At 40.6% G+C, this 72,089-nt stretch overlaps 1 protein-coding gene and 1 pseudogene across 1 annotated transcript; both read left to right on the plus strand.

Moving 5' to 3' along the window:
- The first annotated feature begins 2,926 nt into the window (after positions 1 to 2,926).
- On the plus strand, positions 2,927 to 31,137 carry SERPINB5 (serpin family B member 5). The gene is made up of 7 exons (XM_010388801.2): positions 2,927 to 3,061; positions 11,535 to 11,709; positions 14,358 to 14,495; positions 16,714 to 16,831; positions 20,663 to 20,805; positions 27,203 to 27,370; positions 29,409 to 31,137. Exons 2-7 carry the CDS (start codon positions 11,542 to 11,544, stop codon positions 29,799 to 29,801), a joined length of 1,128 nt encoding a protein of 375 aa, XP_010387103.1. The 5' UTR covers positions 2,927 to 3,061; positions 11,535 to 11,541; the 3' UTR covers positions 29,802 to 31,137.
- LOC104682258 lies at positions 25,095 to 25,528 on the plus strand (annotated as a pseudogene).
- Positions 31,138 to 72,089: the final 40,952 nt, after the last annotated feature.

Here is a 72,089-nt window from a genome sequence, read left to right on the forward strand (position 1 = left end):
CTTCAGGATGTATGTATTTTTTTTTTTTTTTTAACAGTGTAACAATTAGTGTAGGTATCTGACTTACAGAAATGCAAAGCTAAACTGTAGTTGGCTTGAGATCCATAGTTAGGTCTTATTCTGGGTCTTGCCCTGGGTCTGACAAACTCAACAAATGCTTATTCAGTCAATCACAGACTCCAATCAAAATGTCTAGTTAAAACAGGGAAGCAGAGTAGAAACCTGTTGAATGCAGAAGACATTCTTGAGGCCACTCTGTCCTAAAATTAATCAGCAGGCATGTTCTCCAGAAACTAATTTGAAATTGTGTAATTTAAAAAACACGAACTACTTGTATAACTCCATCTTCTCCCACTTTTCTGTTTTCTAGTGTCTTTTTAGATAGAATTCTAAAGAACTTAAAATTATGGCTGCTGTGGAAAAGAATATTACTGGGAAACGGGTCTTCTTAGTCAAATAGAATCACACGTTTAATACTCTTACCACTGAATGGGAACCACTTTTTTTTTTTTTCCTACTGTTCTGCCTAAATCAACAGTGTGTTTTGTCAATGATGTTATACCTGAGACTTGGGAGTCCTTGCCTTACTTGGGTTCAGTGAGAGAGTGAGAACATTTGGGTACAGGGTCTGACCTCTGGAGATATTTCAACAAATGAAAACTTTTGACAGAGAATGTTCTGTTTAATCTTTTGTTAACATACCTGTCCAATATACCTTGTGTCATCCCAGCTCTGGACCTCCATTCTCAGGCTTAAATGGTCTCCCGATGTCCAATGACGTTGCCTCCGTGATCCTTCCCCAGTCATAGCCAGACTGAAAAGGTTACACTCATCTCTGAACTCCTTTTGTCCATTGCACCTCTCTTATGTCCCTCATTACATGCCTCCAGATACTTTCTTTTGTTTCTTATCCTACTGTATGTACCCTTTGGGGAAAGGGAACATGTCTTATAGCCCCAGTCAAATGGTGCCTCTACCTTTCACACAGTTAGAATCACCCAAAGGCATTTCATTTGGACTTCCTTGGGTGCTGTTGAATTCCTGTCATTGGAAATATTTCTGCCCAGGCTGAGCAAGCACTGAACAGGAGTGTTTTAGAGGGAATTAAAACATCAAAAAGGAGAATAGAGAAGCTCTACCATTTAAGTGCAAGTTCCTTGAAATCTGTAGACCACAGTAGCAAGCACGAAGCAGGTGTTCAATAAATGTGGTGAATTCAATGTCAATAACATGCTCCAGCCTTTTGCTCACTATTCCCCAGAACTGCCTAACCAATGGGCAAAGTGGTACTAATTGCCATCATTAGGAAGCACATGCTATGTGCCGGAAACTATGTAAGAATTGTCTCTTCATCCATCTCTGTCTATATCACATTTTATAGATCTTATTGACAAATGACTATATATAGACAAATTTTACAGATGAGGAATCTGAAGCTAAAGAGATTAAGCAATTTGCTCAGGATTTCTCAAGCAATGAGTGGTTAGATTTAGTTTGCAAATTTATGACTCTGCTCCCAAATTCTCATTTTCCCTCCTCCAGCTGGATAATAGAATTTTTAAGAAGCATCTTTCCATACCTCCTCACCCATGACCTTCCCTCCACTTGCTCCACTGATGCCTAAAATTCTGTTTTTGGAGTTCACTTAGTTTATGACTTTGATCCCGGTTAACATTAAAATACCCAGGACATGGGGGAGGGGAAGCTGTTGATCAATCTTAGTTTAGTAAGTTTAGTATAGCGAGTTGCTCTTATTCATTAATCAACAAGCACTTACTGACTGCAGACTGTACATCAAGTCTGTACCCAGCGTTGGTGTTATAAAAATGAACGAAGCTTGGCCCTTACCTTTAAAATTGTTGTAGTCACATATAGGATAATGTAAGAGATTATTATGAAACAATGTAGTAAACGCACAACAGGGAATTCTAGATAAGCACAGCAGAAAAGCAACCACATCAGTTTCAGGTCCTTTCCTGAGACTGATTCGGCTGGAAGGGAGTAGGTCCCACCAAATGAAGGAGCTGTGGGAAGACAGGAGGACAAAAGCAGGCTTCGCAAAGAGATTTCAGAGCAGAGCTGCATACTCCTTTTTCATTTTGTTTCTTTTGCTCTGTCACCCAGGCTGAAGTACAGTGGTTAGCTTATGGCTCACTGCAGCTTTGCCCTCCCAGGCTCAAGCGGTCCTCCCATCTCAGCTTCCCAGGTAACTGGGACCACAGGCATGCGCCGCCACACTAGGCTACTGTTTTGCATTTTTTGTAGAGATGGGATCTCACCATGTTGCCCAGGTTGGTCTCAAACTCCTGGGCTCAAGCGATCTGCTCACCTCAACCTCCCAGAATGCTGGGATTACAGGTGTGAACCACCGCACCAGGCCTGAGTAATCCTAATCACAGGATTTTAAAAAGAAACTTCCTGCGCCACCCATTAACCATATCTCCTATCACTTTGGTGGTAAATATTCTGCTGATAGTACCTAATTTTTAAGTAGGCACTGTGTTTATACATATATCCATTCCTTCTTTTTTAAATTGCCTTTTGGTTTAATGGGCAGCTACCTCTTTTGGCATCTAGCAGAATGAGCTGCTGCAGTTAACACGAAAAGAATGAAGATCAGAGTACTTTTTGTGCCACTAACGTGTTTGAGAAATTTATAGTATTACTGTCATCACATATTCCTTTTATTTCATTTAATATTTCACCTTCCGGTCCTGCATGGGCTGAGAGGATTGCTGTACGCATGTCTGTACGTATGCATATAGCTCACAGCCCCTTCCTGCCCGAACATGTTGGAGGCCTTTGGAAGCAGACAACAGCAACTTCAGCCTGAATCATTTCTTTCAATTGTGGACAAGCTGCCAAAAAGCTTGAGTAAGAGCGGAGTCCTGCTGAGGTGGGGCGGGGCGTGGCGCTGGGCTGGCACAGTGGGCGTGGCGGTGCTGCCCAGGTGAGCCACCACTGCTTCTGCCCAGACACGGTCGCCTCCACATCTAGGTGTTTGTGCTCCTCGCTTGCCTGTTACTTTTCCACGCATTTTCCAGGATAACTGTGACTCCAGGTAAGCAAGGTGGGGTAGCAGGGCTGGTGACTTCCTTTTTCAGGAAAATTCATAAAAATCATTATTTGAACTGATTTGAGACGGTGAACAAAATGGACATAAAGGGGCTGTGTTCAAAGATGGGCTGTCGGATTGAGTACTGTCGCCTCTCATCCCCCATACTGGCAATATTTTCAGCTCCCAATCCTTTGGGCACCATATAGGGAGTAAAATCACTTAACCGTACAAGGTAAGAATATGAAGAAGTCACATGGCTCAGAGGTTTTGGTGGTAGAGGGGTGCAACGATGATTCACGGAGGAGAAAATACTTCTGAGGACATTTTCAGGCCTACCTTGGAACTCAGAATGAATTTTGCAATGCTAGTTTCAGAAAGGGTATGGCACCCACAAACTGGGAAAGTTTAGAAGTATTGGTGTGTCTGGTTGGCTCTTCTCCCTGGCTGACATTGTAAGGCTGAGATTTAGGCACCTGGACTGCCCTTCTTTTTGGCATTTTTAAGCATCAGATCACTGTTTATCTACTTGCAACTATATTCGTCTAAGTGGAAATTATTCTGCCTCCAGTTTTCTGGGTTTCAGCATAGCTTGGACAAATAAATTGGGCTTAAATTGGGCTGCTTGTAGTTTTTTACTTATATGCTGTATGCTTTTATTTATGGCTTCATTTAAGCATATCATACAAAAAACCAACATGCCAGGCTATTCCAGAGACTCATAATCAGATCCTCAGAGCTGGGGCCTCTTAGACATGTTTCAGCCCAGCCCCCTCATTTTGTAGATGAGGAGTGGAGCTCACAGGGGTGACATGGTGCCCAAAGTCACACCGCCTGTAAGTGGCACTGCTGAGACCGAATCAGGCTTTCAGGCTTGCAGCTTGGGATGTTTCCACAACACCATGGGTTCTGTTACCATCTTTTTCACCCACTACATCTCCTGAGAGGTTTTCAATAATGGGTTCCAAACCTCAGTCCCCGCCAGTTAGTGTAAGTGTTTGATGAGTTCCTTCATGGGTGGAGATGAAGCCTGTCTGAGGAAAGGAGTCTCCAAAGGAAATGAGTCAGCAGGTTTATATCTTTGCTTCCTAACACCTTGAATTGTGCCACTTCAATCCCTCTAGGTTGCGGACTGACTTTGGGGCTATGCAGTCTCAGCAATTTGGGGCATTCTGGTGTGGCTGAGTCTGGCTGTAAGTTTACTGCTTGCAACAGTGGGCTGGGTCAGTGGTCAAGGTCAGGTTTCTAAAGAGACAGGAGCAGCTATGATGCTTCAGAGCAAAGCAGACGCCCCCCTGCCATGGGAAATTAAAGCAATTAATCTCATCACTAATAGCTGTATTGTACTTTCTTGCCCACAAAGCACTTTTCATATACATTGATTCACTTAATCACTTCGTTTAGTCCTCATATTCTTTCACATTGCAGAAACTACAAAATATCTTGTTTTCTTAATCCTGTACATCCTTTGCTCCTCAAAGACTTAGAACGTAGACAACGGAGGTTGTGTTTTTTTTGGCATTCCATTACTGATATTATAATAGGCAAGGTTTCTCATGGCATTCTCTAAGGACTAGTTATACTAAATACTTGAGAAATGTTTTTCACCATGTCTCTCCATCTTTAAAATGAGGCAGGCTAGGCTAAGTAATATCTACAATACTCTCATACAGCAAAAAGGTAGTTTTTTTTTCTCTTTTTTTTGAGACGGAGTCTTGCTCTGTCACCCAGGCTGGAGTGCAGTGGCACGATCTTGGCTCACTGCAACCTCAGCCTCCCATGTTCAAGTGATTTTTCTGCCTCAGCCTCCCAAGTAGCTGGGATGACAGGCACGTGCCGCCACGCCACTCCCGGCTAATTTCTGTATTTTTAGTAGACATAGGGTTTCACCATGTTGGCCAGGCTGGTCTTGAACTCCTGACCTCAAGTGATCCGCCCACCTTGGCCTCCCATAGTGCTGGGATTACAGGCGTGAACCACTGTGCCTAGCCAAAAGTTAGTTTTTAAGGGATGAAAAAACTATGTTCATAGCTCTGTTTAAATATGCACACCCATGATGTGTGGTTGAAGAGTGTGGTTGATGGTCTACAAGTAAAATGAACATATATTGTTCAAATCAGGATATGTTTGAGAGTAAATTGGGCACTGTTATTAATGTCAAGATAACAAACATAAACCAGGATTGTCCCAGGCAAAATGGGATACATAGCAAACCTATCCACAGGACATTTTTTTTTCACCCAAATGGTCTAAAGACAAAAAATTTGAGGGCCATTGGCTCAGATGCATAAAAATCTTAGGAAATCTTTATACAAAGACCAGTGACAAGCTATAAGTCTAGAGAAGTGAGCACAGCCCCTACCCCCAGCCCAGTACATGTGTCTCTATTCATTGGGGCCACTTGCAGTCTCTGAATTGGGTCAGTTCTCGCTGTCCTGCATTTTTGCAAGGCTAACTTCTACTTATCCTGTAGGACTCAACTTTAGTGTGACTTACTCCATTGTCACTGTCTCTCAGAAGGTGTCACTGAGGCTTCTAGTATGGGGGAGTCTGTCACTGCTGGGGATCCCATAGTGACTTGTGTACTCATCAAAACACAACATTCATCATGCCACTAACTGACAACTCCTTGGAGGCAGGGGCCATGTCGTGTTCACCTTTGTTTTCTTTTTTTTTTTTTTTTTTTTTTTTTTTTTTTTTTTTTTTTTTTTGAGACGGAGTCTCGCTCTGTCACCCGGGCTGGAGTGCTGTGGCTGGATCTCAGCTCACTGCAAGCTCCGCCTCCCGGGTTTACGCCTTTCTCCTGCCTCAGCCTCCCGAGTAGCTGGGACTACAGGCGCCGCTACCTCGCCCGGCTAGTTTTTTGTATTTTTTAGTAGAGACGGGGTTTCACTGTGTTAGCCAGGATGGTCTCGATCTCCTGACCTCGTGATCCGCCCGCCTCGGCCTCCCAAAGTGCTGGGATTACAGGCTTGAGCCACCGCGCCCGGCCGACCTTTGTTTTCTTAATGCCTACCCTGACACACATTAGGTACTCAGTTAATACTTATTAGGTGAAAGCAACATCATACCAAGGGTTTACAACGTAAGTGCCAGAAAGGGAACAACGGCTTCTTCAAGTAGAAAAATCATAGGGAAGAAGTTTTGTGACGACTAAACAAACCATGCAGGATATGTTGATGTCTTCAAGAGAGACTTCAGGACATGTGAGATTTTTGGAACTCGAGAGACTTCTGAGAGAACAAAGGCCAGCAAAGATGCAATTACCAAGAAAGCAGGTGGTAAGGTGTGGCGGGGAAGTGCCAGGCTGGGAGCTAGAAGCAATGAATTCTAGGTCTGGTTTTGCCACTCTCACTCCCTGCGTGGGTGGCCTGGGAGACTCACTTCATCTTTGTCTGCCTCACTTTTCTCATCTGTAAAACGAAGAGGTGTGGCCAGCCTAGATCCTCTCCAAGATCTTGTCCCACTTTCAAGGTTTATAATTTAGCACAGATTGTGAAAGCAAGCTACTTGGAAATAAGTTCTTAAAACTGCATTTGTATTACTACTTAAACTTCCATCTCACTGTTCTATGGTTAAAATAAAGTTCCTTTTTAAACTTTTAAGTGCCTGAAAATGTAGCGTTTTCTACATTGCAACTATAAATGAAGTTCTCCTTGTTAAAATGGTTACAGGGTTTTCACAGAAATGGAAGAAGACCCTTGTGACAAGGCAGTAAAATGGAACAAAATTTGTAGCAATTTTAGCACTTTCAAAAGAAGTCATTAGGCACATAAATTTACCATACAGGAATTGCTAATCTCTACTCTGGTACTTACAATTTTTATAGCATTCGATCATGCAAAATGGTCTGTGTAGAAGTTTGTATTTTTTCCGGGGCATGTATTGCTAACATTGCTGAGGTTTGTTTAAATGCTTTGATTGTCTTGCAACACAGTCATGTGGCAATTGTGGCCAAAGTCATCTTTTGAGCTACTTCAGACCAGATCAACTTTATAGAGTTTTTAGGTCACTTGGGACTAATCACAGAACCACTGATCAGATTTACCAGGAAATATTTGATTGATTACTGAGTGAGTGATTTTTTGCCACTACAACCATTTCCATGTACAGACCTTTCCTGTTTCCTTTGGCCAGCATCAAACAACGCTGTTGCGGCTGGGACCACAGATACTAAGGGCTGTGTGACCTTCCCAGAAATGAAGGATAATTTTCTAAAAAAGGAACCAGTCAGCATAGGAACAGGAAGGCAGATCTCTTTGTGTTCATGCACTGATGAAAGCAACATCATACCAAGAGTTTACAACATAAGTGGCAGAAAGGGAACAATGGCTTCTTCAAGTAGGAAAATCATAGGGAAGAAGTTTTGTGTCGATTAAACAAACCATGCAGATATGTTGTTATCTTCAATGCACTGAGGATTAGCACGCAAAGGAAGGGACTCACTCAAGGGGAAGGTCTGCTGGTGGTGAGGCAGCCCCGGAGATGTTAGGATGTCAGGTGTGCATCGATTCACATCTCCAACAGGGACCTGGATTGCAACAGAGCATTAATTGTATTGTGTAATTAACCACACTAAAAGCCACAATGATCTTGTATCCACAATCATTTAGACTAAATATATCTCAGAATGTTATGATGAGTGAATAATGCTTTAGTTGAACAAAATGGTAAAATGAACATCTCCTCACCCTTTGATCCACTTCTAAGATCCATTTGTAGGTGTTTGCAGCCAAACTCCCTCAGCAGATTAATTTAAGATCTTAAACACCATTTTTCTATACAAAGGAAATCACTAGAATATAGTTTGTTATTGACTATGCAAAATTATTCTAGCTTCTCTTGGAGGATAATAAATACATGCTGGGAGGAACTACTTGTGTTTGTTAAAGCAGTTTGTGTGTTTTCATATTATTATCAGTGTGATTAGCTCTCAACTTGTGGAAGTGTTAAGAAGCTTGCAGGGATATGGGTTTAGGCTTCTCTATTTGCTGAAGAAATAACTCATTACTTATTGTACATGTTGAGTTTATTAATATTAATTTTGCTGCGGAAGGAAGTCAGGTTTCCTATTCTGAAAGTCTGTCCACCGATTTCCCAAACCTTTTGTGAAGTTTGTTTATATTTTCCCAGTGGTGGGCACACTGGGTGAAACACTCCACAGGCTTTCATTTTTGCCTCAGTATACTCTGCTGACCTCAGTATACACCTCATGCCAGTCACCTTTCCCTGGGGTGTGATGTCATCTGTTGGCCCTCGCCCCTGCCCTGAGGGGAGAAGGAGTAAGGTTGTGGGCTTTAAAGAAAAGTGAGAGGCCCACCTGACTTCAGGGAGCCTCATGGTATATTTGCAATGGGAACACTGGCCTGAGTGCATGACTGTATTTATCAGGGACATATGGAGAAGGAGGAAGCCCGTGGAGATGACCAGTGAGCATGAGCAGAGTCAACCAAACAGATTTTTTTTTTTTTTTATAATGAACTCGCTTTTTCAGACTCCGAGATATAATGATTTTAGCCCATTCTACACACAAGCCATATATCCCATAAAAAGGAGAATTCTGAAGACATGTTTAAAGACCAGGAGTCCTCTCCTCCATCTTATTCTCACGTCTTTGCATTCTGAATTTGTGTCCAGGTATAAGGTGCAAACTGCAATCCTATTCCTCATGCCTTTGACTCTTAACATGTTTGGGAACTGGCCAAAGGGAGTCCTCTATCTTAAGCAGTGGAGCTTCCTTTCTGATGCCAGGGTTCAGGTCCTACCTGAAGACCTTCAATGTCACATTCGGCCCCTGTGTCTGTGTGCATGTGCCTGAGGCTTTGGGGGAACACTTCGAGTTTAATCCCTGTACTGCTCACCCAGGGGTAGTAATATCGATTGATTTCCCTTAGAAACATGCTCAGTGTACTCTATATACTTCACCTCAGTATACTCTGATGACCTCAGTATACACCCAATGCCAGTCACCTTTCCCTGAGGTGTGATGTCAGCTGTCGGCCCTCGCCCCTGCCCTGAGGGGAGAAGGAGTAAGGTTGTGGACTTTAAAGAAAAGTGAGAGGCCCACCTGACTTCAGGGGGTCTCATGGTATATTTTGCAATGGGAACACTGGGCTGAGTGCACAGCTTAGGCAGAGCCTCAGGAGTCCATGTAGTTCAACTCTGCTCCCAGAAAGGGAAGCCCTGACTGCCTGAATTTACCTAACTCTCTTTGGAGTCTATCAGTAACTACTAGACTAAATAGGTAGGTAGATCTTTATTAGAACAGTGAAGCTTTTAAAATCTGAGGACCCCGTTACACTCTTAAAAATTATTGAGGACCCCAAATAACTGTTTCTTTAAAAATATGTAGATTATATCTACTATTATTTACCAAACTAGAAATTAAAACCAGACACATTTTGAAATGTTCATTTACTAATTTATTAAAATAATATAACCATTAAATGCTAATATGAATAATATATATATATTTTAATATATATACTATTTATTTTTATTTAAATTTTTAAAATTTCAATTGCTTTAGGGGTACAAGTGGTTTTTGGTTACACTGACGGATTGTACAGTGGTGAAGTCTAGGATTTTAATGTATCCATCACCCAAGTAGTGTACATTGCACCCAACAATATATTTTTTTAATACTTTAAGTTCTAGGGTACATGTGCACAACATGCAGGTTTGTTACATATGTATACATGTGCCATGTTGGTGTGCTGCACCCATTAAATCGTCATTTACATTAGGTATATCTCCTAATGCTATCCCTCCCCGCCCCCTCCCCACAATAGGACCCGGTGTGTGATGATCCCCTTTCTGTGTCCAGGTGATCTCATTGTTCAATTCCCACCTATGAGTAAGAACATGCGGTATTTGGTTTTCTGTTCTTGCGATAGTTTGCTGAGAATGATGGTTTCCAGCTGCATCCACGTCCAGTGAAAAAATATGAGAAGAGTGATGTATGAGAAGAGTGATATGGTTTTTCATTTTTGCAAATCTCCTTAATATTTGGCTTAATAGAAGGGATGTCATATAGCCTCTGGAAAACTCCACTGTCTATTAGAGATTGAGAATGATAATGTCTTAGTATTATTATGAGAATAGTTTTAATCTCATGGACCTGCTGAAAGGGTGTTAGGGACTGCCAGGAGTCAAGACACAACACTTTGGAAATTGCCGTGTTAGAATTAAAGAGCTCTGAGATGTGACAAGATGCCTAGTTGCTGCTATATCCACTGTACCAGGCTACATATTTTGAAGTTGTTCTCTCTTTTCTTTAACTCCTATATTACTGATTATACCACTCACATGTCTTGGGCAACTCTGTATTCTAGTTATTGGTCTACATATCTGCCCAAAGAGACTGTGAGCTTAGAGGAGGAGGAGGTCCACTGATTCTTGTAACACTCTGGGTAGTGTCTTACACACAGATGCGTATTATGAACACAAACAATAACTGCTGCTGTTTAGTAAGTATTGTTATGTGCTGGGGGTCCTGCAAAGGCATTACTTACTCTAAGGGTTTTCTAGCACTTCTATCACAAAGCACCACAAGCCAAGCAGCTTAAAGCAACATAAGTTTTATTCACCCCCAGGCTAGGAGGCCAGTAGTTTGAAATGACGATGTCGGCAGGGTCATTCTGTCTCTGAAGGCTCCAGGGGAGAATGTTCCATGACTTTCTCTTGGTTTCTGGTGTTGCCAGCAGTTCTTAGCATTCTTTGGCTTGTGGAAGCATCCCTCCAATCTCTGCCTCCTTTGCCGTACGGCATGTCCTTCACACAGGTGAAGACATTTGTGTCTTCACATCTGCCCTCTGTGTATTGTTTCTGTGTCTCTTCTCTTATTCCTTTAAGGACACCAGTCGTATTGGATGAGTGCTCACCTAACTCCAGTGTGACTTCATCTTAACTAACGATGTATTAGATAAGATATAGGAAATACCCTGTTTCCACATAAGGTCACATTCACAGGTAATGGGGATTAGGACTTAACATATCTTTTTTGGGGACACAAGTCAGCCCATAACACTTACTAAATATGAAACTGAACCATGCAAAACTGCTGCAATTCGACTGTTTTTGTTTCATAAAAATTTTAACTTTGTAGTTTAACTGAAATCCTAATGGAAAAAATACGTGATAAATAAAACCAACTGATGTTGATTACTGCTGTCAACTTTTCTGACATATGCTGGAGAAGAGGTGTGACCACTGGGCTCCCGACAACGGTCACAGTGGCTAAGCAGGCCCAAGACTGCAGAGTCGAGGCAGAGCTGCCACAGAGGACCTCATATGCCTTCGGACATTTGCCTGGAAGTTTCTTCACAACTGATCTTACTTTTGAATTTACAGAAAGTTCCTTGTTTCTTCTGAGATCATTACTTTGTTTAAATAGAATTCTTTTAGTGTTGGCAGAATGCAGGTGAGAAGACGTTAAAGATGCTTTAGAAATTAACCTCTCCCTTGTCCTTGCTTCCAGGCCCACAATGGATGCCCTGCAACTAGCAAATTCGGCTTTTGCTGTTGATCTGTTCAAACAACTATGTGAAAAGGAGCCATTAGGCAATGTCCTCTTCTCTCCCATCTGTCTCTCCACCTCTCTGTCACTTGCTCAAGTGGGTGCTAAAGGTGACACTGCAAATGAAATTGGACAGGTAAGCCCCAAACTTTGTTTCTACTTTAAGTGGGAATACAGTTATTAGAACCCACAGGCAGTGCCTATGGAAAAAAGGAATGGAGACTTTGTGTTCAGAATTGGTCAAGATTCAGAGTTGTGCCATTCCAGGACTCCCTTAATCTTTTTTTTTTTTTTTTTTTTGAGACGGAGTCTTGCTCTGTCACCCAGGCTGGAGCGCAGTGGCCAGATCTCAGCTCACTGCAAGCTCTGCCTCCCGGGTTCACGCCATTCTCCTGCCTCAGCCTCCCGAGTAGCTGGGACTACAGGCGCCCGCCACCTCGCCCGGGTAGTTTTTTTTTTTGTATTTTTAGTAGAGACGGGGTTTCACCGTGTTAGCCAGGATGGTCTCGATCTCCTGACCTCGTGATCCGCCCGTCTCGGCCTCCCAAAGTGCTGGGATTACAGGCTTGAGCCACCGCGCCCGGCCCTTTTTTTTTTTTTTTGAGACAGGGTCCCACTACTGTCACCCAGGCTGGAGTGCAGTGGTGCGATCTCGGCTCACTGCAGCTTCCAGGTTCAAGTGATTGTTGTACCTCAGCCTTCCAAGTATGTGGGACAACAGGCACCTGCCACCATGCCCAGCTAATTTTTGTATTTTTAGTAGAGATGGGGCTTCACCATGTGGCCAGGCTGGTCTCGAACTCCTGACCTCAGGTGATCCGCCTGCCTCGGCCTCCCAAAGTGCTGGGATTACAGCCTTCTTAATCTGTTTTTAAATGTGAAAGCTCACTTGTAGGTAATGCAACTCACATTTGGGACAGGCACCAGGCTGTGATGGAGAACCTGGAGATCTGCTGGGTAATCACAGTTTTTTTCACTTTGACTTATGACATTTTGAATTTACAATGGGTTGAGATGTAACCTCATCATAAATCAATGAGCATCTGTATCATTATAGGGTTTCTTTCTGGCTATGGTTGATTATCTAGCTTTGTCAAGTTCTTAGACCTTCAAATGAGATGATTTTCCTGATTGTTCCATTTTAAGTCCTCATGTACTTTTAGATAATAAGTGAATGTTCTCCTAAGTATGTTTCATTATTACTCTTATGTTAATCATTCTAGGTTCAACAGAATTTCTTTCCTATTAGCTCACAAGCATTTAAAAAGGGAACACCTGATTGTATTCATATGTGCCCAGAAAGTATGGCCCATAAGAGTTATTTAGGTCAGGATGAAGAATTTGCACTTGGGACTTGAAGCAGCCTCACTACTGTGAAGAGGAGATGTCTCTTCTTATCGAGCCTCATCTCTGAACTGCACAACTCGACTATCCCTACCCAATCTCCCATTCCTCATTTCTCATCTACCGTTAGAGAAAGGCTAGAGAAAGAGAACTTCCTGGTAGTAGGTCTGTTCCTCAATAATTCCTCAAGATCTTCTCTGTACATGCAACTGGTTCCCCAGCAATAGTTACCTGGGCTCTTTAATTTTCTGGTCTCCTCCATCCGTCTTTGGGCATGAGAGTTACGCACTGTCTGGGACCAGCCCATATGACCCTGCAATGCTGAGGCTATGTAATTCACTGGCGCAATGTGCCGGTTTGGCGGCGTTCGTTATCTGGGTTGTGGAATCAGGCCATGACCATTAAGAGTTATGGAGTGAGGAGGGTATCATCTTATGCTGACATTACATGTTGTGGTGCTGCAAGGCAGAAAAGATGCTGGACTATTGGTTGGAACAAAAAAAAGAGTTAGGAACAAAACACAATGATTTAAGCCCTCCAAATGACAGTATCCTGGTTTTAAATAGCTTACAATATTATTACAAGAATAATAATTAACAGCTTGAATCCATATAATACTTTAGGTGTTTTATATGTAAGTAATCCTCATAAGAACTGAGGAAAGCAGGTATTCTCAGCCCATTTTACAGAGAGGAAAGGAGGCTCTGAAAAGTTGGAGAAGATTCTCTGAAGAGTTGGAGAAGAGTTGGTGAAGGCTTGGATTCACAGGCAGGGCCGTCTGACTCCAGCCCACCCAGGGCAGCCCACCATTTGTTGTAGCTGCCCATCAGAAATGACACACCTTTTACCTGGCATTTGCTAAACCACCCAGAGGCACTAGACAGACTCTGGCTAGAGGCACTTGTCCTGAAATCTGATTCCTGCCTGATGATGGTCTCTCTTGGTATTAATCTCTCTCTTCTGGTCTCTAAATTGGATAGAAATTATAACCCAGCTTCATCTTTCTCCAAGTTTGGAAATCTTTCTGTGTGAGTATTAAGGGCATCACTTTGAAGAAAGAACAAATATTCCTGATAGTTGATTTGGAAGAGTACCTTTATGGTAGTGTTTCTCAGTGGGGACAACTTGTTCTCCCCTTCCCACTCTGGGGACATCTGGCCATGTCTGGAGACATTTTGGGTTGTCACAAATAGGGGAAGGATGCCTCTGGCATCTAGTAGGTCAGAGATGCTGCTAAGCTTCCTGCAGTACCCAGGACAGCCCCACAAAGACTCATCCAGCCTGAATGTCAATAGCACTGAGGTTGAGGAGTCTTGCTTTAGGGGAACTGGGCAGGAGGATTCTGTATGCCCAAGGACATTGGTCATTATCACGTGTCCAATTCAGTGACGCACCATTCAGAGGTAATGCTTTTCGGGTAATGGATTTTTCTCTTAACAGGTTCTTCATTTTGAAAATGTCAAAGATGTGCCCTTTGGATTTCAAACAGTAACATCGGATGTCAACAAACTTAGTTCCTTTTACTCACTGAAACTAATCAAGCGGCTCTACGTAGACAAATCTCTGAATCTTTCTACAGTAAGTTGTTTAAAGCAGGTAGCAAGACTTAACTTTTTACAGAGTGGTATTTTCATGCTGTTAGACCTATAACTTTTTTTCAGTGAAATTCATTTCTAGGAGGTTCACTTGTGATTTGAGGCTTAAAATAAATAAATCCTAGTGGAGAGGTTAGGAGTATAGTGGGAGTCAATTGCAGTCACATCTTCTAACTCAAAATATAGAGAAGCTTATGGGCTTTCCTTTTCCCTCTCAAATAAATCTTACCCTTCCTGTTAGCTTCCTCTGAGAGAATGGAGAACAGAGTAATTAACTCTAATAAATGTAGCTCCATAGACAAGGAGTGTAAGACAGCTCATGATTTAAACTTCTTTCTCCTTAAAGAGCAGGGCATATGGCCTGGAACAATGTTTTAAGCTCTCCACCTCATTTGTTATGCACACAAAGTTCTGATGTTTCTGAAAATCAGTAAGAAAAATAATAACTATGAATTCACAATTTTCATCAGTCACAAATTAGTTTCGTTGTGCTGGGCTGGTCAGATGGGGATCTCCACAGGCAGTTCCGGTTATTTAAGTTTAGCCATTGCTCTAAGGAATCGTACAAACAACACTATGGTACCCAATGTTGTAATATTTTAAAAATCTGTATTTGAAACACAGACAGTATTCTAGACTACATGGAGGTTCCCTCCGTACTTCAGTAACACAGAGTTGACTTAGTTCCTGTTTGGATGGTCAGAATTTCAAGCTTTCCAAATCTAAAAGCTAGACTACCAGTTTTTAAATATTTTACCATGATTTTGCAACTTTCTGCAGTAGGTATTTTTGTGGTTAAGATCTTTTGAGGACATGGGTTACTAGACATTGTGAGTATATTTTTTGTTGCTTAAAGATACATATAACAACCATTTTTATTCCAACAATCATTGGAAGCATTTAAAAAAAAAAAAAAACACTGAGATGTGAGTTGAAACCTGAGCATACAAAATTTGTAGAAGCTCCCTAAGTGATCATTAAGGAGACAACACATTTTTATTGCTGGCAGTGAGGACAATGGAGGCTCTGCTTCATCTGGCTGAGGCTTTCGAATGTTTTCAGGTGATATTGGTTCTCTCAGTCAATGGTGACAGTCAGTCCCAAGGCTGATTTGCAATTAACTGAAGCTAAGTTAATTGACTAAGGCTGAAGCTGCTCTGAAGCAATTCAAGAAGCCCTGTGCTTGGAAGTGAACTGACATAACATTGAATCAAGTTATATTTAGTTTGGTTGAACTTCCATGCAACATCTGGAATGATCTTAATCAGACTAGGAGTTGTAAAGTTTTGTTTTGTTTTTTTTCCTTTGAGATGGAGTCTTGCTCTGTTGCCCAGGCTGGGGTGCAGTGGCATGATCTTGACTCATTACAAAAGATTTTTTAAGACTGCTTTCCATTGCTCCTGCTAGGTGCACAGCATCTGCAAATTTACTGAAGGTCCAAACACGTGTGGTCTGTGGAGGATCTCTCGCATCACAACTATCTGGGTGTTAAAAGGGCAAGTTCTCGAGGCCCTTTTAACACCCAGGTAGTTCTGATTGTCATGGCGGGAATGGGGTTTAGGGTTGCACATTTTAAATAAGCATTAGAGTAATAAGTCCTGCTATGTTCTCTACAGCACTGTGTTTCCAACCTTAATTTGCAGATGGCATACCTGGAAGTTTTGTTAAAATGCATTCTGATTCAGTATGTCTAGGGTGGGGTCTGAGATTCTTCACTTCTAACAAGGTCTCAGGTGATGCTGTACACCACCTTGGACCACAGTTTGAGTAGCAAGGGTCTACAGGATATTTATTTAGTTCAGCAAAGACAAGAGTTTTCTGTTCATAATTCTCTTTTTTATACATTTCCTATATTCTAATATATATATGTATCTGTAGACATACAACATTTTCATGATTCTGAAATTAGAACCCGTAAGAGAATTGGGTATATGTAACATAGTGTTTCTTTTGTTTTCCTCAAAGCTGATATTAAACTGATAGATGCATTTAATAACTGAAATTATCTTATAATTCAAAAAAAGAAACATTCAATACAAAGAATTTCACTGACTTCTACATGAGGTTTCAATTCATATAGTGTTACCAATTTTGAAAGCGTACATATAGCAGTTGATATTTAATAATCCTTTTGTTAGAAGAGAATAACAATGCAATAGCTTGAGTACAGACTCTGATTTTATGAACTGCATGTTTTTCAGGAGTTCATCAGCTCTACGAAGAGACCCTATGCAAAGGAATTGGAAACTGTTGACTTCAAAGATAAATTGGAAGAAACGAAAGGTCAGATCAACAACTCAATTAAGGATCTCACAGATGGCAAGTACCCTTTAATTGTTCTGCTATCAATCACCAAGTAAACAGGGCCTTCCATCTCATAAATGCTTGCTCCAGGCATAAAAAAAAACATCTGGAGGATTCTCTGGATGTTTTTACTACACAAGCTAAATTCTTTCCCTTCCAGCCATGTAAACAACTTGGATTTCTGGGCATTTCTTGTATCATCTCATCACTTGGTAGAAACTGTTGGTGCTTCAGTGTTAGTCTACTTTGTCTTGCTCTCTGACGAGCTGTCACAGGCCCTAGTGGAATCCTAGATGTGCCTCTAACAAAGTATGACTTTGGGTCAATGATGAGGCCATTTTTCAGTCTGGAAATAGAAGAATTGGATTATAACTTCATGATCCCCGAGGCCCCTTTCAGCTGACAAATTTTGCAAATTTGTTAAGGAAAAAGGGACATAGGCAACATACGTATAAGAAAAACAAACCAGCCGGGCGCGGTGGCTCACGCCTGTAATCCCAGCCCTTTGGGAGGCCAAGGTGGAGGGATCACGACGTCAGGAGATCGAGACCATCCTGGGTAACACAGTGAAACCCCCGTCTCTACTAAAAATACGAAAAATTAGCCGGGCGTGGTGGCCGGCGCCTGTAGTCCCAGCTTTCGGGAGGCTGAGGCAGGAGAATGGCGTGAACCCGCGAGGCGGAGCTTGCAGTGAGCCGAGATCGCGCAGGGGCGACAGAGCAAGACTCCGTCTTAAAAAAAAAAGAAAAGAAAAAGAAAAAAAAAAAAAGAAAACCAAACCAAACCAAACTGTAGCATCAGCCTTTCCGCGGTGCCGCAGCTCCCCATGCTGGTCGCTCCTCTGATAGCCCCGGGGTCCAAGAAGCTCCTAACCGGTTCTTTCTCCGGCTCAGTGCTTCTTCTAGGCGTCTCCCTCGTCGGACTCCTCGTTCCTCCCTTAAAATTCCCGGTGAGTTGTCTTCCCTGCTGGAAAAGAATTAGGGTTATGATGATTTTGAGGGCAAGTCAGTGACTTTGTCCCCCTTCCCAGTGAATATATTCATAACTGCATCTGGAGAGACCCGTTGGGAGGCCGAATCTAGTCATGAAAGAATGAAGCCTAGGCAGTCGCCGCTGTCTAGGGAGGGGTACACTTCCGGGGTAAGGGAGACCCACTTCCTGTGAGAATGACTAGCGCCCCCAGCTGCTCTCTCTCTGTACTGACTGAGAAAGTTCTAACGGGACAGTAACTGCAGGATGAGAACATGGAAAGAACAGGGTTTCTGGAGTCATTCAGCACCTAGGTTCAAATCCAGACACTGGTACTTCCTAACTGATATTTGGACACAAAGCTTCAATTTACGGAACTGTAAAATGGGGCACATGTTACCTGATTTAATTTTTTAAATTGTATTATATTGTAATTTATTTCAATAGGTTTTGGGGAACAGGTGGTTTTTGGTTACATGGATAAGCTCTTTAGTGGTTACTTCTGAGATTTTGGTGTACCCATCACCCAAGCAGTGTACACTGTATGCAATGTGTAGTCTTCTATCCCTCACCTCCTTCTAGGTGAGCCACCGGGCCCGGCCTTTCTTCTTTCTTTCTTTCTTTCTTTCTTTCTTTCTTTCTTTCTTTCTTTCTTTCTTTCTTTTCTTTCTTTTTCTTTTTCTTTCTTTCTTCTTTTTCTTCTTTCTTTCTTTCTTTTCTTTCTTTCTTTCTTTCTTTCTTTCTTTCTTCTTTCTTTCTTTTCTTTCTTTCTTTCTTTCTTTCTTCTTTCTTCTTTCTTTCTTTCTTTCTTTCTTCTTCTTTCTTTCTTTCTTTCTTTCTTTCCTCCTTCTTCCTTCCTTCCTTCCTTCCTTCCTTTCCTTCCTTCCTTCTTTCATTTTTCTTTCTCTCTCTCTTCTCTTTCTTTTCTTTCTTTCTTCTTCTTCCTTCTTCTTCCTTCTTCTTTCTTCTTCTTCTTCTTCTTCTTCTTTCGTTCTTTCTTTATTTCTTTCTTCTTTCTTTTTCTTTCTTTCTTTCTTTCTTTCTTTCTTTTTCTTTCTTTCTTTCTTTCTTTCTTTCTTTCTTTCTTCTTTTTGAGATAGAATGTTGCTCTGTTGCCCAGGCTGAAGTGCAGTGGCACGATCTTGGTTTACTGTAACCTCCACCTCCCAGGTTCAAGGGGTTCTCCTGTCTCAGCCTCCCGAATAGCTGGGACTACAGGTGCGTGCTACCATGCCCAGCTAATTTTTGTATTTTTAGTAGAGACGGGGTTTCACCCTGTTGGCCAGGCTGGTCTCAAACTCCTGACCTCAGGTGATCTGCCTGCCTCAGCCTTCCAAAGTGCTGAGATTACAGGTGTAAGCCACCGCATCCAGCCATGAAAAGACTTCTGAATTTGAAATAGGAGGCTCAGGATTGAAGTTGAAGCTCTGTCGTTTACTGGCTCCCGTGCTTCTTTATTCTTCAGGTTTCTTCAGTAATACAATATATATTCAACATATTATATGGCATTGGCAGGACCAGTTACATAATTTGCATGGTCCAGGGCAAAAGTAAAATTGCTGGGCCTCTTGTTTAAATATTTATTAAGAATTTTGAGATGGCGACAGCTGAACATTAAACCAAGAGCAGGGCCCTTCACACAGGGGTCACAGGCCTGTAAAGTGGGCCCTGAACATTGGTCTGAAAATTGGAGATTAGGTAAATGAAAACCTTTTATAAAAAACCTGTGGGCGAGGCCGGGCACAGTGGCTCACGCCTGTAATCCCAGTACGTTGGGAGGCCAAGGCAGGCAGATCATGACGTCAGGAGATCGAGACCATCCTGGCTAACACGGTGAAGCCCCGTCTCTACTAAAAAATACAAAAAAACTAGCCAGGCGAGGTGGCGGGCGCCTGTAGTCCCAGCTACTTGGGAGACTGAGGCAGGAGAATCGCAGAAACCCGGGAGGCAGAGCTTGCAGTGAGCCAAGATCCGGCCACTGCACTCCAGCCTGGGCGACAAAGCAAGACTCCATCTCAAACAAACAAACAAACAAACAAACAAAAAAACACCTGTGGGTTATTCAAATGTGAGGAGTTCTTTTTATTAAGGGATCACTTCCCTTGAATTGTTTTGGCTGTTGAGATTTAGCTTTGTTAATAATTGCAATTGTGATTGAGCCCCATGGTGATTACAGTTGACCTTGAGTCAATCAGCCTGTCTGCAAGGAGTGCAATTGAGGGAGTGGACGGAGAGCTGTGGGGTGAAGGGGAGAACCTTCAGACATGCTTTCCAGCTGAGGAAACTAGAACAGTTCCTTGGCCTCTCTGAGCCTCTGTTTACTGCACTGTAAAATGGAGATAATGATCTTTGCCTTATAGGATGATTGTGAAAAGAGTGAGATAATATATGTGAAATTCTGGCATTAAGAAAGTGATTACGTATTTTCATTCAAGAGCACAGGCTTTGGAGTCAGAAAGAGCTGGCTTTGGATCCTGAATCCACCCTCGTTTATATATCATCCTTGGAAAGTGAGTTATCATCACTGAGTCTCAGCTTCCTCATTCATAAAGCAGGAAGAAATACATATTATGTGTATCAAATAGCTTGTATACTGCTTGACACAGAATAAGCATTCAGAGTGGTAGCTGTGTTTTCCTTATTTCTCTTCCTTTCTTCCTCCTCCTTCATTCTCCTCTCCCAACCTCTTTGGTAGATCTGGTTGTGTCAAGGTAGAAGGAGAGAAAAGAGTCCTTCTGAAATGTGATGGCTGGAATTACCAGGTCTTACATGGTGTGACTTCATGAAGTGGTAAATACTCAGCGAATATGCATGTGAATTTCAGATGTAGGTTGGAAGAATAATTCTGCTACTTGTGTTTTCCTAAAATTGTTGCAGGCCACTTTGAGAACATTTTAGCTGACAACAGTGTGAACGACCAGACCAAAATCCTTGTGGTTAATGCCGCCTACTTTGTTGGCAAGTGGATGAAGAAATTTCCTGAATCAGAGACAAAAGAATGTCCTTTCAGAGTCAACAAGGTATGTGGGGCAGTATGTAGCAATAAAAGGAGCCCAATTATAGATGTGAAAAATTATAGGGACAGAGCGGGGCATAAATCCATTCCAATGAGGAACCTGAAGGCACGGTTGGCAAAGTGCCTTTCCTGAGATGAACAGCTGGAAGGTAAGTGGTACAAAAAGAGCCAGAATCCAGAGGCCCTCCCTCCTCTTCTCCAGAATGTCTTCAAAGATCTGAGCTAAGTGAAACTTTATAGAATTTATAACCCAGCGAGGAAAGCTAAGTCACTGGGTGAAAAATAGCTACAAACATCTGAGAACTTTAGCAGAAAAGGAAAAGACCAAACTCTGTTATCAGAGTACTTTGGATTATCATGAAACCTTGACATCTAGGAATCTTGTTCCCGATTAACTTCTCTATCATCCCATTTTCTTATCTGTTGATAGTGAAGTATATTGTTCTGGGATTTTAATTTATAATTTATAAGATGCTTTGATGGCTGGGCGTGGTGGCTCACACCTGTAATCCCATGACTTTGGGAGGCCGAAGCGGGCAGACCACCTGAGGTCAGGAGTTGGAGAACAGCCTGGCCAACATGGTGAAACCCTGTCGCTACTAAAAATACAAAAATTAGCTGGGCATGGTCGTGGGTGCCTGTAATCCCAGCTATATGGGAGGCTGAGGCAGGATAATCACTTGACCCTGGGAGGCAGAGGTTGCAGTCAGCTGAGACTGCACCACTGCACTCCAGCCTGGGCAACAAGAATGAAACTCCATCTCAAGAAAAACAAACAAACAAAAAAACCCAGATGCTTTGAGGCACTTGTTGGCTGTGAAAAAACAAAGTATAGCTTACTCATTGGCATCACTGGAAGTCATTATGGGAAGAATTAAGAGCCTGTTTTGCAGGCCAGTCTCATTAATACTGTTGAAGTAAATATGTTAAAATAATTAATAGAGGGTGGGTGCAGTGGCTCATGCCTGTAATTCCAGCACTTTGGGAAGCCGAGGCAGGCAGATTACAAGGTCGGGAGTTTGAGACTAGCCTGACCAACATGGTAAAACCCCATCTCTACTAAAAGTACAAAGATTAGCCGGGCATGGTGGCATGTGCCTATAATCCCAGCTACTTAGGGGGCTGAGACAGGAGAATGGCTTGAACCCAGGAGGCAGAGGTTGCAGTGAGCTGAGATCATGCCACTGCACTCCAGCCTGGGTGACAGAGTGAGATTCCATCTCAAAAAAAAAAAAAAAAAAAAAAAAAGAAATAGGTCAAGTACCTCTTTTGTAAATGAGGCCAAGACCAAGGAACTGAGGCTGGAAATTTGACCCATTTTATTGGAAAACCCAGAGATCTCTATGATGATGTGATGTGGTCTCCTTGTGTGGGATCTGGCTTGTTAGACTGGAAGCAGAACTTCAGTTAGTACAATACTTAAAGGTAGCTTAGTTACCTTGTAGCTCCTATGCATCAGTTCTAGTTTTCATGCTTCTCCCAGTACTTAGAGTACCTAGAATCAATATCTTGTTTTTGCCAAATATAGTAGCACCTTCTTAATGCTAGCATCCATGAGGAAAAGTCCTGCAAGATACAATCTACACCTGGGTTAGCTGAATGGCTTCCATTACTCTTTCTTTCTTTGTTCCCATGGAATTTTTATTCATACTCCCCTCTGTCCCCTCCCAGAATATGCTTTGCACAGTGAAATCTGTTTGCTTATATAGATCCCCTACTAGTGCATGGGATTTTTAAGGTAGGGACAATGCCTTATTCATCTCAGTGTCTACAATTTCTGGCCAAGTCCCTAACACATCAGTAGGTGCTCAGCAAATTTGTTGAATGATCAGTCCCTAAGGGTCAGTTTGTTTAAACAATCAGTAGCAGACAAAACCTGACCTTCCTGAGCTTGGCTTCCCAACTGCAGTGGTCTTCTCAAAACTGACTGCAGGGACAGGATTGACCCTGCACACAAGAGGTCTGTCTGAGATTCTAGAGACACACTTTAGGCTCTTCACACTCTTGTGTTTTGCACACACAGGTCCTTGAGTTTTAAACATGGCTTTTTGACCTTCTCAGTGTTGTCTTTTATCTGGAGTGGAAGTGCAACGTGACTTTACCCAGCCTCTACTGTGAGTTAGGGAGGGGTGTTGGCCCCACTGGCCCTGATGGCATCCACACACCCTTTGTTGTCATGGAGTGACCCCTCTGACTCCTTTGATCAGTGATTGGCTCTCCTCCCTGGCAAGGGCTGGCAAAGGGTTCCTGACTCTGTTTAAGTGAAATCTGAAACAGGTTGCCAATGGTGCCTCTCACCAAGGCCCCGAGCCAGCCTGTATAAGGAATACCATGAAAATGTTGCAATAGTCAATGAGTAGAATGTGGACTTTTGTGTCAACCACACTAAGGGTTGTACTTTTTTCATTAAGAAAGTATTAATATGTGTTTTTTTGAGAAGGGAGAAAGAATGTGTGCTATTCCTTTATTCTTGCTGTTAAATCATAAAGCTAGGTTATATAAGATCCTGGAAACTCAGCCTTTATGAACAGAATTAATAAGAGTTTGAAATGTCATTGATCTCTCAGTGGATTCCCTTGATAAAGCAATAAAATGCTATTCACAACTGCATGAGGCTACAGCCTTCTTTTGAATGCCGATGCTATTACTTCTCCTTTGTTTTCTTTGAATTGCTTTGTCAGCCCTTGAACTTTTTGAGTGACATTACTAAACCTTTTTTCATGTCCTGTAGTGTCTCCGGTAAGGGTTAAATTGGTGAAGCTATATTATTAAAAGTTTAGTACTTATTCTGATAAATATATCATCCATACATATCTATATTAATATATATGTTGTATTATATTTTCTGGGATAGATAGTCTTTATTTGGTCCTCTTTTCAGAAGATACGTCTCAACATGTGTTCCAGAAAATAAAGTACCCATAGTCAGTGCTGATAAGTGAAATTGATGACAGTTTTTGGAGGCTACAACTATGTGCACATTCAGAAACTATTAGCAGTCTAACCTTTTGGGGATTTTTTTTTTTTTGAGATGGAGTCTTGCTCTGTCGCCCAGGCTGGAGCACAGTGGTGCAATCTCTGCTCACTGCAAGCTCCACCTCCCGGGTTCACGCCATTCTCCTGCCTCAGCCTCCCAAGTAGCTGGGACTACAGGTACCCACCACCACGCCTGGCGAATTTTTTGTATTTTTAGTAGAGATGAGGTTTCACCATGGTCTCGATCTCTTGATCTCGTGATCCGCCTGCCGGCCCTGTTGGAGATTTTTAGACAAATTTCTTTAGGAGTAATATATTTTAAGACAATATCCTCTTTAGGAGAAATAAAGGGAAGAATTATCTGTTAACTTCCAAAGTAGTATGTTTTCCTATAATTCTGTTTCTGATTACACATAGAGTTGAAGTCTTCCATTATTTATCAGCCAGATATTCAGTGAGCACTACAAGCTGGGATAGAAGTGAGCACTACAAGCTGGGATAGAAAATAAGACTTAGTTTCTGCCTTGGCTGTATTCTAGTTGGGGTTGGAAGTGGAAAGACAATCACTAGATAATATTTCTAACACTGTGGCAAGTGCTAAAATAGAGGTATATACAAAAGTAAAATAAATAAGGTTTAACTGTGCTTGAGAGAGGGATTGGGGAAGGTTCAGCTTAGTATTTAAAGATACCAGATGCAAGTTTACTGGAGTATTATCCTTGCAGGCTTAGTATGAGGCTTGAAATTTCTTCCCAAAGAGATTTAGTTAACAGGCAAATATCCCATGGGAGGTATACGTCAATAGGTTATACTACATTGCTGTCAGTCTTTTACATCTTAGTGTGAATTCCTTCAGGAAATCAGTCATCTCTGGAGCAGAGACAGGAGGCCAGGTGTTAATAGGGGCAAAGAGAAGAGAAGGCCTGGGCAGTGCTTGGAGATAAAGACTTGAGTGATCAGACCTTTCCATGGGCTCCCTTTAAGAAGAACAGGGCGAGGCCAGGTGCAGTGGCTCAAGCCTGTAATCCCAGCACTTTGGGAGGCCGAGACGGGTGGATCACAAGGTCAGGAGATCGAGACCATCCTGGCTAACCCAGTGAAACCCCGTCTCTACTGAAAAATACAAAAAACTAGCCAGGCGAGGTGGCGGGCGCCTATAGTCCCAGCTACTTGGGAGGCTGAGGCAGGAGAATGGCGTGAACCCGAAAGGCGGAGCTTGCAGTGAGCTGAGATCCAGCCACTACACTCCAGTTTGGGCAACAGAGCGAGACTCCGTCTCAAAAAAAAAAAAAGAAGAAGAACAGGGCGAGACCAAGGGCTAAAGTTGGGAGAGTGAAAAAATGCAGACCACGGGGGCATTACTTATTTCTCCAGCTCTGATATGCTGCTTTACTAGCGGTCTAATTAGGCCTGTATCTGCCTCCTTCTTGAATAGCCCAGAGAATTAATCTAAACAGCCTTCCTACAGCAACTCCCCACTTTAGGTGGCCAAACAGGAGTTCTAGACCAGTGTTGTCTCCTGGGACATTGACACAGCAGCCAAGTTGATTGGTGCTGGGGCAGACACAGTTGGTGTGGCTGGTTCAGGGACTGGCATTGGAACGGTGTTTGGCAGCTTGGTCATTGGCTATGCCAGGAACCCGTCTCTCAAGCAGCAGCTCTTCTCCTATGCCATTCTGGGCTTTGCCCTGTCTAAGGCCATGGGGCTGTTCTGTTTAATGGTCGCCTTCCATATCCTCTTTACCATGTGAGGCTCTGTGGGGGTCACCTGCCTGTCCCTGCTGCTGCAACTCTACACCATTCCTGGTGCTGGGGTATGCTAAGCTTTATCATTGAACACGTTTCTGGAAAAAAAAAAAAAAAAAAAAGAGCAGGGCATACAGTGGAGCTCAAAGGGACTTAGAGATAATTTTAAAAAGACTTAGAGATAATTTTAAAGAAAGTTTTCCTTTTTAAAAATTATGCAATACTCCAAGCATTCAGAAAATGACAGAGAATAATAAAACAAACACCCATATACTGATCAATCATCTTTTTGAACTTCATATTTTGCCTTAATTATTTCAGAATTTTAAAGAAAAAATATAAGAACAGTTGCACTGCTTTGTATGTATCCCTTCACTGCTCACTCCACTGTCCTGTTCCTCCTTCTTCCTCCCCAGTGGTAACCATTATTCTGAATTTACAATTTCTTCATTCTACTGACAAGAATACTGAGGCCTAGAGAGATGGAGTGACTTGCTCAAGGCCACAGAATCTGTTTATGTCACATTTGGGACTAAAAACCAAGGTTCTTATCTTCAATCCAGACTTTGTTCGTTAGCTCGGATCTGAGTAGGTGGCAATATAGCGGGGAGTGGGCAATTCAAACCAAGACAAACAGAGAGGTCACAACAAATACTGTTTTGTTCTGCTATATGCTAAGTTTGTTGTTGTTATTGTTCTGTTTTGTTTTGAGACAGAGTCTCGCTCTGTTGCCCAGGCTGGAGTGAGTGCAGTGGTGCGATCTTGGCTCATACCAATTTCTGGCTCCCAGGTTCAAGCAATTCTCCTACCTCAGTTTCCCAAGTAGCTGGGATTACAAGCTTGTGCCACCATGCCTGGCTGATTTTTGTATTTTTTAGTAGAGATAAGGTTTCACTATGTTGGCCAGGCTGGTCTCGAACTCCTGACCTCAAGTGGTCTCCCAAAGTGCAGGATTACAGGCGTGAGGCACCACGCCCAGTCAGTTTTTGAAATTAGGTATTTTATTAGGAAAAGCCATATGAATGGTTATGTGGGTTTGCAGTAGAATTTACTTTCAAGTCAGCTCCACCAGGAATAGTTTAAAGATCTCATAGGCATCTGTAATGAATAACAAACATTGCCTGTATTTTCAGCCATACAGTCTTATTTTTAAGGTTTGATCTATGCAAACACAGTCTTATATATAGTTTCTGTAATGTGTAACATGTAGATTATAAAGTATATGAATAACTTTTCAAAGGAACACAAACTCTTCACAGGACAGTCTCTGGTTTGGGTGCTATACAGTTTGGATCTCGGTGGATGATGAATTACAAGCCATAATAATCTGACACTATGTCAAGAGCAAATTTGTGTGTGTATATATGTATATATGTACATATATTTATGTGTTTGCATATATATGTGTGTATGTATGTGCATGTGTGTATATATGTATAGGGTTATATATAGTGTGTGTATATACAGGTGTGTGTATATGTGTATGTATGTGTATATATGTGTGTATATGTATGTGTGTATGCATATATACATATGTGTGTAAATGTGTATATATAGGTGTATGTATATATGTGTTGTGTCTGTATATATACATGTGGGTATATATGTGTGTGTGTGTATATATATATTTATGCATGTGTAAATTGAAAAGTAAGCAGTCCAGATTTTCCCTTTTACAGACAGACACCAAACCAGTGCAGATGATGAACATGGAGGCCACGTTCTGTATGGGAAACATTGACAGTATCAACTGTAAGATCATAGAGCTTCCTTTTCAAAATAAGCATCTCAGCATGTTCATCCTGCTACCCAAGGATGTGGAGGACGCGTCCACAGGTTTGGAGAAGGTAAGGAGGAGGCAGGTGCTCTCCACAAAGGCACCCCCTGTCTTGGCAAAGAGTCGTGCAGACAGGGCTATGTGGGCCATGAGAGCTGGGCTGGCAGCCCTCCCTTATTTCCATTGGCTCAGTCACCTCCAAGGTCCTATGCTTCTTTCTGGGGCCTTTCCTCCTTAATATTAACAACAGCCAACATTTTTTGGCACTTACAGTGTTCTAGGGACTGTGCTAAGTTGCCTAAATGCATTATCTCATTTAATTCTTACAGCAGGCTGATGAATTAGAGACTATTACCATACTCTTGTTTACCAGTGAGGGAACTGAGGCACAGAGGGGTAGGTAACGGGTCTGTGGTCATATAATTAGCCAAGGGTGTGTGCAGAATCAGGATTTGAGCCCAGGTACTTGGAGCCAGGTTCTTAACTGAAGGCTAGAGTGCTTCCCTCATCTCCTAGGGAGTAAGGCACTACGATGCTATGCACTGCCAGGTCCACTATCATGTGACCTGATATCAAGCATACTGTCCTCCTGCTTTTTCTTTTCTTTTTTTTTTTTTTTTTGAGACGGAGTCTCGCTGTGTCGCCCAGGCTGGAGTGCAGTGGCGCGATCTCGGCTCACTGCAAGCTCCGCCTCCCGGGTTCCCGCCATTCTCTCGCCTCAGCCTCCGAGTAGCTGGGACTACAGGCGCCCGCCACCGCGCCCGGCTAGTTTTTTGTATTTTTAGTAGAGACGGGGTTTCACCGTGTTAGCCAGGAGGGTCTCGATCTCCTGACCTCGTGATCCATCCCACCTCGGCCTCCCAAAGTGCTGGGATTACAGGCTTGAGCCACCGCGCCCGGCCTTTTTCTTTTTTTTAAATTAGTAGATGTTATTTTTTAGAGCAGCTCTATGCTTACATAACAATGAGCGGAAAGTACAAGAAACTCCCATATACTCCCCTTCCCGTCTCAGGCCTACAGTTTCACCTGTTATTAGCATCTTGCATTAGTGTGGTATGTTTGTTACAATTGATGAGCCAATACTGATATATTATTATTATTATTATTATTATTATTATTGTTTTAGAGACAGGGTCTTGCTCTGTTGCCCAGGCTGGAGTGCATTCACCCGCCTTGGCCTCCCAAAGTGCTAGGATTACAGGCGTGAGCCACTGCACCCGGCCGCATCTCTCTCATTTTTTAAACCAGCTAAAATGGGTGCATTCACTACCTATGACCTTAGGGAATGGCTCAGAGGTAGTTCAAGTTCCCATTAAAGAAAAAGTAACTTCAGCTTTAATTTAATTTATTAAATTTGATGCCATTCTTAGTACATGAATATTCTGGATTTCCTCATAGAGAAATTACAATAAGCATTCAATAAATATGTATAAAAAGCTTTCTAATTTTATATTCATTTCACTATTGTGTATGCAACATCATAATCCAGGCATTTGTTTCTATAAATCTATTCTCTAACTTAAGGTTGGGTGCGGTGGCTCACACCTTTAATCCCAGCACTTTGGGAGGCTGAGGCTGGCACATCACTTGAGGCCAGGAGTTTGAGACCAGCTTGGCCAACATGATGAAACCCTGTCTCTACTACAAATACAAAAAAAAAATTTTAGCTGGGTGTGGTGGAGTGTGCTTGTACTCCCAGCTACTTGAGAGGCTGAGGCACGAGAATTGCTTGAACCCAGGAGGCGGAGGTTGCAGTGAGCCAAGATCACACCATTACACTGCAGCCTCGGTGACAGAGCAAGATTGTCTAAAAAATCCCAAACAAACAAACAAACAAAAAACTACTCTCTAACTTAAAATGAATAAACAGAACCCTGCCCTCATAAATTACAGTGTGCAGGGAACGCTGTTATAGTCTGGGGAGGAGGAGGACACAGCTGGGTGGCTGCTGGGTCTCCTGAGTCACATACCAAAAACTTCTGGGCCATCTTTGATGTTCCACCCAGACTGCTTTGAAACTGGGCTTGTAATAACACCTTATGTTTTCAATCAAGCTAGGTCTTTTACAATTGGAAATAAATAAAAATGATTTCATTTTTGTCCTTCAGATTGAAAAACAACTCAACTCAGAGTCGCTGTTGCAGTGGACTAATCCCAGCACCATGGCCAATGCCAAGGTCAAACTCTCCATTCCAAAATTTAAGGTGGAAAAGATGATTGATCCCAAGGCTAGTCTGGAAAATCTAGGGCTGAAACATATCTTCAGTGAAGACACATCTGATTTCTCTGGAATGTCAGAGACCAAGGGAGTGGCCCTATCAAATGTTATCCACAAAGTGTGCTTACAAATAACTGAAGATGGTGGGGATTCCATAGAGGTGCCAGGAGCACGGATCCTGCAGCACAAAGATGAATTGAATGCCGACCATCCCTTTATTTACATCATCAGGCACAACAAAACTCGAAACATCATTTTCTTTGGCAAATTCTGTTCTCCTTAAGTGGCACAGCCCACGTTAAGTCCCCCCTGACTTTTCTGTGGATGCCGATTTCTGTAAACTTTGCATCCAGAGATTCATTTTCTAGATACAATAAATTGCTAATGTTGCTGGATCAGGAAGCCGCCAGTACTTGTCACATGTAGTCTTCACACAGATAGACCTTTTTATCCCAATTCTATCTTTTGTTTCCTTTTTTCCCACAAGAAAATGACATATGCTTTTAATGAAAAGGAATCACCTTAGAGGAAAAACATTTATTCATTATTTGTCAAATTGTCTGGGGTAGTTGGCAGAAATACAGTCTCCACAAAGAAAATTCCTATAAGGAAGATTTGGGAGCTCTTCTTCCCAGCACTATGCCTTCCTTCTTTGGGATGGAGAATGTTTCAGACATTCTCGCTTCCCTGAAAGACTGAGGAAAGTGTGGTGCATGGGACCCACGAAACTGCCCTGGCTCCAGTGAAACGTGGGCACATGCTCAGGCTACTGTAGGTCCAGAAGCCCTTATGTTAAACCCTGGCAGGCAGGTGTTTATTCAAATTCTGAATGTTGGGGATTTTCAAAAGATAATATTTTACACACACTGTATGTTATAGAACTTCATGGATCAGATCTGGAGCAGTACCCTATAAATCAACACCTTAATATAGACTATTCAGACAAAATGGATACGTAAAGACTAGCTCATAAGGGGTCAAATGTTGCTGCCAAATGCGTATGCCACCAACTTACAAAAACACTTTGTTCGCAGAACTCTTCAGATTGTGGAATGTTGGATAAGGAATTATAGACCTCTAGTAGCTGAAATGCAAGACCCCAACAGGAAGTTCAGATTTTAATATAAATTCAGTTTCATTTTTGATAGGTGTCCCACCTGGTCATTTGGTTGGCACTAGACTGGTGGCAGGGGCTTCTAACTGACTCGCACGGGGATTCTCACAATAGCCAATATCAGAATTTGTTGAAGGAACTTGCCTCTTCATCTAATGTGATAGTGGGAAAAGGAGAGGAAACTACTGCCATTAGAAAATATAAGTAAAGTGATTAAAATGCTCACATTACCTTGACACATAGTTTTTCAGTCTATGGGTTTAGTTACTTTAGATGGCAAGCATGTAACTTATATTAATAGTAATTTGTAAAGTTGGTTGGATAAGCTGTCTATGTTGCAGGTTCATGGATCACTTCTCTATGAAAAATATGTATTTACCAAAGATTTTGTGACATTCCTTCTCCCATCTCTTCCTTGCCATGCATTGTAAATAGGTTCTTCTTGTTCTGAGGTTCAATATTGAATTTCTCCTATGCTATTGACAATAAAATATTATTGAACTACTTGTCTTTTTTTTTTTTTTTCCATTAAGTTAGACTATTTTGAAATAGAACCAAGCCATCCGTTTACAAAAGCATCCCTGAGGCAGGCAGATCACAAGGTCAAGAGATTGAGACCATCCTGGCCAACATGGTGAAACTCTGTCTCTACTAAAAATACAAACATTAGCTGGGCGTGGTGGCACACACCTGTAGTCCCAGCTACTCAGGAGGCTGAGGGAGGAGAATCGCTTGAACCTGGGAGGTGGAGTTTGCAGTGCAATCAAAAAACCCAAAACATAAAAACAAACAAACAAAAACAAAAACAAAACAAAACAAAAAAACCCCCCAAACCCCCAAAAACATCACTGTATGTAAAACGCTCTTTTGAATATTGAGGCAGACTAAAAAGAAGTAAGAATAATTACTTCCTCTTTTCCCTTGTTTTCCTTTCTTCCTAGCCACCAGCTCTCACTTCTTCCTTCCACACTCCTTTCATCCTAGGGAGTAAAAGACCAGGGCAGTGCTAGAATGACTTTCAACTGCATAATGTCTATAATGGAATCAGAGACCTTGCAGCAGGACAGAGAGATCTTCCCAGCCCTTTTCACTCTAAACCCACCCTCAAAAGTCATTCTATTGGGTAGACTGTATGTGCTTAAAACATTGTTTCTTCTTATGAAGAGTGTTTTTCTCCATGCCATGCACATTTGTTTTAAATTAGTTCTGGTGTCCCTAAATCTAATATTCAACATAGCCTCTTTTCTGTCCCTGTGGTGTGCTTAAACTACACGTGTCTCCTCTTCCAACAAATGATGAGTGCAAAAGCTGACAAATGCCCCCACATCCTTAGAAGATTATTTGTGCAGGATTGCTGGGGGTGGTCAAAGCCAGATTTTGCCCTCTTAGTTCATCATCCTCTTATCCAGGCTATGAAATAGAAAATGTGAGATGACTGTGAAAAACATTAGTGAGTTTTTGGAGGAGGGGAGAGATTAGTGCCTCTTTAAACCAAGAATGCAGGGAGCTTAAAGCGTCTCCTGGAATTTGGAAAACACTGAAAATTTTGGTCATCTTACCTGGGACAGTCTAATTCAGTGATTTTTCAACCAGGGGAAATTCTGCCCCCTAGGGGACATTTTCATTGTCACAACTGCGGGACTGTCATCTATCTAGTGGATAGTCTAGGGGTTTTTGTCTAGGATGAGGAGGAAGATGCAAGAGGATCGGGTTGGAAAGGAAGAATTCAGTGCATTCTGCAAGCACCCTGCCCAGCCCAGCTCGCTAGCAAACTGGTCACAGGTATATTATCTCACTTTGTCCGTTCCACAAACCTTTCAGGAGGAAACCATGATCCCATCTTATAAATGAGGACGCTGAGACAGAGAATGGATAGACAACCAACTCCAGGTCGCAGAGCTAATGCATGTTGCTGGCTATATTTGAACTCACGAAGACTGACTCCAGAGCTGGACTTTCTAACCTCTGTGCTCCATGCCCTCTTCCAACTGACAGCAATACCCGACAGGCGGTCACTGAATGCACTGAAAAGAATTCCTCTCTTCCAGACCTTCTCTATTTATTTGTCTTATCCTGGCAGTCCTTTCCTTGTCAACTAAAACATCCCTAGAGTCAGAGACAGTCCACCAGTAAGGGGCCCAATTACTGCCTTTGCTTATTCTCACAGTGACCCTGGAGTTAAGGGCGATGCCAGTCTATTTTATGAGGAAATATGGGCTCAGAAGAATTGGATAATGCATCCGAATGGGTAAATAGCAGGCTTGGATTTGTGAACATTATTACTATGAAAACATATATTTAGTTATTTCCTTACTGATGAATATTCAGTTAGTTTTTAGTTTTTCTGTTATAAATAATATTACCATGGACACTTCTATACTTAATCATCTGTAATTATTATTATTATTATTATTTTTGAGGCAAAGTCTCTCTCTGTTGCCCAGGCTGGAGTGCAGTGGTGCAATCTTGGCTCACTACAACTTCCCTCCCCCTTGGGTTCAAGTGATTCTCATGCCTCAGCCTCCAGAGTAGCTGGGACTACAGGCATGTGCCATCCTGCCTGGCTAATTTTTGTATTTTTAGTAGAGATGGGGTTTCACCATGTCAGCCAGGCTGGTCTAGAACTCCCGACCTCAGGTGATCTGCCTGCCTTGGCTTCCCAAAGTGCTGGGATTACAGGCATAAGCCACTATCTCTTTTAAGATTTCTAAAATCTTTGTGATTGATATGTTGTGAATATATCACAATTTATTCATTTTACTCTTGATGGACATTTGGGTATTTCCAGGTTTGGGCTGTTACAAATAGTACTATTATGAATATTCTAGTACATGTTTTTTGGTGAAGTGTGTGCATTCCTCATGTTACATATATGTATATAAAATGTAGCACACGTATGTACATGTACACACTTACCTAGGAATGGGATTGGTGACATTTATTTGCAAATAGCTTTGGTAGAGAATGTCAAACAGTTTTCCAAAGTGGTTTTCCCAGTGCCTCTCTCTCTTTCATTATGATTGTATAATAATTATGAGTGATTAGTTTTTCCAACTATGACTCCTACCATCACCACTGCCATTCTTGGAGTAATTATTATGAGCCGGGCACTTTGCTAGGCATGACATACATTACAATCAGCTTCCACAGTAACCCTGTGGGGGCACCATTTGAGTTGAAAGGTGCTAAAGTTCAGACATGTGACACAAAAAAGCTTGCTGAGCACAGATGGCTACTGAGTTGTATGGTTAGGACTTAAACCCCAGCTCTCTGACTCCAGTCTATACTTTTAATCACTATGATCTGATTATATTACAACATTTACTTGTATTTGACCATAAAAAAGAATTAAATCATGTCATTTGCAGCAACGTAGATGGAACTGAAGGTCATTATCGAAGTAAAATAAGACAGACTAATTATCTTAGGTGAAATAACCCACATAAAAATACAAATATCAAATGTTCTCGCTCATATGTGAGAGCTACAAAATTTGATCACATGGAGGGAGAGTGTGGAAAGATAGAGACCAGAGAGTGGCAGGGATGAGCTGGGGGCGGGAAGGAAGATGAAGAAAAGTGGCTTAAAGAGTACAAATATATACTGAGATAGGAGGAATAGATTCAATGTTTGATTTTGGAGTAGGGTGACTGTACTTAACAAAAATATATTGCACTTGGGTGGTGGACAGTCACATACCCTGACTTGATCACTACACATTATACACATGGAATAAAATTTCATGTGTGTCCACACATTTTTACAAATAAAAAAAGAAAGGGACCTAAAGTCCCTTTGGCCTCTTTATTGTGGGCTGCTTTGCATCAATAAATTGATGACTCATAGGAAAAAACAAAACAAAAAGCTTCAAGGGCAGATTTTCCTCTATGTTAAAAATGAAATGTTACATTGAATAGAAGACGAATGTAGATAAAAATAAAAGTTAAATATTTACAGAATAAGTAAACATTCCATAAATATTTACTTTTCAAATATGCCTGGTTAAATGTAATTTTTGGAAAATTCTGTTTCTTGCTCAGGAGTCCTATTCAGTCAACTGTATGGCATTTGTGATTTATACCACATAAAAAAGACTTCCCTTCTAAGTTTTAGCTGTTGGACTAGAAACCACTAGCACAACATTCTTACCCTGAACCCCACCCTACAGTCATGGAAGATTTAGGCGGTGGGCATCTCCCTGTTCTTTTGTCCTTGTCACCATCCTCTGCCCAGACAATAACAGCTGCTTGAGTTTGTGAAAGCTTTTTGAGAAAATAGATCAAACTGTTTCACTAACAGCAAATGACTATTCCTTTCCCAAGTCCTGAAACAGACAAAGGAAATGGCATTATTCTCCATTAGAGATGAGATAGATACAGACGTGTCCCTGGAATTTCTGACCGCATTTGAGGAGTTTTGCCAGTTCCATGTGGCCTGAAATGACAGCCCTCCCTGTCTCTATCACAGGCTGCTTTGCACTTCTCACATCTCCTGGGACAGGATCCATCACATAGTAAAATAAATACCAAGGCATATTTTCAACGGATGGAAAATAGAGTTTGAATGGGCAGGTGATCTATGTGTTTGCGTTGGTTGCCCCTTGCATCTAATGAGGGCTTCTCTGATGACGTAAAACAAGATCGTCTTATGTTTCTGAAAGTGTGTCTGGAGGAACAGTAGTTGTGTAGGGTATGAGAAGCTGCTATGAAATTGGAGTCCATGGTTGAAAAATCTCGAAAACGCTGTTTTGAACAAAATTAAACAGGTTCTGCAGTACTCTTCAAGCTTTCAAGAAGTTGATGTGGCCGGGCGCAGTGGCTCACGCCTGTAATCCCAGCACTTTGGGAGGCCAAGGCAAGTGGGTCACCTGAGGTCAGGAGTTCGAGTCCAGCCTGGCCAATATGGTGAAACCCCTTCTCTACTAAAAATTAAAAAAAAATTAGCTGGGAGGCTGAGGCAGGAGAATCAATTGAACCAGGGAGGCAGAGGTTGCAGTGAGCGGAGATAGCACCATTGCACTGCAGCCTGGGCAACAGAGCAAGACTCTGTCTCAAAAAAAAAAAAGAAAAAAGAAAAAAAAAAGAAGTTGACATGCTTTCTGAATCTCTGGAGGAGGGTGCAGTGTCTGGTTTCTTAAATTTATATGACCTGTAAACCATTTACATGACCTCTAAACCTGGTAGTCACCCTTCATCTCGGAGGACAATTGTTTAGTAGAGTGAGTTTTGGGAAAAGTCAACTTACCTGGGAAATAGACTTAGTAAGAAAAATCAAGATTTTTCCGTTTGCCATGTGGGTGCTGTGGAAAGAACCCTGGTGTGGGAGGAAGCCCTGGATTCCAGCAACCAAGCCACTCCTATCAGTGTCCCAGGTTCTCCCTGTATATGAGGGAGGGAGGGTCTTTATCTCAGTGATTTCTGAGATTCCTCTTGAAGCTAATAGTTCAAAGGGCCCAAACAAATAGTCTATCCTGAGCCAGCCCTCATTCATCCATCTATGTGAAGACAGCTACCATTTCCATCCCTAAAAGCATGGTCAAGGGCCTGATGCTTCTCTCTGACACTAGGAACAAAGATTGGCCTCCCAAAGGTGAAGAGGCATGATTGCTATGGGGCCCTCCAACTTTGGCAGGAAAATGAGAACAAGTGTTTGACTCACTTGTTATATCAAGTCTAGGGCCACACATTAGTGGTGAAATGACTTTTTCTTTCCAGCAATCCCAGGAAGTTACTGAAGGAGGTAGGAAATGTCAGGGCAATACAACCAACTTTTCTTCCACACCATATAGCTGTTTTTTCCCTGCCCAAATACAAACACAGACCTGCCTCGTTCTTGCAGGCTGCTTAGTCTTTTACTATTTATTCAGGCTGTTCCCCATATGAGCACCATTGCATACAGGTGTGTAGGTTGATCCCTGCACAAGGACATCCTACAGAGATGGTGAGAGGGAGCTGAAGTCAAGCTTGTTGTCCACTTGCATAGCAGGGCTCCAGGATGTGGGGCTGTGTCTGCCTGAGAAAGGGTCACCTCTTTTGCATTCACAAAAAGATATGGTATAGGCTAGCAGTGGCCCTGTTCAGTACTCAAAAAAATTTGCAGAAGGAAAAGAGCATCATGACATCTTCAGTACTGCTATCATTACCACTACTGACATCATCATCATCAATTCAATGTACTACCTTGCTAAGATAATGATCCTCTGTAAAAATTAGGGCAATTAGAAGTATATAGATTTTAGGAGCAAATAAGCTGATGAGAAGTAGGCCCAGCTTAGGAGGATGGACCTACCCTGGGGGAGAGCATGAGTGAGGGGCGCTGGAATCAGGTGATTTATTGCAAGGAGCAGTCTGATAGTCGTGATGACATGCTGAGATCTGACTGGAGTCAACCTGAGGTCCAAAAGGAGTCATTGCCGTCTCTAGTTCCATCTTTCCTTAGGGAGGACGCCTGGATAAAGGGAGCTGGATGCCTAAGAACCAAAGCCTGGGTACTGGGGAGATGGGAACTTGTGCACAACACTCAAATAAACAGGTCTTCTTTCCTTTGTCAAGAGCTGGTGTCAATTGCTAAATTTAGTCAGCCGCTAGAGGGAGGTCCTGGGAAGTTAGGATGAACTGTTTTCTCTTGCCCTTAATTCTTCTTGCTAACTTAGGGGAAAGCAGGAACTTCGTGGATTGGGTAATTAGGTCAATGGCTTTCCACATAGAGAACAGGTTTTCCCATCGTTGGGCAGGTGTCATTGCAATGTCGCTGGCCTGAGAGTCGCCTGCCTGAGTTGGCGAACAGGAGACCATTTGGGTGTTGTTCTCTTTGTTACCAAAATTCATCACAGGCACCCATAATGGAGGTATAGTAAGCATTAAAGAAGATTTGCGCCTGTATTCAATAATTTTAGGCACATCATTCCCAGTCATAAATTTATTTTTTCATTTAATAACATTGTATTGAGCATCCAATAGACAGCTGTCTGAAACGACCTAACTAGACACTCATTTGCTGTCTCCCTCTTGTCCACAAGGTTATCAAAGAAATTTTCATCAGCCTCATTACTCATCTTTTCATTAATTCTTTGGATAAAAATTTATTGGCCAAAGTGTGGGGGAAGAGGTAGGAATAAGACACAGAGGTCATAGCCATGTAAGAGAAAGTGAGCCGCGAGCAGAGCTGTGATGGGTCACTGGGGGGCGCTGGAGCAAGAGGGAGGACTCCCGGCTCAGTCTGAGCTGAGTCTGAAAGGACCAGCAGGAATTAATTAGGAAAAGAAAGGCAGGGGTATAGCGGCCCACGCACAGGAAGGACTCAGGAGAAAGGAAGTGGCTGTGCGGTCGCGGTGGGTGGTGAGTGTAGGCAGGGCTGTGCATGACGCTGAACACCCTAGGAGGCTGAAATTCATCCCAAGGAGGATCAGGAGGAGGAAGACAATTCACAGAGGTGCCTCTCAAACTACCTATGGTGCTATGGTGAAGGAACAGTTTCCCCCCTTTATATCACCAATTTATCGTAGATCAATACTTCAGTAAAACAAAATAAACATGAGTTCCAAGGAAAGTAAAATAAAAAAATGAAGACACCCAAAACAGAAGCCCTAGCTTTTCATGATTAGTTTCGAAGTACATAAAATTACTTGGTGAAATTTTCCTAACAGTTTCTATATTCATAATCTCCATTTCAATATTTATCTCACGATAGCCAAGTTTCAGAATCCACAGACTGACACAGACATGGAGCCTCCTTAGAGTCTCAGTAGTTGAAATGAGGGCAGAGGAGAGTTCAGATTTGCGTTTTTGAAAGGTGTACCTGGCCAGTGGCTGGTGAAGCCTGAAAGAATGGATCCAGGTGAGGAGGGAGTTGAAGTAGCCCAGGTGAGAGTGTGTGAGGCCCCAGATTCAGCAGTGGTGGTGGGGACAGAGACGGGAGATCAGGATATGCGCTCTGAAGAACCATTTACCAATGTAGATGCAAATGGGTATGGTGATTTATTGGGTAGGGATGTGTGGGTGAAGGACCACAGGGGGATTGTGATGGTTCTTAGTTTCCAGGCTTATGCAGCTTAATGCGTAAAACATACAGGACTCCGTCTTGAACGGCAGGGCTCTCTGCTGGCATCTCCATATCTAGAAGATGGTTTCAGATGATAACCATAGGTCTCTATGAGCATTTTTAGAAAAATGCCTGTGTTTTTTATGGACAAAGTTTACTATTTTGCAACATTGAAGTTTCATAGGTGTCCTGAGTTGAAAATGTAGAATAAAAAGAGTTAGCGAATTAGCTGGTTTGTAAATATCTTTTCGTTATAATTGACAGAAAAGATGCATCTTGGACATGGAATTGTTAAACTACCTTTGAGCAGTGTATATTACAACTTGTTTTCCAGGTTGGCAGCAGAGGGGCAGAAGGAAGGATAAAGGGAGAGAAGTATGCAGGTGTGTTCATATTAACATTTTGATGATAGCCATTGAGGTATGTGCATCTCTTTTGGCTGTACTATAGAAACATACTAAGTAGTTCAATGGAAACATACCTTCTTGCTAATATTTTAATGGTATAGATCTGCTAATGACTTCTCATAAGAAACATTATACTCAATGTATTCTGTTGCTTTAGGTTTCACTTTAAATTGAGCATTAAGGGAATGCAGTATTCTGACTGGAACTCAGCTAATGCTTTTATCTGGAGGTCTCTTGCCATTTTTGTTTTCTATGAAATTTTTGTCCCAAGAAAGGTGGGGTTGCATTTTTTTCTAACAGAAATAAAAGTGCAGGATGGGGAGTAGGGTCTTTTGTTTGTTTGTTTTCATTTTTAACATGCTTTTAGTTTTTAGTTTTAGCTATGTTGATTTTGAGTTGCCAATGGGACATTCAGCAAGAGGCAGGAAAGGCGTTTCTAGACATTTCTAGAGGTGAGAGATGAATCAGCTTATGGTGGGGCCCAAAACCAGGGCTGGGAGAGAGCATCAGAAGAGAGTGGGGCTGAGAGTAGAACCCAGGGAAGCCAGGATGGGTGGCCTGCCAAGGAAGAGGAGCCACAGAGAGACGGGACGAGTTTAAGAAGGGAGTGATTTGGAGAGCCAAGAGTCCGGTGTTACAGAAAACCCAGCTCCCTTACAGACTGCAAAGTTCCTATTGCATTTTCACTGACCTGACCAAGAATGATTTCCGAGGCAGGTCTGCAGGGTTTTCTTGCTCTATTAGCATGTTAATATTATCCACAGAAGGAATTCAGTCCATTTCAATTGCAAATTCCTGACGAGTAAAGCTATGACAAGGGAACAAAAAAGGGAACAAATCCTGCAAACCAGTTACCCAAGACACCCACCTGTGAGGTGAAAAGTCATCTCCAAAGATTAAAGAATGCCAACATAAAGGAAGCCCACTCTGAAACTCAAGAAAAATTTGATTTGCTTCCTCTTACCTTTGTACGCCTCAGTTTCCTACTAGTTTAAGTTTGTGTAAGTAACCTTTAGCGAGTAGCCTATAGCTTAACCCTCTTCTCTGTAAAGGAAGGGGAAGAAGGAGGCCACTTCAATCTTCCTCCATAGGAGAGGAGAGCTGCTTGTCCAAAGCTCAGTCAAGCCCTTCCCTGCTGCAGCTGAGATTCATTTGAGCTCTTGGCATGCAAATGGCGATGTGAAGGTAATTTAGGAAGGGATTGGAGATTGCTCTTTACAAACATAGAGACAGTACTCACGTTACACCTGTTTTCAGAAGTCTTATTAGCATTTATCCCGGATTTAAAATAATTTTAAGTGAAGTATATTTAACATTTGCCTAATATTTAAGACAATCCTGGGTGAGTTCACTAAACCCCTCCCTCGCAACTTGTACTTCTAGCTTTGCCATTGTCTTCTCTAACAGTGTGAAACAGAATTTTCATTTAAACTTGGGGTCAAACCTAAAAGATGACCCATGATAAAAAAAAAAAAAAAAAAGAACACTGTTTGATTGTTTGATCGATTGATTCATTGTTTATTTTCTTGGAGCCTTTCCAGATACAATAAAACTAATGCCATTCATTCAAGATACTATGTAAGATAGTAAAATAAAGTACATCTAAACATTGACTTAGGATCTCTGAGTGTGGGAGAAATATTGGCTGCTGTTGCTCCGTGAGGCTACTGCCTCAAAGACCCAGGCCTTGGTCTTTGAGGTTCACAAAGCTCCAGGGCTGCCAGGTGGTGAAGTCAATAGGAAATGTCTGAAATTAGAGCTTGCATGTTTGTGAAATACTGGGTAATGCAGGGTGAGGGGTTCTGTGAGCATATACAGAATAGTCTGAAGGCACTTGCAGTTTTATCAGTTAGTGCATGGGGGTAAATCTGCAGCTACTTATTTATTTGGTAACAACTTTTAATTTTGCAGTAAACCCTGTTAACAACATTGAGCTTAAAAAAGAAAGAAAGAAAGAAAGAGCATATTTAATGGAAAACCAGGGGTGCTGAATTTGCTTTTTTCCTGTTGATGATGTAACTTGGATTAAAATTTCCCGTTAACTACAGGCTGCACTGCCATCACTGACCACATGAAAACCAGAAATGCTAACCTGCTGGAGAAGCACCAGGGTCTCTTCCAAATGTTACAATTTAGCACATCTGGCTGCAAAGGCCTTCCATGCAGCCCTCTGGGAAGTGTGATAGTTCATTCAGATCGTGTGACTATTGTCCAAATTAGTTAATTCATTCCAATTCCAAGTGTACACAGGACAGGTGAAGCAATAGCTATAGATGTGTGAGTTCCATCAGAAAAGGAATGCCCCCAACAGTTAAATGATGTTAGTTTTATGTCAGTGTCATGAGCTGTTGCCAATAGAAAATTATTTATGTTAATTTAAATAATGGTTCCAATTTTCTTTTGTGGGATTCACAAAACTTTTGGAATATTTGTCTATTAAATGAGAAACATCTGACAGTATTATGAATTTAATTGTAAATTTAGGTAAAGGTTCATAATTGAAGATAATACTTATTTCTGTAGTGATAACATAAATAGAAATTTTGGTAATGTCAGTGTTTTTGTCAACTTTTAAAAAATATGCATTTATTTTTCATCATTTGTTTCTCTACAAAAGGAAAATAATGTCACTGTTATAATGAAGACATTTTCTTTTCTAAATTAAAAAAATCCCATAAATTGGAATTGGTTGCAGGGCTCATAAAATTCATAATTGTGTCCAAATACACTGTTATTTTACAAAAACAGAAGTTACAGTTGTAAAAATTTACAAACATTTATTTTAAAAATTGTTTTTCCTTTAATTTTTTACATTGACATATAGCAATTATATATATTTATGGGTTATAGAGCGATGTTTTGATACATATTACGTATAGTAATCAGATCAGGGTAATTAGCATATCCACCATCTCAAATATTTATCATTTCTTTGTGTTGGGAGCATTCAATATACACCTAGTTATTGGAAGCTATATAATACATTATTATTAACTAAAGTCATCCCACAGTGCTATAGAACACTGTAATTTTGTATTTTTTAACAAATCTCTATCTGCCCTCCATCCCTTACCAATCTCTAGTGTCCTCTGTACAAATTTTTAAATTATGTACAGAATAATTACAGGTTTTTTGTGAAGTCTTCATCAGTTGGATTTTAGAAGTCTTGGAATCTTTGAAAAACTATATTATGAATCAAGTCATGTCCCATCTTAGTATCAAAGTTTTCTTGTTGCTTTTAGTAAACAAATCATTTACGTTTTCATTGCATTTCCCCTGCAAAATCAGTTAGAAGTGTCTACACAAAGCATTTATAAAACAGAGCATAAGAAAACCTCCGCTTTTGCTGCTTTTAGCTAATTAAAAGTATCAAAAACAAAGCCTGCGGACGTGATGCCATATACATTAATTACCAAAAAAAGAAAGAGGGAGCTGAACAAATTTAAGAATAAGAGTTCGAATGTGTGTGATGTTCAATTTTGAAATGCTATAATTGCATTTTGGAATATTTCAACTCCTGGGAGGGATGTTTTGATAGGATTTGTACTTTTAATTAAACAACTTCATATTGTTTTTACCAGTACAGAGTGAAACCAAGGTCCTCAATTTTGTACTTTCCAAACTTGGTGAAATGTTCAAAATAATCATAAATAGATAACTTATTTGACAAATTCTGGCTTGTTGAAAACATTTTCTCTGAATAGAGGCAAAGAAACTGTGGCTGTGACAATATTGGAGCTGGATTATTTAAGAATTGAATTATGAAGAAGTTTCAACCAACAATATCTCCCATGTAGAATTTGCTCTGAGCTTCGCAGGTATTTCAGCATCTACAGAAAGACTATCTTCTAACAACCCCAATTTCATTAATCATAAAGTGCACTTTGAGGAAGATTTCTGGCAATTTTATGAAGGAACTAAAAATAATTCAGCCCATTGAAAAACCAAATTCTTTGGAAAGATAGTAGTAACAGCTTTAGAGAGCAGGATTTCTAAAATACCTGAGATTCTACAAGAATAATGATTTTGTTTATGTTTGTGTTCTTTTAACACTGAGACAACAAACTTAAAAAGTTTTTTTCACATTTTGCTTAGTGTGTACAGATACATGCTATTTTATTTTGTTTTTTTTTTTTTTTTTTTTTTTTTTTTTTTTTTTTTGAGGCGGAGTCTCGCTCTGTCGCCCGGACTGGAGTGCAGTGGCCGGATCTCAGCTCACTGCAAGCTCCGCCTCCCGGGTTTATGCCATTCTCCTGCCTCAGCCTCCCGAGTAGCTGGGACTACAGGCGCCCGCCACTTCGCCCGGCTAGTTTTTGTATTTTTTAGTAGAGACGGGGTTTCACCGTGTTCGCCAGGATGGTCTCGATCTCCTGACCTCGTGATCCGCCCGTCTCGGCCTCCCAAAGTGCTGGGATTACAGGCTTGAGCCACCGCGCCCGGCCTTTATTTTGTTTTTAATTAATTTATTATTATTATTTTTTGAGATGGGGCTGGAGTGCGGTGGGCGATCTCGGCTCACTGCAACCTTCTTCTCCCGGGTTCAGACGATTCTCCTGTCTCAGCCTGTCGAGTAGCTGGGATTATAGGTGCACGCCACCATGCCCAGCTAATTTTTGTATTTTTAGTAGAGACAGGATTTTACCATGTTGGCCAGGCTGGTCTCGAACTGCTGACCTCAGGTGATCCACCTGCCTCAGGCTCCCAAAGTGCTGGGATTACAGGCGTGAACCAGCGCGCCTGGCCAGACACATGCTATTTTAAAAGAGAATTTTATTAGGGCCAGACGCGGTGGCTCACGCCTGTAATCCCAGCACTTTGGGAGGCCTAGGTGGGCAGATAACCTGAGGTCAGGAGTCTGAGACCAGCCTGGCCAACATGGAGAAACCGCGTCTCTACTAAAAATAGAAAAAGTAGTCAGGCATTGTGGCGCACACCCGTAACCCCAGCTACCTGGGAGGCCGAGGCAGGAGAATTGCTTAAACCCAGGAGGTGAGAGTTGAAGTGAGCTGAGATTGCACCACTGCATTCCAGCCTGGGCAACAGAGTGAGACTCTTAAAAAAAAAAAAAAAAAAAAAGAGAGAGAGATTTTTATTTTTGAAAACAATTTTTTTTTGTATAGAATGATTTTAAAGGTCCGCCAGTAAAATAAAACCAGTTGTCAATTAAGATTTCATCTATGTAGCTTTATCTCTATCTCTATCTCTATAACTAATTATTTTTGATGCCCTCTTCACTTTCAGAATTGTCCTGGTGTGGAAGACTAATTATATGGTTGCGCTCTCTATGTAACAGCGGAATAGTAAAAATGCTCTCCGGAAAGGAAAGGAGCTTTTCAGGTTTCCTTCATCTCCACTGGCCCCAGGCGAGGTGTTATTTTTTTATTTTTTATTTTTATTTATTTATTTTTTTTGAGACGGAGTCTCGCTCTGTCGCCCAGGCTGGAGTGTAGTGGCCGGATCTCAGCTCACTGCAAGCTCCGCCTCCCGGGTTCACGCTATTCTCCTGCCTCAGCCTCCCGAGTAGCTGGGACTACAAGCGCCTGCCACCTCGCCCAGCTAGTTTTTTTTTTTTTTTTTTTTTTTTTTGTATTTTTTAGTAGAGACGGGGTTTCACCGCGTTAGCCAGGATGGTCTCGATCTCCTGACCTCGTGATCCGCCCATCTCGGCCTCCCAAAGTGCTGGGATTACAGGCTTGAGCCACCGCGCCCGGCCATGAGGTGTTATTTTTGCTAGGTGTGAGGTTGTTTCTGGTTGTTGTCTCGATCCTGACACCATAGTTTGCTTCTATGTCTGGGTGAATGTCAGGGCTGAGAAAGAAAAAGCTCTGTCACTTGAGAACTGGCTTAACCTGTGGGGAAATCAAACTTAGACTCTATGTATCCTCTGTAAAATATTAACTGTTAAGGTGCATTCCAACTCAAACGCAATGTTATCATCAACCATTAAGACAATCGGTCACTTCTGTTCATTTTATCTTCCACTAGATGGCGCTGTCCGTCACATTATAACAGTGCTGCCCAGGGCCTGGAACTGTCAGTTGCTACAGCTTTTCTTTAAGATCTGTGAGCTCCCGCCCTTCCTTAGACCTCCTGCCCCCCGCCACTGTGGAGACGTTGTTGAAGTGCTTTCTTCTTCCTGCCACCAAGACACTCTGCAACATTCCTTAACGTGCCATTCTAGGCTACCTCCCCGAGCTTAAAAAATTTGTTTATGGTAAGAACGCTTAATATGAGGTGTAACTTCTTTTTTTTTTTTTTTTGAGGCAGAGTCTCACTCTGTCGCCGGGGCTGGAGTGCAGTGGCCGGATCTCAGCTCACTGCAAGCTCCGCCTCCCGGGTTTACGCCATTCTCCTGCCTCAGCCTCGAGTAGCTGGGACTACAGGCGCCTGCCTCGTCGCCCGGCTAGTTTTTGTATTTTTAGTAGAGACGGGGTTTCACCGTGTTAGCCAGGATGGTCTCGATCTCCTGACCTCGTGATCCGCCCGTCTCGGCCTCCCAAAGTGCTGGGATTGCAGGCTTGAGCCACCGCGCCCGGCCCAGGTGTAACTTCTTAACTAATTTTCAGTGTAAAACAATATATTATTATCAGCTATAGGTCCAGTGTTGTATAGCAGATCTCTAGAATCTATTCATCTTGCTTAATTGAAACTTTACTTTCAGTCTTTCTAGAACTCGTGTTGCACCCTGTGTGACTATGATTTACCACCCACAGTTCAGGGTGGGAACACTGAAATACATAGCTCATAGAGGCTGGTGGTACTGGGTCTTGATGAGTAGGAGCAAACAAGGCACTGCCCAAGAGCACTCCTACCTGCATGAGCATCCATCCACAGGTGAGACCCGGGGACTCAGCCCGGACTTTGCCGATGTGGCTCTGTGAGCACCAGGTGTGTGGGGCTGGGAGACAGGGCCCATTCTAGTTTAGCTTCCTTAAAACCTTCAACAATGGCTCTGCAAAGTGCATATAAAAGGAAAAATCAGTGGGATGAATCCCAGGGCAGTTGAGATCTGTTGTGGATCTACTCTGTACCAGCCACGTGCTAGATGCTTGATATACGCAACCATGTTTCTGTGTAGCACAAAACCCCTGTAAGGCAGGGACTGGTACTTTGAACCTCACTTTGTTTCTTGAACGTTTGATAATTGTTCTTTGCTTCTGCCTCTACTCCACCCCTTCTGTCCCTTTCAGTCTGACATAGCAGTGGACTGCCCTCCTAGCTTGATTTCCTAGATTCCGGTACCATTTGGTGCATTATTGCAATTAACTGATGAAAATCATGAGCCTCTTTCATGTTAGGGAACTAGGTCTTCTGGGTGGAATCCAGCCCTGAAGGCTGGGAGTTGGTAACTTTGCTTTGTGTTTCTTCTTGTCACGAGATGCCTCATCCCTCATTGTAGGAGTCCTAAAAGTTTCATATGTCTCAGCATCTCCTGAGAATTTTGTTAAAATGCAGATTCCAAGGTCCCATCTCTACAGGTTCTGACTTATTATCTAAGGTAGGCCTAAGAATGAATATTTTGAAATAAGCATCAGGGTGATTCTGAGGCAGTTTCCAAGGATCCGGTGTTGGGAAACTCAGCCCCATGGGGCTGGCTTATTGTCATGGATGCCCTATCTCCGTGCCTGCTTCTTAGCTCCCTAGCTCTAGAACAGGTACCCCATGTAAAACGTGCTCATCAGGGATCTGTCCCTTCGCCTCTGGGAACCTTCTGTAGTCCAAACCAATGCCTTCACCTTCAGCTCTGTTTTCGAGTGTGGGGCTCTTGCTCTTCCTCAGAGACAGGTTCCATGAGTAAACTTTTCCTTTCGGTCGGGCCTACTCCCTATAAGCAGGGCGCGGCCTCACACCCAGTGCAGGCTTGGAAATCCCTTAATTGTGGAGCACGCAGAGAACAAGCGTTACCGGGATAGGACAATGGTGGCAGGAGCCATGCTTCTGCCCAGCCTGTTGGGCAGGATGATGATGATTTTTCAGGCAGGATAAGGGTGGGGTGGAAGCTATTTCTAGAAAAAGAAAAGCAAGGACAGTGAAAGGGCAAGGTGTGTTTGGGAGCCTAGAAGAGGCTGTGTGACTGAAATGCATGTGTTTGGGAAAAGTGGAGAATGAGTCACAGATGCAGGGTGTGGAAAGGCTGGACATCCACCCTCAGGAGATTGTCCTTCATGCTGGCTAGGGAGTGAGCAGGTGTCCTTTTGCAAGCGGGAGACAGATTGAATGAAATAGGGGGACTCAGTGGAAGAAAGAAAAGTTGATCAGAGGCGGTTGACTCTGACACAGAATAAAAGTTATGAAGGCATAAACCAGGGCAGTGGTAGAAAAACCAGACCACAGAGGAGAAAATGTAGAGAAGTTTGATAGGTAGAAGCTAAGCACCTTGAAGCTCAATTGAGGGTAGGGGTGGGTAAAACAGGAGAAATCAACAACTAACATTTTAAGCTGAAGTGAATAAACAGATGGTGAAGCCATTCTACAAGACAAATAGAAGGTGTCAAACTAAGTAACACATAGGGAAACTCTCTAAAAGAAAATGATATTTATTGGGAGTAACACTGCAGTGGGAACATGTGTATCATAGCAAACTAACTATGTGTGTATTCAAAGAGGTTGAGGCAAGGAGAAATTTTTAAAGGTAAAATAAGGAGGATTACATAAGTTGTTTTGAATTAATTATCCTTGGCTGCAAGAATCAGTAACAACGGTGGCATCAGTCCAATGTTAAACAGGCAGTTGGTGGACAGATGTCCTTGTATAAGGAATTTTTTGTGTGTGAGGTTGTGCTGTTCTGTGCAAAGTTATGACTTTTGCAGAGTCTTTTGTGATAGTTCCGGTTATCAGGCATATGCATATGAAAAAAATCCCATCTTGCCTTCTCTGGCTCCATTTTGTCAGGGCTTGACGTAAATGACTCCATTTGATTCTGACAATGTTCACATTTCCCCCTTTTGATCAAGATTTTCCTTTGAAAGCATCGGCGATCAGTTATCTTGATAAGTTTTGGTTATCTCTCAATATCGGTGTGGACCTGTCCCCGGTTGCTAATCTGATCCCCTGTTGGAGAGAAGTGACTGGTGACTAGAAGTCCCAGTCAAAATCCTTTTAGCAACATTTGAGCAACAAGGGAGGTTTGGAAGGAGTGGCTCTTGACTAAGTCTACCTGGAGTCCATTGTCAAGTTCAGTTTTTGTCTATTCTGTAGGTCTTGGCTATCATCTCAAAGCTCTGGGCCAGCATTATTCCGCTAGAATTGTACTTACTATTATCTTGTCCAAGAAAAAGGTAGGCACAAGCAAGGGAAAATGAAGAGGGGCAAGATTCTCATTATGATGGGAGTTTTGTTCTGTCACTGTGGGAAAAGCTGTCCACAGTGGTCAGCTGCCTATCCCTCGTCCTGGTTTGGAGTCTGAACACCTCCAGTAATGGAATTAGGTGGTTTAGTGAACTTTTGGTGTGACCCATATATCAGGCATGAGACTCGTCCCTTAAAATTCATTTAGTTTCAACTGTAGGGCTTCAGGAACAGAACAGTTATTGTTCTTAGTTGGAGCATTGTAGCTAGATATTGGAGGAAAGTAAGATAATTTAGAACCTAGTTCAGTCTACAGATAGATAACCAGAACTCAAAAACAATGTATAGGGCTATAATCTAATGAAAAGTGTATTATAGCCATAGAGAAACATAGTTTTTGTCTCTATAGTAATCCTGATTTTTATCAGAGATATTCAAAGTAAGACTAATTTGTTTGTAAAATAAGTTTAGTTTTCACCAAATTTTACCTGGTCATTTACATAGTGTGACAAGAACAATGACTGACCATGTGGTAATTTTAGATTTAAAAACCTCTTGAGGCTAGAAAGCCGAACCAAGCCAACTTCAGACTTTGTCTGCAGGACATATAAACAACTTAGAACTAAAATCTAAGTCAAAACCTTGGTAATATAACCAATACTTGCAATTGTATCCTGTTATAAAAAGAGCAGATTCTTATTGCTAGAAAAATAAGAATATTCACAACCAGTTTCCAAATTTTGGAGGGATCAATCAGCAAAAGAAAAGTAAATGTTTCTACTTTTGTTCACAAGAGTATATTTTACCAAATTGCAAGCTGTAGATAAAGAGAAAAATGATAAAGAGAAAATTTCTTTAAATCTGGGAAACAAAACGTTTAAATAAAGAACCAAGAGTTTTCAAATAAAAGCTGTAAAACATAATCTTTACCAGTTATTCAATTTCTTGTAATTAATTTTTTGTTTTGCTTGATCTTGATTAGCAGTTTCACAGATTCAACAGTTTCTCCTTTAAAGTTAAGGAAACTTCTTATTTAGTCCATCATCTAAACATTATTAGAGATCTGCATTCAAGAGTACTGGTAAGAGTCTTTGCCATGAATCTGATGGCAGGTGCCTTTAGAGAAGAACCAAAACAGTAGCTGTGGATGACAAAAACTTAGAATAATCATGGTTAAAAATCTGGAAATTGATAAGAAAATTTGGTTTTTTTGGTGGCATACAACAAGATAGCCAGAATTATAACTGATGACATATTAGATTTTAAGGAATTTTATATCACTTTAGAACATTCATATCAATAACATAGTTATAAATGTAACTGAGATAAAAATCTAGCATCAGATATCATTTGATAGTATTTCTCATATAATTCAACATATTACTTAAGCCTGGTTTAGTTTAATATGTCATTTTCATAAAACTTTGAGATGTTCCAGGGTCCTCTGGAACATCTCAAAGTTAGTTTGAGATTAAAAAAAGATTTAATCTAGAACTTGATTTGGAGAAGCCTGCCAAAAATGTCAAAAGGTTCAAAACACTTTATCAAGATAGGATAACATGTCACTATGAAATAATAGTCATTCATTTAAACAAAGTGATATTCAAAAGACTTTAGAAGCAAATATAGACAGTCACATGGTTGTAAGAAGAAAAATCCTTAACCCTTTCAAAGTTCAGTTTTCCTAAGTATTTTTTACTAAACTAATGAAGACAAGGTGAAGCACAAGAAATGACAAAATATTTGTTTCCTAGGCCAATTACTAAAAATAAAAACCTCCTTTGGTGTGATTGCTTCTGCCTATGGGAAGCTTGTTTAGATAATCTGGAAGTCAAACCTGATGAAAATGTCCTTGAATTCAGTCAAGCACAGGATGAGCCTGTGCCCAAGTTGTGAATGTACACCATATGACAGAAGAAACAAACCAGTAAAAAGCCAGTACCTTAAACAGGGGAATGTATGGCTTTTAGAAAAACTAAAGGCCAAGAATACAGAATCAAGTTATACTGGAAGAAAACATTGCTTTTCTAAGCCTTCAGGACAAACATTTCAGCATCAGGTCACAACAGTAGATTAATAAATGGAAAAAAAAGTTATAGGAACTGATGAGAAGGTTGAAGGAGAGAGTTACCATCCCAGCCAAGCAAAAAGCTGTACTTTCTCAAGGACAGAAAGAGCAGGAGGCAGTGATGCATGACTTGCAAATCACGAGCTGTGGACACAGCAGAAGTCGAACTTCCAAGATATTGAATCTGAAAAGCTTCAAGAGGAAAATTCTACCTTGAGAAATAAAATTGCCATTCTAAGTGAAGAAGACAGCATTCTCAACTTTAAATGGGGAAATTAAATAGATCTCAGGAAGAAATATGGCAGAAATAAAAACTGTAAAATAAGAATTTGCAGTTCAGAAAATGGTTGAAAAAATTCAGAATTAAAAGAAAAACTCTTTTTTTGCTAGAAAAGATCAACACTTTAAGTAAATTTTGTTATTCCAACATAGGGGACCAAAATATTCTAGTTTTGTATTAGTATATTATTGCTCGATTTTTGGAAAAACTTCTAAATAATTCCCTTTTAATTACAGCCAAATTGATTATACACAAATTTTCTTTCTTTCTCTCTCTCTTTCTTTCTCCTTCCCTTCCCTTCCCTTCCCTTCCCTTCCTTCCTTCCTTCCTTCCTTCTTTCTTTCTTTCTTTCTTCCTTCCTTTCCTTCTTCCCTCCCTCCCTCCCTCCCTCCCTCCCTCCCTCCCTCCTCCTCCTTCCTTCCTTCCTTCCTTCCTTCCTTCCTTCCTTCCTTCCTTCCTTCCTTCCTTCTTTCATTCTTTCTTTCGTTCTATCTTTCTTTTTTGAGACAGTTTCGTTCTGTTGCCCAGGCTGGAGTGCAGTGTCATGATCTCGGTTCACTGTAACCTCTGTCTCCTGGATTCAAGTTTCTCCTGCCTCAGCCTCCTGAGTAGCTGGGATTACAGGTGCACACCACCTTGCCCGGCTATTTTTGATTTTTCGTAGAGGTGGGGTTTCACCACATTGGCCAGGCTGATCTTGAACTCCTGACTTCAAGTGATCTACCTGCTTTGGCCTCCTAAAATTGCTAGAATTACTGGCATGAGCCACTGTGCCTGCCCAAAATTTCTTTTATAAATTTATCATTTAAAAAACGTTTATAACATGCTCAGAACTTCTACAACATGCTTGGACCTTTAGTTTTGTAGTTTTGTGCTATACTTCCTTTTACCAGTCATTTTATTTTAGGACTAAAAATTTACTTTCCTGTTTTCCCTTTCCATTTTTGTTTTTTGAGATGGAGTCTTGCTCTGTCACCCAGGCTGGAGTGCAGTGGCATGATCTTGGCTCACTGCACCCTCAGCCTTCTGGATTCAAGTGATTCTCCTGTCTCAGCCACCCCAGTAGCTGGGACTATAGGCATGTGCCACCATGCCTAGCTGATTTTTGTATTTTTAGTAGAGACAGGGTTTTGCCATGTTGGCCAGGCTGGTCTTGAACTCCTGACCTCAGGTGATCCACCAGCCTTGGCCTCCCAAAGTGCCGGATTACAGGCATGAGCTACTGTGCCTCGCCCCCTTCCCATTTTGAAAAGTTCTTTGGTTTTTAACCTTCCTTACCAAAAATGTGTTTTCATACCTATAATTCTTTTTAATTTCTTTCTCACATGCTTACTGGTTTCATTCTATGTTGTTTCTATTTCCTTTCTAAGTCTGTATTTTTAAACAACCATTAAATGACCTCCGACTTAGACAATAAAGAACTCATTTTCTATGCCTTTCTTATAATTTTTTCCATCAAAAATACATCTTAGTTTTCTGATATACTTTGTGTACAGATTTATATATACTAATTAGGAATTTTACTCATAGTAATCTTAATTTCTAGTGAAACCTTAGAAGTGAGCAGTTTTGAACTCTTATTCTTATACCAACAGCTTATAAATACATATTTTATAAATTTTAGAAACATAGCTTCTCATAGAACAATTTTTAATAGTTAACAATTTTATTAATAGAGTCAAATATATTCAGTTGTTCTATAAAATTTAAGAAGTCGGCCGGGCGCGGTGGCTCAAGCCTGTAATCCCAGCACTTTGGGAGGCCGAGACGGGCGGATCACGAGGTCAGGAGATCGAGACCATCCTGGCTAACACGGTGAAACCCCGTCTCTACTAAAAATACAAAAAAACTAGCCGGGCAAAGTGGCCGGCGCCTGTAGTCCCAGCTACTCGGGAGGCTGAGGCAGGAGAATGGCGTAAACCCGGGAGGCGGAGCTTGCAGTGAGCTGAGATCCGGCCACTGCACTCCAGCCCTGGCGACAGAGTGAGACTCTGCCTCAAAAAAAAAAAAAAAAAATTTAAGAAGTCAAGAACAAACTTGTACTTGTGTTCAGCAATTTATTTTTCATAGTGGAAATGACCCAGACACTTAACAAGTATTTATTACTTAATTCAGCATAATATTACTTTAACATTTCAAATTACATGAAAAGTTCATTTATAAATATTTATCCAACTTATATTTAAGTTGTATTTACCAAATTTATTTATTTTTTAAACAATTATACCTAGATTACTTATGAAAACTGCAATATGCAATGGGTCTAGTCATTATTTCAAGTGATTTCTTTGTTAACTGCTTTTATAGCCTGTAAATATTATGCATTTATTGCCCAAGTAAGAACTTTAAAGTAAATATATGTTTTGCTAATAATTCAGAAGGTATAGCTATTTTCATTAAATTAACAATATTAAACTAGTCTTATTCGTCAAAGACTTACACAAAGATCATTTTATTTTTAAGCTAGATTTATACTTTCATGACTTTAAAACATCTAGGGAAGACAAATATAATCCTGTCTGACCAATAAATCCAGGCAAAGTGTATGCTGATAATTCTGAAGACATTTCTATTTTTATATTATCAATAATTTAAAAATATGGGAACTTAAAAACATTTGAGTTAGTTGCTATATTTTTGATAACATATTTGATTTAAACACTTATTTTTTTCCTTTAAGTTACTTAATTAACTAGAGCTCTTTCTGTATTTTGGTTGAAAGGTATTACATACACACAACATGAAAACATACAAACAATGTAAATACAGAAGCAGATTCCCCAGCTTCAATTTTATTTATTTATTTACTAATACTTATTTACTTATTTTTAGAGATGGAGTCTTGCTCTGTTGCCCAGGCTGGAGTGCAGTGGTGTGATCACAGTTCACTGCAGCCTTGAATTACTGGACTCGACTGATCCTCCCACCTCAGCATCCTGAGCAGTTGGGACTATAGATGTGAGTCATGGTGCCCACCTTCCCTAGCTTTCATTTTAGAATTTTAGTCATGAAACAGTAAAATATAGTAAAACAAACTCATGACATTAACTGTTTTATATTTTTATCCAAATTGTGTTTCTGACAAAATGGGACAAATCTATCCTGTTTGATAGCTTAGCTTTATGATTTTTATTTGCCTGATAATCTCATGAAGACTGTGGAATACACTTGGGATAAAACAGTTTGGTGTAAAAAAGTATTTTACCATGTTTTCCCCTCTCTTTTCAATTTTAAGTGAGTTGAGGGATTGTTTCAATGTTTACATTTTACAGTCATATGTTGTTTAACGAAGAGGATACATTCTGACAAATATGTCATTAGATGACTTCCTCATTGTAGGAACATCACAGAGTGTACTTACACGAACCTAGGTGGCATAGCCTACTACACACCTAGGCCATATCATATTGCCTATTGCTACAAACCTGTGCCGCATGTAACTGTACTGAACATTGTAGGCACCTGTAACACAATGGCATATTTTTGTGTATCTAGCATATCTAAACATAGAAAAGGTAGAGTAAAAATACAGTATTATAATCATATGAGACCTCAGTCCTGTATGTGGTCAGTTGTTGACTGAAATGTTGTTACGGAGTATATGAATATAGTTAGATTTGGCTGAATTGTGCAAGACCATCTCCAAGTGATCTTACATTTTAGTAACAAATTTTCCTTTGTTTGCTGGTCTGGTTTGCTTGACTAGTCAATGCAGGTAGGGAAGCATTTTAGAAAAATTTATTCGCAGTTTTTTCTTTTTTTTATGGCAGACCAAGTAAGTTTTATGCTGGACAGAGATATATTATAGCTCTGAGCTCATGATATTGACCTGTTTGACCCAGAAGCCTTTTATAAGAACATTTATCTAGTTCTTTCCTTTCAGACTATCAATCCTTCAAGTAACAGTTCCATTACTCTAAGTGATTATTAGATAGTCAAATCCAAATTTACATTAAAAGGGATGACTCCTTAAGAGGCTGTCACTGAGAATAGTCTTCTGGTGGGGGAACTGGAAGTTGAGAGAAAGATTGCATGGACCTTTTTCTTTTGTGGCAATATTTTTTTTCCAGTCAGCTGCTTTTTTATACTGCTTTTTTATATTGAAGTTTAAGGGTTTTAGTGGTTTTCTTTGTAGTAGCATCCTCAAGAGTGTAGGCAAGTTGGTTTGCTAAATTAATTATAGGGAGTGGACACAGTTTCCCATTTGGTGTGAACTCCTTTAACAAACTGGGAAAGTTTATAAGAAAGGCAATTCACAAACATAGAATTAAAATTACTCAAATAGAATCAACATCAATAGGTAATTGATATGGTTTGGTTGTGTCTCCACTCGAATCTCATCTTGAATTCCCATGTGTTGTGGGAGGGATCTGGTGAGAGGTAATTGAATCATGGGGGCAGGTCTTTCCCATGCTGTTCTCATGATAGTGAATAAGTTTCACAAGATCTGATGGTTTTATAAGGGGGCATTTCCCTGCACAAGCTCTCTCTTTGCCTGTTGCCATGTGAGACATGACTTGCTCCTTCTTGCCTTCCACCATCATTGTGAGGCCTCCCCATCTACCTGGAACTTTAAGTTTATTAAACCTCTTTTTCTTTATGAATTACCCAGTCTTGGATATATCTTTATTAGCACCATGAAAATGTACTAATACAGTAATCACGAATTAGCTAGGAAACTTCTAAGAAAAATAAGTTTAGGGAATTTGAAGATCTGTTTAATTGCCACAAATTATCCTTGGTGTAATTTTTCCATTGATTAAAAATGTGTGCAAGAATGGACCGTAAATTTTGAATAGATAGCTGGCTGGAGTCACAGAAAAGTTGGCATGCCTCAAGATTTGAGAATCCCATTTCATTTCTTAGTCTTTGAGAGCAAAAAATAAATAAATAAATACAGTCTATAAATCCTATCAGGCCATGTCAGGGGTTTGGACTAATGTTTTAGATGGTGGATACGGCCCTAGGTCTTTTGATTTTGGCCATCTTGTGCCTATCATATGGAATGTTCATTTTTAGTCTTGGGAGATGTTCAGAAATGAGGTAAGGGGAAAAAAGTAAAATAGCCAGATAATTTACAGAAATGTGTAGCCAAACCAAGATGAAATTAAAGAGTGCTCACAAAAATTTTAGACCAGGCAAGCAGATCAAACCAAAAAAACTTAAATTAGGCATGTAAAAAGATCCCAAACTGAATTCACCAGAAAAGGTGAGGTCCTTACAAACAATGTGAATTTGGTAGAAGCTAGAGTACTCTCCAAAAGGACACTCGTCTGTATCAGAAAGGGCTTGCCAAAAACCACTTTATGGTCTCAAGAGGGATGCAGGGTCCTTCATTTAAGGCAGTCTTATACCAAAAGAGAAGATCCCAAATAAAGTCAAAAGAACTCATCAAAAGGAGGGAGTACAAGAATCAGAGAGGAGATTCACCAGGGTAGAAAAGGCGACTACTGGAAGTAGATAGTGCAAAGAGCTCTGCTGGGACCACATTCAGTTCCAGGGACCATTGATCCATCTGAGGTGAGCTCACTCTATCCTGCTTGTGGACACTATTATGTCAAACTAAATAACAAGCAGAGAGGAAAATTCTCTAAATAAAAAGTATTTATTCAGGAGTAGCATTGCAGTGGGAATACATGTGCCTTACTAAATTGTATGTGTATTCAAAGAGGTTCAGGCAAGGGGAAGTTTTTGAAGGCAAAACAAGGAGGATTATGTAAGTCGCTTTGAATTCATTATCTTTGGCTACAAGAATCAGGATGGCATCCGTCCAAGGTTGGTCAGGAGGTTGCTGGACAGATGCCCTCAACGAAGTATTTTCTAAGGTTTTGGTGGCCTGTATGCACAGTTGCAGTTTTGCAGAGTCTTAGGTGATAGTTCTTGTTATCAGGCATATGTGTGTGAGAACCTCCCTTCATGACTTTCCCAGGCTGCGTTTTGTCAGGGATTGGTACAGGTGACTCGATTTTGATTCTGACAGCTTTCACAGATGACAAGCAGTTTGGAGGAAATAGATTGAATTCAGTTTGGATTTGCTAGGTTTGATATGTTGACAGTTTTCTACTGGCCCAGATGTCAGCACTTCATTTAAAATTATGTATTGGAATATTCTTTCATAACTTTACTGCATAAGCTGGTGGAATGCTGTGTGTGTGTGTGTGTGTGTGTGTGTGTGTGTACCTGTGTGTATAGTTTGGGGTGGGAAGAGGTGTTTAAACCAGTGACACATTATTATGCCAATTAAAAAGTAAAATAAAATAATGTTTTGTTTATTGATTGGGGCACAAGATTAGGTTCCTTTTTTCCCCCCTGTTCAAATTAAAGAACTCTTATTAGTCATCTCACTTGTTATGTAACGTTTTTCTTCCCTTTTTCAAGAACTCCTTCCCATGACAATTCAAAAACCTACAGGATGCACACTTGCTCCCAGGAATCATTGCAATTATTAGAATACTATAATATTGAGGAAAAAAAACTATCTAAGTCTGTGAAGGGGTCTCATTCGATTGCCATGGTCACTGTCCCTGTTCAAACACAGGCACAAGGTACATGACTTCATTCGTTGCTAAATGATCTGGGTGACCTGGGTATGTAATGTCCCAGCCAGGTTGCTTTTCAGTGGTAGGGCATCCCTGTCCAATGAAGCAAAGCTCTTTGGTGACCTAAGGCTGAAGCCAGTATTATTGGCACAAGGATGGTATTTTAAGGATAGGGTGGGAGATGTCTTTGCCTTGATTAGTATTCTCAGTTACAAAAAGACCATACCACCATAGGCCTGGACTCTCTACAGTTACACTGCCATTTTGGTGCTGTTTGTTTGTTAATGTATACACACTTGCAACCATTTTTCTAAGGAATGCCACAGGATGCCCAGGTCTAGATCCACCTTCCCCCCAAACTTCCATATCTCAGCTTTGGAAGCAGAGGAAGAACTTCCTTCCGTTGGATTCAGGGCTTGCTTCTACTTCTTGTCCTAGAATGACACTTCTTTAAACAACTTGTTAGAATCAATCAAACAATAGATGAAAGTCAGGCAGCTGTCCCACTGCTGCGTTCGAGAGATGTCTTACTTTCAGAGTTGCCTCAATGCCCGGTGTCAAGTTGTACTAGACAACACAATCAGGTCGTGAGTACTTATCAGATGCCCACAGGTGGTGTAATACATGGTGCTCACACACTCAGGCCCTCCTTCAAGGATTTATAGGTGATAAGTGCATAATTAAGTGAAGTATGTCACAGAAAGGCAGTAATTACAACCGTATCCTTAAATGGGAGGGGAAGGTTAGAGGGGGGGAGAACGAATTGGGAAAACCTAACCAATGTGGCCGACTTTGAACCATTCAGAAACTCAGTTTCATATTTAATAAACACTTAGTGATCAGCTACTAAGTGCCAGGCACTTACACATAATTATTTTTGCTCTAAAAAATATAATTCATCCTCAAGTGTATGCTGCATGGCTCGAAAAAAACAGCAATTCTTTAAAATCATAGAGTTCTGCAAGACCGAATAGACCTAAATCTTTCATTACAACATTGTAGCCTAAAGAGTGTAGCCTGCTTGCTCAAATGTGCAGGAGTTTGCCAAACCCCAGATGCTTAAGAGAGTTCAATGAGCAATTGTTGATAATTATGAATCCATGCACAAAAATGGATGAAGAGTTTCCTTGGGTCATTAATTTTCTCTTTCTTTATAGATCCTGAGACTATTAAGCTTGAGTTGCTGTGGCCTTTCTCAAATGGTAGTCAACATTTGGATTACTAATTTGTTCCAACTTCACAGGGAGGGACAAGAAATGTCAAAGACCTGGACCACGTCTGTGTTTCTCAAACATTCAGGGATGGACTGCCGAGCAATTTTTACTATCAAACTCAAATAGCATTGTTCTTTGGATGTAAATACAGGCAAATAGTTTTTGAGGCAGTAAAGATTTAAGAGTAGGAAAGATATGGGGTTGAGTTACCCTATTTAGAGTTCAGAGACCTCAGCAAGTCACTTCACCTCTCTGAGCTTCCATTTCCTAATCTGTAAAATTGAGATAATATTCCCTGTCTCCTACTGAGGGTTAAGTGACATGAACTAATAAAATACCCAGTTTAGTGCCTGGCAGTAGTCAATATTCAACAAATATTTGTTACTTCTTTTTCCGTTCTCCTAAATTAAATATCATCTTACACCTGGTCCTAATATAGATAGCTTGCAACAAATGCCAAAAGTTTAAGACATTCTTTCAATGAAATAATTGTATTTATTAACATTTCATTTCTGTGATTCGGGGAAATGCTGTTATTTAAATATGGTCGAGGAAAATTTTAATCCAACCTGTAGCACCCAGGGCATTGTGGGATCACAGCTTGAGACCTTCTAGCCAGTGTGGTTTAGGGATGACTGTTGCTTCCCATAATAAGGTAACCGAGTAATCACATAATTCCCACTGATTTAAATAGTTATTTCCAAGATCTTGGGAAACAGAATCATTGTGAATTTCCAAGATCTTAGGAATAGTATCTTTGTATTAATACAAACCCATCAGATGGATTTCAAGGCCACTTGGACTCTAGCTCACACTTTTGCCTCCTTGTACCTTATATTCTACTGGGAAAGACAGAAGACATCCTTTCAGTGGTAGACACTACAAGTCCTAGACTTGTAGGATATAGGACAGATATAGGACAGATATAGGACACAGTCATACATCTTCGTTCAAGAGACTCAGGGGTTGCTTATCTCCAGCCTTCTGCTTACAGTTGCTAAGACCCTGACGTCCTCTTTCACATGGTTGAAAATACTCCGCATCGATATTTTAATGGTTGTCCATCAAAAACAGGGACATCTAGAGAAGGCCACACAGGTTATAGTAAGTTTTCACTTAGCCCTAGTTTGTCACACCAGCTAGTTGACATCTTCCACTTCCATGGGAGTGATGCAGAGGTCAGTTTCTGGCTTGGGGCCTGAATATTGGGGGTTTGGGGTGCAGCAAGAGAATGCTGATTAAGGAAGTGGGTGCTATGTGGTGTAGCCCTGGGCTGTATGTCTATAGGAGCGGTGGGGATTTAGGAGGAGGAGACGAAAGTTTTGGACAGATTTTACCTACTCTACGGTTTTGTCTTTTACTTGCTGTAGCTCATCTTCAAGAGCAGGTTGTTTGAGATTAAAGAGATTGTCTCTGTGGTAGATGCAAATGATTCTTGAAGTTCAGTAGGAGCTTGCTGAAGGGTTGCTAACCTCTCAGGGTGTGTCCACAAATCAGGTGGTACTAATTCTGGCTTCTGAGTGATGTTTGATGAATATAATTGAAAAGTAAGGAAAACAACAACAGTAGCAGAAGCAAACCCCATCCCCATTCTTGTTTTTAAGACCAGAATATGTTTGTAGTGTGTCCCTATGCCTTTCTGAGCCCGAAAAAGTTGACCTAGCAGGTAATAGAAGCTTTTTATTATGTAAACCTTTGGTACCTAGTAACAACTCAGTTCATGCTTCTTTTTTTTTGAGACAGAGTCTTGCTCTGTTGCCCAGGCTGGAGTGCAGCGGCGCGATCTCAGCTCACAGCAACTCTGCCTCCCGGGTTCAAGTGATTCTCCTGCCTCATCCTCCTGAATAGTTGGGATTACAGGCACCCATCACCACGCCCGGCTAATTCTTGTGTTTTTAGTGGAGACGGGGTTTCGCCATGTTGACCAGGCTGGTTTGGAACCCCTGACCTCCTGATCTGCCCACCTCGGCCTCCCAAAATGCTGGGATTACAGGCATGAGCCACCGTGCCTGGCCTCATGTTTCTTAATGAATGAATCAAACTTAAGTTCTGGTGGTAGGGAATGTGTAAGAAGGTTGAATCCTAAGCATGATATTTAATCAGATATTTCAACCTTGACAGCTTGATAAGATTACCAGTTAGTCCACTGTCCTCCCATACAATTCTCTTATAAACAAATATGGCACCCAATTACACCTAATGCCGAGTCTGAAATTATAGAACAGCAGAGCTGAGAGCAGTCTTAGAGTTTCATTTATCCAACCCCTTAATTTTGTAGATAATGAAACAGAGGCATAGTTTTAATCCTTTTGAAGACACGTTAATCCAGATTCCCTCCTGGCTGTAATGAGTAGGTGCTTATCTCTTTCATTGTTGACCCAGAGCTGAGATTTTAGAGATGAGTTTGCCCAACACTATCTATAATAGAATATTTGTAACTCTGGCATTTTCCCACCTCCCTTTACGTGTACCCTCCCACCTCTTGAACTTTCATCGCCAAAGGAATACATCTACAAGCTTAGAATTACAGAACTCCACATGTGCATGTGGGAAATAAACATATTTGGAGAAGGGGAGTTTTTTCCCTCCCTCACATTTTCCTAGATGTAAACTTTTAGGGCTTTTTGAAATTTTGGGGCTGAGATATAGGCATAGATAAAGAGAATAACTGACTAAATGGGAATAGGTTGAATTCTTCAAGAATGTATATCATCTCCAGAGAACAAATCTGTTCTGTGAGGTAGTTTTGGGATGCACAGACACTGCTCTGGGCAGAGTTTGAAATCACAATGACACATCCTACTGCTTCCAGTCTTACTTGTCCTAGACTTGATTCTGGCTTTGCTTTATGGCGTGATTTAAAAAATTGATCCCTGTCACTCAACTCACAGGCCTTGTTGGAAAATTCCTCACCAATATTTTTAAATTAATGTGGCTTCACTGAAAGTCTTAGAATCTAAAAATAAAGAACACACTCATCAAAAGCAATTGTAAGACTAGTAGCAATTGATACTCTGTTTTTTAAGGAGACAACTCATTGAAAATAAAAACAAAAACAAAACAAAACAATAAAACTACCTAACAATTATCTGTGGATACCTGTGGGAAGTTACCAAAGTTAGAGGGCCCTGAACGTGTCAACTATGTCCTTGCTGCCTTATTGTATTATTTATCACACAAAAGGACTAGATTTTCTAAATCTGAATTACTCAGTACTCATGAAATTGTTTTATGAACTTTTCATGAACAGGTATTATATTGGCCAGCACAGAAAAGCTAGACTCTGCTGATACAGATAGTAGACTTGATTTCTGAGATTTTAATCTAGTGGAACATGGAAATAACCTGAAATTCACAAACTTTTGTTTTCTTTTTTCCTGGTAGAAAGAATAGATGTTTAGGAGAAACTGGATCAAGCAGAATCCCTGGTAATTTGTACTCATTTCCATTCTAATATGGTTTCTCTGTAGTCGTCAGTACTTGTCTTATGAGTTGCTTTTCCAGAAGTGTTGACACTTTGCAATAACACTTTTGTCTTTGTGGCTTCTGATATAATGATTGGGTGGCGGAGGAAGCTGTTTGCTTGTGATCGAACCTATTTGGAAATTGAAACTGCAGAACATGGTCTCATTCACAACACATTATGATCAACAAACGAGTGCAGAACACAGTCACATATGCATGTGAAACACCCTTAGGTTTATCATGAGCAGAGTAAATGTTGCAAATGAAGAATATTTTTCTTGAAACATTTTAGATGAGAGATGGAAAGCAAAATGTAGACAAACTATGCTTAGTCAGAATGTTGCTAATGGTTTATGGATTTTTCAGAACAGTTTTCCAGGTTGCCAACTAATAGATATAGAGAGAATACTGGTTAGAAAAGAACTTTTAAAACATTTTAGTAGTCATTGATTCAAGCAAAAATCATTAGTGGATGCTAAAATTTGAAAATGTTTGATGAGGGCAAGCATACTTACAGTCTCAAAATAGCTCCCTGCTTTATATTTATCCAATAAAAGGGGCAGTAATAACTTTACAGTGGAGAAATCTATAGGACATCACCCAACCAAATGATCAAAAGTAGAGTGATCAAAGGTAGAATGGGAAAAAGGAACATGATGTGCCTCCCGAGGTGATGCCCCGAGATAGCTTAGGCATTGTGCTTGCCAAAAATGTGTAAGTCGAATCTAATCATGAAGAAACTTAAAAATAATACCCCAAACTGAGGGACATTTTATAAAATAACTGGCCCTTACCCATCAAAATGTTAATTCCATGAAAGTCAAAGAAAGGCGGAGAAACTTTCCTAGATTAGAAGACAAAAAAGATATGACAACTAAATGCAATGTGCAATCCTGGGTTGGATCCTGGACTGAGAAATCTGGACATAAAAGACATTTTTGGGATAACTGGTGACATTGGAATATGAACTATGGACAGTGGATTATGTTACATTTCCAGATTTCAGTACTTGTGCTACGGTTAGGGAAGAGCATGCCATTTTCCTTAGGAAATGCATGACAAAATATTTAGCGCTAATAGGATATGATGTATGCAACTTATTCATATATAAATATACACACACACATATATACACACATACACACATGTGTGTATATATGTATGTATTCAGAAATATTAATGAATACGTTACATAGATGTGTGTATATATATGTATTCAGAACTATTGATGAAAAAGTTGCTATACATGTGTGTATATATATGTATTCAGAACTATTTTCTCTCAATGTATAATATTTATATGTATTCAGAACATATAAATATCGTATATATAGAGAGAATTGTAAAACAAATGAGACCAAGTGTTAATAATTCGTAAATCTGGATAAATGATATATATAGTTCTTTTAAGTATTCCCACAACATTCTATACATTTGAAATTAATTACAAACAAAAATAGAAAAAGACAGACTTGATTTAATAAAAATTAAAATCGTATGTTTTGAAAGAAATAACCATATTTAAATGTCAAATGACAAAAGTGGAAGAACATTCACAGTAGGTACAGTTAATATTTATAACAAAAAAAGAGGAAGTATGAATCAATGAGAAAATATAAATTACTCAATTTTAAAAATTATTGATGGATACAAAGACACAGAAAAAGAAATAATCTACAAATGCCAATTAACATGATTAGATACTTAACTTATAACTAATAAAAAAATGCAATATAAAGCAAGGTGATTCCACTTTTTGCCATTTTTGGAAAGTTTATAGGAATTAATGTTAGAAGAAATTATCTTTCTTATAGAGAGAAGAGGACTTCCTTTTTTTCTATTCTCGTGAAAGAAGCACATATTGACTAATAATTCCTCTCTTTCCACTCCCCATCCATTTCACCCAATGAGGATTGGTTAGATTGGAGAGAACCTGATCTCTATTGGTCTAAAACAACTAATGTCTTTTGTTGAGAACATTTGTGTGCTAGGTACCACATGGTGTATTTTATATACATAAATTATTTCATTCACCTATCACAATAATTTGTTTTACAAATAATAATAGTCTTATTTTACAAATGTTTTAACTTTATCATATACATAAACTAACTAGATGGTAAGAGAAGCAATGCAAATCAAAGGAGGAGTTGGTAATTCATATAGTGCTGGGAACATTGGCTGGGTATTTAGGGGAAACAATTTATTTAAATCCCTACCTCACATCATAGAGCAAAATAAATTTTTGGTATACTAAAAATAAAAAGTTAAAAATAAAACCTAGAAGAAACTGAAGATGAATAACTATCTGCTCTCTGGAAGTGGAACAACTTTGTAAATATCAAATAATTAAATAAGTTATCAAGAAAAGATTAAATTTATCACACGAAAACCTATGTTGATCAGAATCAACTAGTACATCATGGACTACATGTCCAGCATATCTACATCATGGACTGATTGCCAGCAATGGTTTGTTTGGAGACAGCTAGGGCCCTGTGAAAGAAGTGGCCTGCAGAGATTGCAGGTTGTCACCGGGTGCACTCTGTGTCTCTCCTAATAAGCTACATGTTCCTCCAGGGAAGCTACTGTGTTCTTCTGATCTGTGTGTTCCTAGTTTCTTGCACTGCACCTAGTACACCTTGTGCACTGTGTTTTCAGTTTTGGTAAATCGAGTAAATGAAAGAATGTATTCAGGTGTGGCCAAAGGAGAATGATAGAAAAGCACAAAGGCATGTTCCTAGACTGACGACATACCAGGGGTAATGATAGAGTTGGAACAGTTTTATGCTTGAAAGATATTTTATTTAATTCTACACCCATATTTCTAAATTTGTTAGGAGTGTGGATAAATTATATGAATATTCTTTCATGCCCAATAAATTGTTATTGGAAGCTTGGGAGATGAAAACAAATCGGCGGAACTCTGACTTTCTAGGGAGGCAACTACAAACAAGCCCAAGTTTTAACACTATCTGAATGAAATTTTACCATATGGAATCCTTCTTGTGCATGGTTTGAAAAAACTCATAAAGGTTATCACATTTATTAATTTACACTTAATGACTAATCTTCAGAAACCATTTAATTACTGTTATTCAAAAATAGCATTAAGTCTTTGCACTTAGAGATGAGATTTAGAGCCTGAGGGAGCACATTTGGATCAGTTGGGAGTAGGTGGGACAGGTATGAGACTGTGGTGGGATGAAGGCTATGGTTGAGGCTTTTCTAATATATAGGAGAAATTCCACCAGATGCTAATTTTGGATCTGTCTTATTCACTTCTAGATGCATCCACCGTAGTATTTAATAGATGCTCAATGATTATTTGTTGAATGATAACTGAATGTAAAAATAACATGGAAATAAGATATGGAAGAACTTCAGGTACCTGGACTGGGTGACAGAGTCACAGAGTCTGCTGGAAGCCTTGATCTGTTGAAAGCAACATGTCTAGCACTTTTCTTAGAAAACTACTTTATTAAAATATAATTCACATGCAATAAAATTCACCCTTTTAAAGTGTATGACTCAGTGATTTTAGATAAATTTACAGAGTTGTACAGCCACAACCACAATAAATTTTAGAACATTTTCATCATCCCGAAACAAAACTCTCTATATTAGCAGTCCTCATTACCCTTCCCTCTAATCCTGGCAACTACAATAATCTACTTTCTCTGTCTATAGATTTGCCTATTCTGGATATTCGTGTAAATGAGATTGTAAAACATGTGGTCTTTTGTGACTTGCTTCTTTCACTTAGCATAATGTTTTCAAGGTTCATCTATGTTGTAGCATGTATTAGTACTTCATATTTTTAAAGGCCAAATAATATTCCATTGTGTGAATACACTACATTTTGTTTATCCATTTGACAGTTGATGGACATTTGAGTTGTTTTTCCTTTTTGGCTATTATGATTAATATTGATATGAGTATTTTTGTACAAGCTTTTGTGTGGATATAGGTTTTCATTTCTCTTAGGTTTATACCTATGAGTGGAATTGCTGGATCATATAGTAACTCAATGTTTAGCATTTTCAGGAACTGCCAGACTGTTTTCCAAAGTGGCTGCATCATTTTGTTTTCTAAAGTGTCTGCATCATTGTACATTTCCACCAGCTATATATGATGGTTCCAATTTTTCCACATCTTTACCAAGACTTGTTATTGTCTGTTTTTCAATTATAACCATCCCATGTGTATAAAGTGGTATCTCATGGTAGTTTTATTTTGCATTTCCCTAACAACTAATAATGTTGGGCATTTAAAAATGGTGGCCAGGAGTGGTGGCTCATGCCTGTAGTGAATTCTCCTTGAAAATTTCCCCTTTGTTTCTGGCCAATATATAAATGATGGGGATCCACCTGGGATGGCTGAGACCACCAACCTTTCTCTCTATGAGAAGAGAATGAAGGTTGCTCCCTGACCAGGGTTATTTCCTCTCTCCTAGCACTGTTTTCTCTCTATGACCATGACTCTTCTCGAGGTCTCCAGTAGCTATCATCAGCCACCATAGCCAAGGCCCTCCCACAGGCTCAGTCAGAATGGATGGGGGTTTGGAAAAAGAAAACACAGTCTCTATATGCCTGTACAACTTTTCAGTAATTCTAAAAGTGCGCTGAAGAAAATAAAGTCTATTCCACTTCCCCATGTCTCCTGAAAAAACAGAAACAAAATGCACAAAATTTCCATACTTTTTCCAGCAAAGCTGAATGAGCACCAGGAGGTACTGCATGCCCCAATGGTTTTATCCTCATTTCTCCAGAAGCGGGAAGAGAAGGGTTCTAGATACATGAGATAGGGGGCAGCAGAAGGGATGTGGGAGGATTGTTTCCTGGGCCTGGGTCAAGGAACTAATGTCTATTCCCTCAATTTATCAATCTATTCCCTCCACTCATCAGGCACCCCCCACCCCACCCCGCCCGCTTTCAAAACAAAACAAAACAAAACAAAACAAAACAAAAACAACAGCAAAATCTTGTCATTCTTTGTGGGCATGCACACCAGTGTCTGGCATGGTGGGGTTTGTCTAAAATGAGTTATATTCCCCAAGCACACTGGGAGGCATGGTATAGGGTCATCACTCTCCCAGAAACCCTCCTGATAGAAGGGAGAACCGACTGGGCATTATTTCCATGTATGCTGTTTCTTTTAGCTTCCATTTTGTGCACAACTTTTACCAAAGAAATTCAGTTTTTGAGGGTGATCTTTCTGTTTTTCAATGGTGTGTCCTATAGAAGTCATTGCTGGGTGCCACTGGAGACAGTTAGTACATGGACATAGAGAATTGCAATTGGGTGATAGAGTCACAGGGAAAGTAACACAAGAAAGGTAGGCTCCAACTTGTCTTTGGTGTTCCCCTAAGAATACTCAGAAACATTAGGTGGTTACACCCTGTTTCCACTCCGTGGTGAGAGACTAGTTTGAAGGATGCTTAAAACCTCGCTCAAATGAACTGTAGAATGTCTAGTCACTTGTCTGATTGTGCAAAAGAGTGATTTATGTTAGAGGAGTTGTACAAAATGCTGATCTTTTTCTTTCCTCTCCTGAAGAGAGTGGAGGTTGGTTACTAGGTTTTAGGAGAGGAAAATGGGATGAAAAACAAAATAGTGCAAAGGCAGTACATTCCATGCATTGCTGATAGCATCTCCCCGGAGTACAATTCAATGCGATGCATTCAGGCTTAAAAATGTTTGTGCATCAAGCCTGTAATCCCAGCACTTTGGGAGGCCGAGACGGGCAGATCACGAGGTCAGGAGATCGAGACCATCCTGGCTAACACAGTGAAACCCCGTCTCTACTAAAAAAATACGAAAAACTAGCCGGGCGTGGTGGCGGGCGCCTGTAGTCCCAGCTACCCGGGAGGCTGAGGCAGGAGAATGGCGTGAACCCGGGAGGCGGAGCTTGCAGTGAGCTGAGATCCGGCCACTGCACTCCAGCCCGGGCGACAGAGCGAGACTCCGTCTCAAAAAAAAAAAAAAAAAAAAAAAAAGTTTGTGCATTTTTGCATTTTTGTCCCGTAATTCAACACCTAGATATTCTATGCTAAGGGAATCATCCGAGATTCAGATAAACTGTTAAAATCCCACTGCTGATGGGATCTCCCTGAAGTACAATTCGACACAATACATTTCAGCTTAAAAATGCTCATGCATTTTCTCCAGTAATTCAGGACCTAGATAATCTATGCTAAGGAAATAATCTGAGATTCAGACAAACTGTTAAAATCCCACTGCTGGTGGGATTTCTCTGGAGTAAAATTCAACATGATGCATTCAAACTTAAAAATGTTCATGCATTTTTATCCAGTAATTTAACACCTTGATATTCTATGCTCAGGAGATCATCTGATATTCAGATAAACATATTAAAACCAGATATTTTAAAAATAAAACTGTGTATATAAATTAGAAATCACTTAAATGTTTAATTAATAGGAGAATGGATGTCATTAACATAGTCACTAAAATAATTCTTATGATCGGAATTTTAAAATATGAAAAAATATTTAGGTTTAAGTATTAAATGTTAAAAGGACACAAAATTACAAATTAGTATGAGCTCAGCTGTGTATAAAGTGTGTATAGAGAAAAGGAAATTGTGGATTTTGATGGGCTTACAAATTATCTTTACTTTTCTTTATGTTTTCAGTATTTTTCATATTGAAATATTTTCTCAAATGACATGTATTATTTAAAATTCATTTGCACTTGACTACCCCAAATTTTCTACCATCTCCTTAATTCAAAACTTTTATTGCTTTGATAATTATATTCTCAGTTATATGATTATTCCGTGGGTTAAATCTGGTTCATGGGAACCTAATTTCATGTTTGCAAGTTACATGCCACTCGTTCCCTCAGATTCTCTTACTACCTGGTTTATAGGTTAGGCGTTCACAACTTTAACACCCACAGCACTGTGGGGCTTTCTCATGTAGTGGGGTAGGGTCTTCATTTTTGTTGTTGTTTTTTTTTTGTTTTTGTTTTTTGAGATGGAGTCTCGCTCTGTCGCCCAGGCTGGAGTGCAGTGGCCAGATCTCAGCTCACTGCAAGCTCCGCCTCCCGGGTTTCCGCCATTCTCCTGCCTCAGCCTCCCGAGTAGCTGGGACTACAGGCGCCCGCCACCTTGCCCGGCTAGTTTTTTGTATTTTTTAGTAGAGACGGGGTTTCACAGTGTTAGCCAGGATGGTCTCGATCTCCTGACCTCATGATCCGCCCGTCTCGGCCTCCCAAAGTGCTGGGATTACAGGCTTGAGCCACCGCGCCCGGCCCGGTTTGTTCTAAAGTAGAGATAATCACTTTAACTTAAAATTCATTGAATTGATGGCCATAAATGCATGTCTTGTTTTCCCCCCATATGTTAATTGTCCTGATTCACAACCAGTATTTAAAGTGACAGAATAGCTTGCTCAATGTCTCTCCTTATAAGTTTTCACAGGCTGTAGGACTTGCCTGGTTCCTCCTCTGCTTGATTGATTTTTGAATTGACTTCATCAGAGCACAGACCTTAGCTGGGGACGGTCCTCACTGGCTTCCAGGTATGTGCTGGGAGGTGGACAAGCTATTGTTGCTAGAGATGCCTCTGGGGGCTAGTTGTCCTGGTAGTGAAGCTGTATGTGTTGCAGGTCTCCATTCTTGGGATCGGAGAGTCAGAGAGGTGCTAAAGTTATTCTGCTACTTTCTTTTTTTTTAACTTTTATTTTAGGTCTGGAGGTACGTGTGCAGGTTTGTTATATAAGTAAATTGCATGCCAATGGGGTTTGGTGTACAGATTACTTTGTCACCCAGGTCATAAGCACAGTACCCAATAGGTAGTTTTTCGATTCTTACCCTTCTCCCGTCCTTCACCCTCAAGTAGGTCCCAGTGTCTGTTATTCCTTCTTTGTGTCCATATGTTCTCAATGTTTAGCTCCTACTTGTAAGTGAGAACATGTGGTATTTGTTTTTCTGTTCCTGTGTCAGTTCCCTTAGGATAATGGCCTCCAGCTCCATCCATGTTGCTGCAAAGGACGTGATTTTGTTCTTTTTAATGGCTGCATAGTATTCCATGCTGTGTATGTGCCACAATTTCTTTTTTTTTTTTTTTTTTTTTTTTTTTGAGGCAGAGTCTTGCTCTGTCGCCTGGACTGGAGTGCAGTGGCCAGATCTCAGCTCACTGCAAGCTCCTCCCGGGTTTACGCCATTCTCCTGCCTCAGCCTCCCAAGTAGCTGGGACTACAGGCGCCTGCCACCTCGCCCGGCTAGTTTTTGTATTTTTAGTAGAGACGGGGTTTCACCGTGTTAGCCAGGATGGTCTCGATCTCCTGACCTCATGATCCGCCCGTCTCGGCCTCCCAAAGTGCTGGGATTACAGGCTTGAGCCACCGCGCCCGGCCCACAATTTCTTTATTTAAAGCATTCTGCTACTTTCTAGCATTATGATTATGAGCAACTTAAGGCCTTCTCTGAGTCCTTGTTTTCTTATTCGTCATATTGGGATAATCATGTCTCTCTTCCTGACTTATCAGGAATGAATGAGATAATGGGCATGGAAGGGCCTGTTACATAGTAGGTCCTTGAAAAATGTTTATTGTATCTAAATGCAAGTCATCTAATTGGACTGTAAGCTCCTATTGCATGAGGCATCATGAGTGCAGGGACAATGGCAGTCCCCTCTACTTAAAGGCTCCAACCCCAACCTGTGCCTTTCCCACTGATCCCCTTGAAAGGACACCCTCATGGTGGAACGCTTCATTCTAAAGGAGTGATAATGTAGAGATAATCACTTTAATTTAAAGTTCATTGAGTTGATGTATACTCAGTGCCTGACACATTGTAGGCACCTGATAAATAATTGTTCAACAAATGAATGTCTAGGCTGTTATTTTACTGCAATACTGAAGGGCATTAAGGTTTTGCTTGGGGTTAAGATCTAATCAAAACATACATTTTATTTATGTATGTATTTATTTATATTTATTTATTTATTTTTGAGACAGAGTCGCACTCTGTTGCCCAGGCTGGAGTGTGGTGGCATGATCTTGGCTTACCGCAACCTCTGTCTCCCTGGTTCAAGTGATTCTCCTGCCTCAGCCTCCTGAGGCAGGGATTACAGCCTCCCGTAGCTGGGATTACAGGCATGCGCCATGACACCGGGCTAATTTTTGTATTTTTAGTAGAGATGATGTTTTGCCATGTTGACCAGGCTGGTCTTGAACTCCTGACCTCAAGTGATCCCCTGGTGTCAGCCTCTTAATGTACTGGGATTACAGGTGTGAGCCACTGCGCCAGGGCAAAATGTATATTTTAGATTTAAGAAAATAGGTTTCTTGTTAGCATATTACAATATTTATTCTATGTAAATCGAGGTCATATATCTAAGGATATAAAAACTTCACAGGTTTTAAAAACCATGGTATTTCATCATTTAAAGCAGGGATCAGCAAACTTTTCAGTAAAGGGATAGATAGTAAATATTTGCAGCTTTGCAGGCCATGTGATTTCTTCTCCACTACCGCTGTTCAACTCTGTCATTGTAGAGCAAAAGCAGCCATAGACAGTAATAAATGGATGGATGTGTTTTGTTCCAATAAAACTTTATTTACAAAAACAGGCAGAGGGCTGGATTTGGCCTGTAGGCTGTAGTTTGTAAGCCATGATTTGAGGGATGAAGTCCTCATTTACAGTTTTGGAAGAAATAGATAATGTTATAAAGATTTGGCTAAGAAATAAAAAAAAGCTTTGTGAAAGACTAATTCTATGTAATTATATTAAAAACATGAATAGTTGTAAACACAGAAGAGCTTGGAAAACCATATTGTTATTTTTATTTTTTTATGGGTGAGAAAATTGAAGTTTTCATGATGTAGTTGCCTGAGGTCTCAGGCTAGTAAGATTCAGCCCAGGGTCTGCTTCTTCTGATTGTAAGTTTACTGCTTTTTCTGTGTGTTCTTTGCTGTCTCATAGCTTAGCCTGTCTTTGATCTCTGTGTGTCTGTCATATTGGGGTGGATATTTGCCTTTTTTTCAATCCTGGAGACATCAGTTTTGAAGCTGAAAGAACTAAGGCTTTTATGAGAGGGGTAATTGATATCTTAAGAGTGATTGCAAGTTTTGAAATGAGTTTGTGTTTTAGTCTTTATTGTTGTTTTAATAGATTTTTTTCCTCTT

Source organism: Rhinopithecus roxellana, chromosome 21 (genome assembly GCF_007565055.1).
Source record: "Rhinopithecus roxellana isolate Shanxi Qingling chromosome 21, ASM756505v1, whole genome shotgun sequence".
Taxonomy (NCBI): domain Eukaryota; kingdom Metazoa; phylum Chordata; class Mammalia; order Primates; family Cercopithecidae; genus Rhinopithecus; species Rhinopithecus roxellana.

Excerpts from the sequence above, each read along its gene's own strand:
- SERPINB5 (XM_010388801.2), top strand. The coding sequence starts at position 11,542 with ATGGATGCCCTGCAACTAGCAAATTCGGCTTTTGCTGTTGATCTGTTC. Across the intron at positions 16,832-20,662 it reads AATTAAGGATCTCACAGATG|GCCACTTTGAGAACATTTTA; the intron begins GCAAGTACCCTT and ends AAATTGTTGCAG. Across the intron at positions 20,806-27,202 it reads GTCCTTTCAGAGTCAACAAG|ACAGACACCAAACCAGTGCA; the intron begins GTATGTGGGGCA and ends TCCCTTTTACAG.